This window comes from Pagrus major, chromosome 11 (genome assembly GCF_040436345.1).
Source record: "Pagrus major chromosome 11, Pma_NU_1.0".
Taxonomy (NCBI): domain Eukaryota; kingdom Metazoa; phylum Chordata; class Actinopteri; order Spariformes; family Sparidae; genus Pagrus; species Pagrus major.
This window is the reverse complement of record NC_133225.1, coordinates 20217709-20289797: the sequence shown is the minus strand read 5'-3', so window position 1 is coordinate 20289797 and position 72089 is coordinate 20217709. Positions and strand designations below refer to the sequence as shown.

The window sequence follows — 72089 nt, the reverse complement described above, 5'->3', positions numbered from 1 at the left end:
TTTATTGTTTTTTTGTGTTTTTGTGTAGTCTGAGTCTGATTGCTGAGTAATTTATTATCTTTATTAACTAATTGATTGAGATAAGTAGCACACAAGTGGTTTTTGTTAAGGATATGAGTAAAATGTTTCTGATATATTTCTTTATGATGAGTAAAAAGATTGAAGGTAACTCCACCGATTTGTATTAAAGTGTGTTTACAGGTCTTGGGGAGTACTGCTGCATATGTGAAAAAAGTAGTATACAGCCTTTTGTGACTCGAGAGGAAGCTGCATGGAATCTAATAAATTGCCTCCACTGATGGAGTTAAGTTAACTCAGTTGTCAGTTGTTAAGTTGCATTGTGGGTAATGTAGGTGGCAGGTTTTGAAAAGGAAGAAGAATGCGTGGAATAAAATTTGTTTTTAAACTCATGCATAATGAGTCCTCTTGTTATAAGAGTCCAATGCTAAGCCAGTGGACTGCTTTTCAAAACCTGCCACCCACATTACCCACAATGCAACTGTATACACGCTTTATGTAGAGGATCGGTAGAGTTAGCCTTTAAGAGCTGTAGTGGCACTCAGCAGTGCCTTGTGCTAAATGCTAACATGCTCACAATGACAATGCTAACATGCCAACTCCACCACGTTTACCAGTTGAGTTCATTAACATGCTAATTAGCATAAAACATTAAAGCAATACTATGTAACATTTCTGCATTAATGTGTCAATGTTGTCAACAATGTTCAAACCCAGAGAGATCCATATATTATTCGCGGTAACGTTGCGTTTCATTTGGTTGCATATCTCCATAACTACAGCAAGAGAGTCTGTCCAAGTCTAAGAGTCTTTACTATATAACCTTGTCCAGGACCATTTCTCCCTGAGATTTTCGTCAGCAATGGTGGTTGTTTAACAATGAAGGCACCTCCCATGATCCCACGCTACTTAACCTACGTCATTTGGTTGAATTTTGATGCAAAATGTTACAACAATCCTTCCAATAGTGGTTGAGAGATTTCACTCATAATCCCGACATCACAACCTTTATTTAATCAGGTGATCTCATCTGGATCAAGATCCCTTTTGCAGAAGAGACAGTACAGTACAGCAGTGAAAGAGAAAACGTCTTACTTCTACCACTATGAGTTCAGCTGAAATCACAATTTACTTACATTTGTTTTACAGAATGCCTGGGGACAATGACAGACTTCCCAACTGTCATTAATGTAACCCAATTTCATGATGAAAGCAAAGGTTGGTTCCTCTTTCTCACACAGGAACATCCTTGTGTAACTTGTGTTTCTTTGAAATAGGGGTTATTTAGAAGAATTCACTCACACCAATAAATTACTTGTCACCCCCCATTGACACCCCGATGTTGCCAGCACCTGGACTCCCAGGACGCCAAACAACCAAGGAAATGTGATCAGTGGTCTTACAGCTGCTACTCAAACATCTTTAAGTTCACAGTTGCTTACTCTTACCTCTGTCCTTTGTTCTGACTTGTTAAAACAGTCTCTGCAGGGTTAGACCTCAATAAAAACTTAATCACAGACAGTAAACAACAGGTAGATCTCCATTGTCAGGTCATGGAGGATATACCACACCGATTTATATAACTCAGCTTGACTCCATATCAGTTGCACCTTGTGTTAAACAAAGGACAATCGAAAGAGATAAACCCTCTTAAGCTTTGCTTCTGTGCTGGTGAGTGTACCCCTTGTGAAACACAATATAGAGCAGATACAGTTTCTGTGAGGCTTTTTTGTCTTTGTCCTGAGCAGAATTGTGAAGAACAACAGGAAGGTATTTGTTTTGTATTGCGATGCACTCTTTTGTCTTTTTGGGCCAACTTAAAGCTCTCAACAATGTCTTCGCTGTGAACTTGGCGGTATCAGTCTCAGCCGTTCTGCGCAGTGAAAAGACACACAATATTTGACGGAGACGCTTAACATAAACAGTGTGAAATGTAACACTGAGTCAGGAACATGTAAAGTTTCCATGCCAAATGACAAAAGATTATTGGAGAAAGTTGAGTCATATTTCTTCTGAGATGTACTGTAAACGCTATAAAGCAGCTGTCTTTTATATTCATACACGGATGAGTTCTCATCACATCTCATCACCGGCAGACAGAATATACTCTTGCTCACCACTGACTGAATGGGTACACCGTTATTACTTTTCGGAGCGGCTTGAGCACATGTGTTTTCTTTACTGTTTAGTTGCGTAACTGATCCACACATGTCGACACCGGACACTATTGTTGGGTGACTTTATGCGGATTTTCACATAGATGTTCGATGTTGATAAGGCAAAACACAAAAACAGCTGATCTAGGACAGATTTTCAAAGACAACACTATTGTCAAGATGTTTATTTGCAAATGCCATTCTATGTACATTTTAGATTTTTTACACATATTTACATCACCGATACTTAATCATCACCCGCTACCCCTCCCCCCAAAACATTCAGCTTTATAATCATTGAACATTCCTTTAATACCCTCATCTGATGCTTTAAATTAAATAGAAGAACCCCACATTTGCCCTGTACTGGGGGACAATTAAATTAACATGTCAGATACTCGTACCAGCATTAGTTTTAGTTCACAGTGTCATCATAAACCCTCTACCGAATCCATGTCAAGTATATCAGCACATTCAAATCCACAGACCGCATACACGTAACATTTTCCACAAGTTTCCAGTAGTTTTAGAGTAGTAGAAGTCCAGATCAAGTCAATCACATTAAAAAAAAAGAGAGAGTGCAAGGACCTCTACAGTACAAAAAGTGATTAAAATCTTATCATGGTTACAGTAGAAATGGTGAAGAAGAGTTTTAACCAAATCACTGAGGTAGAGAGGGTTGTTTCTTTCTCTTACTTGAAGCCATTTGAAGCCACTACAGCACACTGGTTCAAGTGAAAGCAATGTGTAACACTTAGTACAAACCCAAAATGCTAACAACTACAGGTGTGCATGACTGCTACGATCAAACTAAGCCAAGCATGATTTCCCTCTGACCAACCTGAAAGCACAATATGCTACAGCAAATTAAACAGATTTGTTGTTTTGTCCTTGCAAGGACTTTGAGTAAGGAAGCTGATTTTTGAGTCTCATTCCCAACTCGTAAAATCCTGACGCTTTGGGATTGAAGGTCGGGTCGGTCGCCATCCCAAAGCGTCAGTATTTGACGAGTTGGGAGTGAGAGTCAGAAATCAATTTTCTCGCAAAGTGGACCATTAACTTAAATCTTCGTGTATTCACATTAATGAGTTTGCCATGTCACCATATCAAACTAGCAGAAGCAAATATGTAGGTGTTAGCCACACGATGCCATTACTTGTTATTCCTGTTATTGTCTCTGAATCTGCGTGCTGACAGTGTGAGTCCTTCACAATGCCAATATAAATACATAATTCTAAGTCAACAACCTTTAAAAACTCTATATAATTTACTTTACTTGTTCCCCCGAAAATTGCATTTCTGCACAGAAACTGCAAATTCAAATATTGTCCACTGTCCTTCTCCACATAAAGGAGAGTTTACTGCATCATACTAGTATCCACCGAGGTGCAGCTCTTGGTGCTGTCCATACCTGGTGTTACCCATCAAGCTATAGGATCTCCACTTTCTGTGAGCAGACCAGGTCACTGTTGACCAGATTCCACATGTCCATGAGGTCCGACGGGAGCAGCTTGTGCACCACAATCATGCTCCTAAAGAAACAGGGTTCTCTGTTCATCTTACTGTTTTTATTTTTCACCAAGCCAAACGTCTTAAAGGCGTTGTGTTTGATAGGAGTGACCTGAAGCACCTCCAGACACATGCCCAAGAACACATCATCGATGGGGTAGAGCTCCAGGGTGTCCGCCACCCAGTAAAGCCTCCTCGCCAGAGGTCCGTCCATCAGAAAACCGCCTCCGCCTGCATATGGAGGGTAGAGTGTCTTGTTATACATAGCCTGGGGGATGTAGTATTTGTTCTCCTTTCTACGAATGGGCTTAGCCTTGAAAATCACGTCCCCCACAAACAGGTTCTCTGCGTGCTTGCTGCTTTCTAGATACTCAAAGATGTTCTCGACGCTGACAAAGACGTCATCGTCCCCCTTGAAGATGTAGTGTACTTTGGGGCAATAAGTGTGGAACCATTTGAGGAAGTGAGTTTCTTTCAGCGTGAGGTTGAAGAAGCTATCCAGGAAGTCCCACTGGAGGATATCCCCATAGATCTGGTCCTCGTACTCCACCAGCTTCTGATGGTTCACTCTCTCCTCCTCATTTGGGGGTTTACCAAGAAGGAAAAGGATCTTAACCCTCTTGCCGTCAACCACCTGCTCTTTGCCCCAGGTTTTTCGGATGACCTCCCTGCGGTCATGCTGCGTGGCTACGGATTTTATTACCATGAGCAAATATATGTCCCCTGCGCACTTACCTGGGTGGTTGAGGATCATGGGGAAGTAGCGGCAGTGTCGATAAAGCATGAACTGTTTGAAATTTTGCTCCAGGCCCGCAAACCAATCCTGACTTGAGAGGTTGAGGTTGGCGGTACAGTTGGTGCTGGTTACATCCCAGATTCTGGGGCTGCTCTCCTCATTGATGGTGGTGGACTGCTTTGTGGTGGCCTGAAGTTTGGGCACCGCCAGGTGTTTGCCAGCCTTCCAGAAGCTTTTTATCTCCAGGTACAAGTCATTCTTCAATCCGGGCTCCACTCCCGCAGAGGCATCCATGCGAGCCTGCCTCTGGAGTTCGAAGGGAGCACCTATGTTGATGTTCCCTCTCTGGACAACAGTCAGCGCCACTGCAGCCAGGAAAAACATGAAGCACAGCCTCTTGTACACCCTCCAGCGATCTCTGTTGTTCATCCTGGGTGAAGACAAAGATCAAGATGTCAGTATGAGATATGGCTACTACCTTTAAATGGATTTATTTAGTCTGTTTTCTGTTTTTAAACTCTAATTTAACTGTGATCTACCTAGTAGATTGGGCGATATTGGCCTATCAAATATATGAAATCTGAAATCTTTTTGGTTTAAAAGAACACAGTACAAAAAACAATGCTTAGGTGACTCAAGGTACAAGAAGCTTCCTGTTCTGGGCCGTGCACAAACCAATTTGTGATATTTCCAGTCAGGATACTTTCTATTGCTCTTCTGTAAAACTTAACCAGAATCTTTCCCTGGAATTCATAACTTATTAAACTCAACTTTGGGTGAAGTTCACAGTTTCAGTTCACTGATGACATTTATAGACAATACTGTTATCAAACTCTAAAATATCCTGCCTCCATTATAGATATTTATCACAAGGGTTTGATAACCACATATGAGGGATCACTGCGAAAAATGTGTGCGTAGTGGCCGAATGTTTAACTCCCCAACATCAGTATCTGCATCGTGCGCAAAAACTGCATGCCACTCAGCACCGAATGACTAGGACGGAGAATAACACACCGAGTGTACGTTTTTCAATTACACCATTGTCACGACTCAGTTCCATAAGATATGGACGTCTGACCAGTTTAAAACTAAATAAATAACTATTAATAACTACATGACTAATAACTATAAACGTGATTTACACAGCAGTTTTCAAAACATAATTATGAAGTGCTTTGGACCATGATTAAAACACTTTGAGACTTATATGTCGTATATAAAAATACGGGCAAACATGCACAGAAATCCATAAATGATCCCTTTGAGGTTTAACCGCATGGTCACATTAGAAGAGAGAGATTAGAGGAGAACACTTGCTGTGTCATCCTTTAACCAATAAAACAAAGAAGGACGGATGATAAGTTCCCGCATGTTAAAAAGATCTTCAGACATATACTTGCAATTTTACAGCCAGCAAAGCAAAGACCAGCCTAAGGGGACTATGATCACATATGACTTTTTCTCTGTAGCTATACTGCACACAAACCACAGGAAAAGACAGACAGAAATCTAAAATCCTCCCTGTGTGTTTCACTGTACGCCTCCTTTTTCTCTCTCTCTCTCTCTCTCTCTAACATGACTCACGCGCAGCAGAGATAAGTTGCGCTTGTCACCTTTTTATCTGAGCGGTTTCATTTCTGAGGAAACGTGGAATGTACTTGAGGAAAGTGAAGTAAGCCCTCCTGGAAATTGTCATGCCAGGGCTCGTTACCTACATCCACGACCCCAGGGACACTCCCATGTGGGCCCCTTGAGGGCTAAGCCAACACACCGAAATGCAGACTTTAAATCAGAGAAAATCGCATTTATTGATGATGAAATGTACTTATTTTTATTTATTTATGATTTATTTTTTAATTTATTTTATAAAATACCTATAAGATCCGTTGTATCATCTTGATAGTTTTATTTTCCTTTAAACAAGCTGTTTAATTTGGGAAACAGGCTATATTGCTCTCTTAATCTCGGCAGTGAACACATTTTCTACAGTTAAAATCTTGCTGAGAAAACTTCCAAGAGTTTTAAGACCCGGAGTTCGAGACTCGTGGGCGGTAAACATGCAGAGATTCAACCAAACCAAACAAGTCAGCTCAGCATCACGTACAATTGTTAACCCATCATTCAGTAATGAAATGTCGAAAAAAGAAGATTTCCACTTACGTTTTCTCTGATGTTTTTTACGCGGTCGATTCAAGATGATACCCCCAATAGAAAATGCAGATCGATCGAGCCCAGAAAAGTGGGAGGTGGTTCAGATTATGTCTCGTCGGTTTAAAACAATAAAAAATGAAATAAAATAATCCTTTCCATCGACGCGAGCAGAGTTTGGAGGTCGTTTTGCTTGGTGGCGCAGATGTGCGTTATGTGGTCTGCGCTGCTGCTCAGCACTGCGCTCACCCCCTCACTGAGAGCCGCTCTTTAAAGTCTCTCTCTCTCTCACACACACACACACACAAACACACACACACACAGGACGTGGATGATGGATAAGCAGGGAAGACGGAGTCCGCCCGTCATGAACACACACCCCATACGCATGATGCGTCATCATAATTTCAATTAACCTCTTCAGACGGTGCAAATATTGGATCTCCTTTGGTTTATCGTCGTAATTAAAGTCCACGGGATGAGAAAACCAAACACGAGGCCAGACCTATTGTTGTCTCACTGCCATTAATTATGCTTTTATGTTTGAGTTCCGTCATCGTCACCCCAACTCCAGAGTCGCCTGCGCTCAAGAGTCCGTTTGTTTTTACGCACGTATTTTATGTAACTTTAATCTTCCTACATGCTTGTCAAAACCTTCACTACACTGCTATGAATATCTGATGAAGACAACTCCTCCAGAGGCCATTTAACCCCCCAAATTCCCTAAAACGATACCAGTGTGTGCAAAAAGCACCCAAAAGTCATACTTCAGTAAAAGTAATGGTTCTTGTGTTAAAACATTACTTTGGTAAAAGTCAAAGTCACTCATACAAATAGTACTTGAGTAAAAGTCTTAAAGTTTTTAAATCTGATATCAAATGTACTTAACTATCCAAAGTGATTTTCAGGCAAATATATATAGTATATAGTATTAAAAGTACAAGTAAAAGTAATTTATATGTGAAGGCCACTTATCGGATGTGATATTCAGCATTTTTTTGATAAAGCATGCAATCTGAAAAGTAACTGGTAACTTATCAGATTGATGTAGTGGAGTAAAAAGTATGATATTTGCCCCCAAAATGCAGTGGAGAAGCAGAAAATGGAAATACTCAAGTAAAGTACACGTAGCTCAAAATTGTACTTAAGGTGTGTACTTGAGTAAATGTACTTAGTTACATTCCATCACTGCACAATACAAACTTCAGTGCCCTCAGTGATGGTCTAACATGGCCTGTTGTTGTGTAAAACAAGTGAAATGAATAAAAAGTACCGGTACTTGTTACTCAGAATGGACCTTTTTTCTGTTCTATTATTTATTATATATAGGCTGCTGGATTACTGGATTGGAGACATAAATGTTTAATGCTGTAGCATACTCAAACTTGATATACTTCAGGGTAATTTATTCTATAACAATGTACGGTATTTTATACGCTGGTTAAAAAATCAGTTACTGCACAGTCCATGAAGTGGAGTAAAAAGTGAAATAAATCTCCCTGAAGTGTGGTGGAGTAAAAGTATGACGAGGCAGACATCATACCAAAGTATTTGCACTCACAGTACCTGCGTGAATGTTCTTTGATTCTCTCCAACGTTAAAAAGTTACCTGACTGCTGCAGCTATCCACACACGAGACAATCAATCAACGTTTCGCCAAACTGATAACACAAGAGGAAACCTTCTTGTTTTCATGCACGTGCAAGAGCTGAAGAAAAAAAGCTTTTGAAGAATCAGGTAAAACAAACAGATAAAACATGTTTTTGCCCATGACGAATCCCCACTTGTGTTACCTCATTGAAACGCCCAAGATATCGTCTATCAAACTCAAAAAAAACAAACAATACAACTGGAGTATTTGTCTTACAGGCAGTAACTTTTACTTAATTCACGCCTGTTTAACTCCTATTGTTTGTTGCTATGACTGTACTGTATAACCACTACACAACAAACAGGTTACAATAGGCTGCTTTGTTTGCTAACTATACCATACATCACGCAATTATTCCACACAATGTACCCACAACACAGCAAAGTGTATGGTAATGTTTGACATGCTCTGCTAACCACCCAGCCACTTCCAATAACATGTTCTCTGAACCCACTGCACTGTGTACAGCAGACAGATGGAGGAGACCAAAACAGAGCAAACAGGAGATTTAGGCGTCATTGCAAAACATGACGCGACGTCACGCTGCGATGGCCAATCACATAAGCCGGCGATCAGACCTGTGATTCTAACCCAGGACCTCGTGAGGCAACGGCTAACCGCAGCGCCACTGTGCTGCCTTATATATACTTAGCCTACTACTATAATATTCATAATGAAAGTTGTTGCAGATGGAGAAAGCCTCCCAGGAAGAGTTGTTGCTCCCAAGCCAGGAACTAGAAACCATGATCTTGGCAGAACTCATAGACTACACAATATGTCTTCCCACCCCTGCGCTTATCATTGCAAAGCCTAATTGGTTATCACTGAATGAGGCATAAAGGCTTTAAGACTAGCATTGATCATATAATCAGAAACTTAAATCCTAATGAATGCTAATGTACAGACCGGTAAGTAGGCAATTGTTTGTTTGCACATTTGCTCTATAAACTTTCCAAGCAGGGAGTGATATAGTGATATGGTGGATGTGGTTACAGCTATAGATTTCACAGCTCATTGAATAAATAAATAAAAACTTTTAAAATACAATATGTAGGTTTGGGGAAGAAATTTTAATCAGAAGAGAAAGGTTTTTCTTTTTTATATACCTAAACAAACTAAATCAACAAACTCTCTTTGTTTATATGTCTGAATAAACTGAATAAACACACTGACCATAAAGGACAACACGGTTTCATACTGTTTTACTTTGTTTATATGTGGCGGACTCTGCCACCTCTCTAGCTTCAAAAAGTGTGAGAACAGCTTGTGTATTCAGTAATGGAAAAAATAAGAGAGATCGTATTATTACCTCATTTATATTGTAAAATATAACAATTCTGAGTTTGAATTTCTTGTCCAAAACTACATTGTGCCCCTTTAAGTAAAGGTACATGAAGTGACTGAACTGCCTCAAATCAAAATGTCTGTCATTAAGTGTTCTAAGACAAAACAGGACATAGCATTAAACAATTAATGAAAGAGGAATTATAAAAAGGAAGAAGTGGTGTCAACATTTGAGTGTGTCTTCTTTATATTTGCACAATGAAAACTTGAGGACATGGAATTAGAAATGTCTTAGTTTTATACAAACATTACACAACTTAATACATCTAAATAAGTTTACGTAACACGGAGGAACTAACAGAGTAACAACAATTTGCACACATATTATTCATCCTATACAGTGGACTTCCTGGTATGTCACCGACGTCAGAAACAGGTCCTGGTGTTGATGAATGGTTGAATTGCAAACACAGGTTTTTTTATCAGATGCCCAGCCTTTGACAGCAATGTGTGACTAAGGATTACCATGACAGCCCATAAAAGGAGCACTAATATGTCACTTTACTGGACTAGCTTGTGTGGAAGAAAGGTAAGCGGTTTTGATAAATGCACAACTTCCACATGACTCACAGATCTTAAATCCAAATGGAAATGGAAAATGTAAATGGAAAATCCAGTTTTCAGTGATACAGTGTGAGAAATCATGAAGGATACTGTATCATCATAAGATGAGATATGGACATAAAACAAATCTTATTGAAGAGGAAGAGCTTGATTTGATTTTTACTCTTATGATCTCTCAGGCATCAAAACAAAATGAAGACTGGTGGTGATAACTGCAATGCTAATTGCACAGCCGTCACCACCACAACCGCACTTAACCCTTGCTGCGGCAAACTGCTCTTCCAGCTCTTTATGGTCTGGGGAAAGAACAACAAAACGTTTATCTGCGCTTCAAAACAGGAATTTTTCAATCCGAACACAGCTGTGATCCAAAATCTCTCCTTCCTCTCCTTCTCTCTCCATTTCCTGGATCCAACCAGTCATCCTTCTCAGCGCCATGTGCATCCTGTTGCCTGCTGGCCGTGTTTTTTCCCGTTTAGATTTTTTTTTTCCTCTCTGTGGATTCAGGCTCTGCAAGTGCTGCAGAGGAGTGAAGTGGTGATAGACACAACAGTCCCTCATCTCCCCCTTGGCTGGAAAGGCAGCGTTCGAGACACCTATGAGCGCAGTGACTCATTGTAGCCTGTGGCTGGTGCCAGGATGTGACCTTGTTCCTGCAATTTTGTTGATTTTCATGTGTAAAGATATAATATAAAACATTTCAGGCATCAAACCCAAAACCTTTGTTATATATTCTGTCGAGCTGTGTACTTAAATCATCCGAAACTATGATGTTTAAACCCAGAAAAATCTGTAATTTAATTCAAGGTAATGTTGCGTTTCATTTGGTCATCTGCTGCTATAACAGCTCGTCCGTGATTTCTGCCTGACTCAGGTCAGATAGATTTTCATCAGCAATTATGGTCGTTTAACAATGAAGACAACAGCTGCCGTGATCAATACTTTTATATTAACAATAGATTACATGGCTACTTGTATGTAAGAGGGGGTGTTTGTGATGACAGAAAATGATCACCCAATTCTGCAGTCACCTTCAGCTCTAAGGAGTGTTTTAACACCTTTCAGCTCACTGTTTTGGTTTTAACGGCCTATGACTTTAACATTTTGTTTACTGTTACTGCTCCCATCAATAGTGTTTCCAGCAGCAACCGCATCCAAAAAGGCTCAAAAATCCTCTGTACAATACCCACTCAGCGCCAAACGGCAGAACAAGCTGGCTGGTGAACATAGTGGAGCATTTAACCAGATATTTTCCTCAGGCGCTGGTGAAGGTAAAAGTAGAGTGAATACTGGAATTGCATTCATAAGGTGGCCAGACGCACCACTCCAAATGAATGCCTCATTTGCCCTTGTTCCCTCAGAGTTATGACAGTTTGTATTTTTCATTAGTTTGAGAATTTCTTTTTTTTATTTTTTATTATCATCCGGGCGGTGACTTGTCAGGGGCAAGATATAAGAAGTCCAATCACGCAGTCTTTATCCTTTGCACATGAAATCACACCATTTGACCCACCTTCACCAACTGATAATTTTCTTTTTCACCTTTTGTTCTAGCCTATGCAATAACGAGGAAGTCAAGGTGAGCTGGAGGGGTTGGGCTGAAATTTCCTGTTAATAAGAAATACCTCCTCATGCTTGAAACTAAATTAAAGACGTTACCTGCATAAGTTTTATTTAATTTTAGTTTTGCAGGTGGGCTACATAATAATGTTTCAGTTACTTTTTTTTTACCTCCAGTCTTGTTTTTAATTTTATATCAGTTAACTTAAATGTTTTTTAACACCTTGTTGTAATGGTTAATAGAGAGGTAACATGATTGGGGCTTAAAATATAATAATAATAATAATAATAATAATAATAATAATAATAATAATAATAATAATAATAATCCTCCATGTTGAACAGGTTTCCATCATTGCAAAAAGAGTGTTGCGTCTCTGAGCAAAAGTCTAAAGGTCAAGGCCAGGATGGGTTAATGATTACAGAACTGTTTCCGTTTTAGAGGAAACGGCTCAGTCTTGTGATAAAGCTCCTACGTGTGGGGAAATCCCGGCAGAGTTGTGACATCTTCATCCTCTGCAGGTGAAACTACACAATGTGACCCATCCTCATAGAACCTGTCCTACCCACCTTCACCGACTGGTAATTGTCTTTATCACTTTCTGTTCTCGTAAATGCAGGAACAAGAAAGTTAAGGTGAGCTGCCAGCTTGTCAACTGTCTGACTGGAATGAACGCGCATCAAAAAGTTCACTTATCCCTCCTTCTTTGGATAAGTGAGGGGCCCTGGCTGCTAACTCCTCAGTCACCGTTAAAGAATTTACTGCTCGGGGAAAAAAAAAACATGTCTTGAGGGGATCTCTTTTTTCCCCCTCTCCCTTTTCCACTCAGACGTCAACTGTGGACGTTCCTCTCTGAAAGGGCTGCTAGAACAAAGGCGGCGCGATCAAGCAATGTTCTGAATGCTGTCAGCTGTGGCCATTGGTAAACACCTGTCCGCTCTCTAACCACCCAGAGGCTCCATAGTAAACAATAAAAAAAACAGGTCTCTAGCACCCGGCCATAAAGGAAAATCTGTCATAGTCCTCTGGTAAGATTTTGGTAGCGCTGACACAGCCCACATTTCAAATACATCACTGATTAGGGGTTATATACTTTAAGCGTCACAAAGGCAAGGTCACAAGAATAATATTAATAATTGACATGATGTTATTTTGGGAACTTTGGCCATCATCAGCAGAGGTATTTGCTGTCTCCAAGGTCAAGTATGAGCTATGGCCCAATCCCAGTGTGCATGAGGGCTCTCTTGCCGAATTTCTGAGCCTTTTTTTACCCGCTTTCCTTTGCTTTCCTTTCCTTAAAGGGTAACCAATTTTTTTTTTTCTGACGCTGTCTGGGGGCATTGCTCATATTTCAAAGTGGTATTACCAGTAGGGATGGGCATCGGTAAGATTTTACTCATACCAGCGCCACTTTCGGTTCTTCTTCTTGATTCTTGTCGAGTTTTCAGCGTCAGTGCAGCCATTTTATTAACTCTGCCTCTGCCAAGGAGGTTATATTTTTGCCCATGTCCGTTTGTTGGTTGTTTGGTTTGTCAACAGGATTACACAAAAACTACAGACCAGATTTTCATGAAACTTGGATGGAGGATGGGTCTCAACCCAGAGCAGACCCCATTAACTTTTGGTGCGAATCCAATTGGGACAAGGACAGATCCAGGGATTTTTTCTCACTTTCTTTTACATTGTGAGATAGGGTGTTTTTCAATAAAACCTCAGGGAATAATGCATGTTTCTTGATGAAAAAAATCTGGTGCCTTTAGGTGGCTTGTATCTATAACTGGGTACACTCGGATCTAGCAGACTTCTTATCGCAAGTTCTTGTTGAGACTGATGAAAGGAATTGATAAACTAAATGAAGCTGAAAGTCTCAGCTGGAACCATGTGATAACAGTTTAGCGCTCAAGAGCAAGCAAGTGTTTTTTTTGTTGTCAAAGACGTGTAAAGAATTAACTATCGAGCTCAATTGCAGATAAGTCAGCCTCGGTGCATGCAGAAAACGCTCAGCGGAAAGCAGCTACCGTGGCTCACTGTTAAGTGAGTCAGCTGTCATCTGTGGCAGTTATTAATTGTTCATCCTCTTCCTGTCCAACAGCCTCAGACTGGCATTCACTGAGTCCCACTGAACATGCTGGACCACAGTTTGGATTTGCTCGAGTGCACACACACTATGTGTGCACACTATGTGTGCGAGCACTCACACTAAAGGTTAAGAGATAGTTTGTGAGGACATTCCTGAGAAGGTCAGAAATGTAAACGTGAATTTCAAATAGTCAGTCTTTACTCTGTTTAATCAGTGGCCCCTTAACCTTTAAAAATACTATGCTTATAAAAAATATCTAAAGCTCTGACAAGAAAGCCTTCTGTCAACATGTAATGATGATTTTTTTTAATGAGCGTCTTTTTTCTTTTCCTTAGGTTGGTGCCCTTACTAAACTACCAAACATGGCCTGAGAGTAAAGAGAAACAGCTTCAAGTGTTTACGGCAAAAGGGCAAAAGGGGCTTCTATCTATCGACTCAAAAGGACCGGTCAAGAGGAAACAGAAGGTTCAGGAGACAGAGACACTGAGATGCTTTCTCTTCTTGGTCGGCGTCACCTTTTATCAGTGGAGCACATGGCTGTGACTGATAAACATATCTGAAAGGGGTGCCAGTGATCCTGATGATAGTCGGGGCACTTCAGTGGAGGAAGCTCCTGTTGTTGAAGATTTGACCGTCTTCGGGAGAAGCTTCACGAACCGTGTCCGTTAGGATATCATTCCCACTGGGATGACAACACCTTCTCACCAGATAAATTGAAGAGGTACGTGGCTGTGGTGAGTCTAATCAACATACAATAGCTGTAAGTCTTAAAATAGCCAACTCTTAGGTTTTACTATATTAATTGAACCATGTCTTTACAAGTAACATCAAAGGTGAAGGTTGACTCATTAAGTAAACTTATCTTGCTAATGGTTCGACTTTGCCCCATTGTACCTGCTGATAGCTGTCTTCTTCCCTGGAGTCTGTGCTCTGGTGCTGTGGTTCTGCTTGACTATTACTATCATCATCATCATCATCATCATCATCATCATCATCATCATCGCTTTTCTATTATCATACTGGCCTTAATGAGGTAATCGGGGCTTTTGTTTGCCCACTTTGCCTGGCTGGTAATCCACCACTGTATAAAATACAACAGCTTTACAATTTCTCATGATTCAGCCTTTAAATCAGATCCAGGCTGGAGGTGAAATGTGTTTCCCTGCACTTTGCGTTGTAAGAGCCCTGAGAGTCATTAAACCAGTCCGAATCCCTTCAGTGTGCCAAAAAAGCCACACTGACTGTTTCCATATCGGTGAGGCCAGTTCTCCAGTCTTTATCCACGCTTTTGTTTTGATAGAAAGCAGCAGCTTCCTCTCTGTCGCCGTTGCAGCTGGCCAGTACCAGCGTGGCTCGAGCTCAGGGTTACACGGCCACCTGGCTACAAGTGCGTCAGTCAGTCATGTGCGGCCTGTTTCCTCACATTGTGCTGCTCGCTCACTGGCAGCGTTCACGATATTAATTGCTGAATATGTCATCCCCTTAGGGACCACATGTGAGAGTAAGAAAGACAACAGACATTTTGACTTCTCAAAGTAGGAAAAGCAAAGGTATTACGAATAACATTAATTATGCCTCTGTTCTATTCAAAAGTCCCAGGAAGTCATTTTGTGTCAGTGTGACAATTAGCCAGCATACCAGGACTCTGGTTTGCTGGCTGAAGAAGCTTATGACGACGTTTCAGACCTGTTCCCCCAGACCATGGAAACACGATGCACTCATGAGGGACGAACAGGTAAATTCTCAATGTCAAACCTGCAACAGGCATGATTGTCACAGGCTGTCAAATATAAGATTACAAGAAGAGAGAACATTTCCTTAAGATTCCAGGTTTCGGAAGATTTTATTTACAACCTCGACGTGCGGTCGAGCTTGTACACCCGCTCCAGACAGTTAACGCTTTTAGCTCAGCAGCTGCTGTGAAGATTTCAACTTAAAAAGTGTGTGTAAACATCATTTCAAATCAACTTAAAACAAGTCCCCATCTATTTCAGTTGATGTTTTGTGGACTGCAAGACTTCATTCGACTTTCAATCGGGGTGAGTAGACGATGACTGAATTTTCATTCTTGGATGAACTTATACTTTAAGACAAGGTGGTAACTGGTAACATGACCAAAAAAAGATGGAAGTCAGATGTTTACATTACACCATCTTAGCTGATATATTTATTTATTTATACTTTAAAACCTTTTGGATCAGCTTTGTATTTGATGTAGGTCGGTGCAAACTTTCTACCAAAGCAGCCAGTGAATAATTAACACAGTAAACAGACTGTAAGTATTCAGCAGTAGCGAGTGACAACAGCTCTTATAGTATCTTGAATGCTAATGATAATTATTCATGGGTACTTTAATGAAGACTTCACGTCCCCTGAATGTCTGTAAGGGTGCAGCTGTCAGGTGAGATGGTGTGTGTGACACAGCTTTCAGTTCACAACACGATACTAGAGCAGAAAATCTTCCTGCTGCGGGACATTTTGATGAGTTGAAAACAAAGAGTTTTTTCTTTGCACAGTGCAGCACAGAGGCGAGCACAATGCGCCAACAACTCGCTGGCAGCAATTATGTAAGGGGAGGTGATTTGTGTTTCAGCACTGAGCTAACTGGATTGCAGCATGGAGCTAAGAATCCTTCAACACGAGAAATGAAAGTGAGAAAATCGATGACTATAAAAGTTAATGGGACAAGGAAAAGTCCAGATATGTTACACATTTATTTAAAACCACTTAAAAAGTATCAAAATCAATTGCTATCAAATTGAATTTGAATTGAAAAAACACAGCACACATGATATTCTGCACATCAGGACACCTGGAAAACAGTGCAAATGTACAATGAAAAAATGCTGGATTTAAGACATTCACACAAATTCAAGTCGTATGGATGGTAGCGTATATTAACAGCAAAAAGCTGTTTTAAAAACATGCACTAACCTGACAACTCAGGTCAAAACCTGTGTCTTCCCTGTAAACATTTCCTGGAGCATAGGTTAAACAAGAGCAGCTACTCCGATAGAAGATTTGAAGTAAAGTTGGTAGAATAATTTATTTATGTGGACGGATATTTTCCACCCGGGTCAAAAATCTATATACACAGTACAACGTAAAATCCAGAAGATTATAGATTTGTAGAATCAATATCAGAACTTTGCAGATAAGCCTTTGTCTCTCTATTCTTTTTAAATATCTGTACAATCAATTCAAAGACAGAAAAACATTGCATTGCCTGACACTGAATGAACTAAACTTTGTGATAGTTACACAAAGATGAAGATGAACAGAAGAATATTTTATCTCTAGTCATGTCTGTTTTCTCTACAGTTTACATGTTAGTAAAACAAGTTAAACCATACTGTGCTTATATCTGAACAGTTCAGGATTCATCAACAAAAACAGGCGTCTTTGGGACGTTTTGTTAATCTCTGCTGATGTGAAGGAAATCTGAAGAAAATGGAAAGGAATGTGCTTATGTCAGAAAACCACTCAGCACCGGTCGACAGATAGAAAAGGGTGATCAAACATTTTCTCTTGTACTGCCCAAACTTGGAGCTATACTTCCCAATTTCTTGTTATACATGTATTTTATCATTGCTGCAGGATGTTGCGCATATTGAGGTGTGCCTGAAACTATCACCTGGGGGTTGTGATTATTGTCCGACCTCATATCATGTTACAGAAGAAGTCTGTGCAGAAGCAGAAAGGGGGGGGGGGATGCAGCGCCACAATCCTTCACATTGTTCAAGCCCCCGCCTCCTCCTCCTCCTGCCGCTGATCCTCGACCATCTCTGTTGCCCTGACCCTGATCACAACCTGGGGGGATGATGTTACAGGAAGCCTGATGCTCCCGGGGAGATAGCGCTACTCCATGGTGACAGCCCCCTCTTCACCTCCTCTTGGACTGGCTGCCTGATGGGGGAGAGAGAAGAGGGAGAGGAGGAAGGAGGGATGTGGGGTGAAGGAGAGAAGATAGTAAAAAAAACAAAAAACAAAATTAAGATTTCATCCTGACATGTTTTCAATTGCGTTTACTCATCTCCCCGAATTAAAAATCATGAATTTCTGAACATGAAAAAAATTGTTGACTTCAAAAGTTTAACTGCTGGACATAATTTGTCTCCTACCATTGAACATTGACAAAATGTCCCTACTTGGGGGGTTGTACTTTCCAAAAGTACACCAACTTTGGGGGCAGGGTTTGCAGCCCGAACAATACTGATAAATCGAATACTCGCACATTTTTTCAGCCACCATTTTTAATAATCTGCAGCCGCAAACCAGTTTGTTTTTTGCTCAGTGCGCTTCCACACATCAACACGGAGTTACAGAAAATATGTCAGCTGGCTAATTTGACAGGGCCTAATTCCTTTTTTGAAAAGTAGTTGGACCCGGATAGGCCTCCAAACTAGTTCTAACAAGCCGCTTGCACATGTACATGTTAAACAGAAATCTAAAAACAGAGAAACTCCCACCCCAGCACAGGAATGTGAAGCAGCCTTCTCACACCAAAATCGACACGATTCTTTCTGCACGGTGACATTTAAACATTGATGTGAAGTTGCAATGGTTGGCTGCTATAATTTAAATTATGGCAGCCAACCATTACAAGCAGACTTAATTAGACTGTAAAACCACCGTTTTTCACTTTCTTTTGGTTTCTTTTAGTTCAACTGTGGCAGGGACGTTTCCCCCAAACTACTAAAAAAGATGTTACCCCCGTTTTGGATGTCCGAATATCTGAACATGTCTTAACTTAAGCTGAGGCATGTTGGTAATGTGTGCTCGTTCAACTTTAACCAAGAAAAATGAAGGTTAAAATATGTAATCATCTTGATAAAACTTAAAATCAAAGTACCTACTTCTACAAAGGTAAGGATGATGGTTCTGTTACATTCTTTCCTTCCTATTTGTGAGAAAAAAAAGAAAAGAAATTGCTGCACTTCCTCCACTTTCTCTAGCTGCATGGCAACATAATGGGGATCTCTCATCACGTGAAGCCAGCCCTGTCAACATCGACTCGGCTAGGATATTGCAGTTTTTTTCCATCCTCTCGACATGGCGAGGCAGCGGCGGCTCCCCTCCTTGTTTGTGCGGGCTGAGTGGGTGGTCAGCTACAAAAACAGCTCCTCTGTCTTTCCTCAGCCAAAGCAGCGTCTCTGTCACTCACAACGGATGTGTTTACCAAAAGTGAGCCTGAAGGGGATCCTGTCTCAGCGTGTGGTTAGCGTTCCTTCCTTACAGCCAGACTCCACCAAGCAGCAAATATTAGGCATAATAACGCTTGACAGTCAGCAGAAGCTGCATTCAAAGGGAAAAAAAATGAAAAGATAGAAGCGCAAGAAAAAAAAGAGCTTGCAGTGAACAAACCAGTAAAAGCAAAAGATGCTCACAGTAAAAGTGCACTTATTTTATTTGCCATGTGCGCCTGCTTATTGCGCTTTAAGCGGAGCTGCGATTAAGTGACTGGCTCATGAGTCAATAGAGGCCTGACACTTGCCAGACCTCAATAGTACAACACGCACACACACAGGAGGATGTGGTGGCTTGGACTGACCATTAGGCCCTTTTATAGGCTTTATAGTAAGGGTACGCCGTGTAAGAGCCGGAGGTGAATGCTCATCAAATGCAATTAAGATGCATGAGAGCATAGAGAGATGTTATCACCCAGCTGAGAGCACCAGAGCAACTGATCAGGCCATCTTCCCTGTGGTGACTCAACTTGTATGTTTAAGATGTGACGGCGGTAGGGAGGGGCTGGGGGACTACATCACTGTTGGCCAACTATTTTTTTTTTAATAAAAGCCTGCTTGCAAAGATTTTTTTTAGTGCGTCTTAAAACTAATTTCAGTAGCCTAAAAAGAGTAATGTCCTACTTATGTACCATATACAGTATGTACTGCCAACAAAAGTGTAATTTTCTTACTCCTGTATGTTTGCTATACAAGTTCAGATGAATAAAACCACCAATTATTATTATTATATGGTTTCCTTAGATTCAAGGATGGTTTAGAAAAATGTACAAAAACATGATTTTCACAAGGTACAGAAATGCAGGAGGGCTTTAAAATTCACTCTGGGATTATGATGGTTTTTGTATTTTGTATTTTGTTTTGTAATGGTTGTTCATTTATTTATTTTTGTTTGCAGAAAGTGTGTATATATATATACACACACACACACACACACACACACACACACACACACACACACACACTCCCATAATTAATTACATATGCTATAATCATATCAGACAACTGCTTGCCCAACACAAAACTTTCCACTCCTCCATCTGAAGCTTGTGCTTGTGAACGCTGCGGTAAAGGTCCGTCTTTGCGTCACTTTTGCCATTAGTGAAAGAGGAGAAAGCCAGAAGAAAATGCAATGCAATTGGTCAGAATTTCTCAATCAGTTTTCAAGGATTGTAAAGGAGTAGGTCAAAGAAAACAAGGAGGGCTCAACAGATTTAAAAAAACAATGTTTAAAATATGACGGGGAAGTCCGAAATCTCAACTTCAAATGATTTACAAAAAACTTGTGAATGAATCCATTTGAGTCTGAAGTGTCTAAACTACTTTTTGTCAACTGATAATGGAGTGTCATCAACTGTTATGCAAGAGGTTTTAAACAAAGTAATGGCAGATTCTGTTACAGAATTCCAGTTATAACCACCGAACTCTGACTGTGTAACTCAAGACGTAAGCTCAAGGGAAACTGGAGCATGATCATCATGATCATGGTCATTGTAAGCTAAAATTCCACCTTTGTCTTGCTGCATGTTATTGTAGGCCCGCTTTTTGTTTCTACAACAACTAGAGGGGACAATTCTGGTAAGACCTGTTTGTAAGGAGCTGGAAAATGACATTTATCTGATAAACACATGAAAAACAGAGAGGGAAAGAAGAACGGGATGATGTCATGAAAATAAACTCTTGACTGTAAATGCAAAATTGCTGACATAAACATTACCAGCACTGACAGTTTTATGATGCACTACCTGCATGGATGAGTTGTACAGGCAGATAACAGCCTAACCCGGTCCTGTAATTTACATGCATTTCTTAACTGCTACTGGATAACGTAACAGGGCATCTGTTATTGTTCAATGACTACATTTTGTATCATCTGATGGCTGCTACTGAGTGAATTTATGATACAAGTTTGTCAACCCGTAGAGACTTATCATTTACCTTACAATCATACCATTTCTACTGAGGTAGCTACCCCTTCAACACATATGGTTGTATAACGAGCATGATGTATAAAGTACACACAATTTAACAGGTATGTGAAGTTCCTGGATTAATTTCTTTGTGGTAATTTTCTGTGGGTAGTTTGCAATTACATTTCCAGATATATTATATCAAAATATTTGCAGAATAATATACAATTTCCTATTCTCTCAAGCAATATTATACCCAGAATGCCCACACCTACTAATGGTGGACATGTTGAAAATGCAAACTGAAAAAAGAAACAGTTTACACAAAAAGCTAATTTTTAAATCTCATTTCAGGACACTGTCACAGTGTAAAGAACTAACTGTCATGTGAAAAAAGTTTACTTTAATATGCAGTCAGAACAGTGGGATCTGCATTTGTATTAATCACAGTCCCTGTAACATCTTACATCAAAACACTACGTGTGTGCAATCTGAGCAAAAGAATTGCCTGTATCGGTAAAAAATAGAATTATTGCCTCGTGTTTGTATTCCTCCGCGCACCATTCAAGTTGCTGTTCTTGAGCAAATGCATTGAATAATGGCCAGAACATTTTTCACAGAATATTACGATGTCACAGAGAAGTTGATCTTTGACCTTTTGGATATAAAATGTCATAACTTCGTCATTTTATCAGATTAGACCATTAGAATTAGACAAAGAAATCAGATTTGTGTAAAATTTTGTGACAATTATCACATGAATTGTTGCGTAAATGCCAAAAATGTGTTTTATGAGATTACAGTGACCTTGACCTTTGACCACCAAAATCTAATCAGTTTTCATTCTTGAGTTTAAGAGGATGTCTGTGCCAAATTTGAAGAAATTCCATCCAGGCATTCTTGAGATGTAACGCTTACAAGAATGGGACGGAGGGACGGACAACCCGAAAATATATTGAATAAAAATAAAAATAAATAAATATATAAATCTGCTTGCAGGACTCTTTAAGTAAGCAAATTAAGAAAATATATTGAAACAGTAACTGCCACAATCAAGCACATAAACTATTAATTAAAAATCGTTGCAATGTTTTTGAGAATTGATACAGTATCACAAAACATAACGTTGCCATACTCCAAGCCATATGCTTACTTCCACTTTGTCGTCCCCCTCCTCCGGTGGAGCTGGCAGAGCCTGGCCGGCTGCTCTGCTGTGGTTCAGACTGGGAAAACTGGGGTGCCAGAGTGAGGCCTCGACCCCGGTGATCACTGTTCTGGCTGGCTGCTGTGTCAGGTGTACGGGGAATCTTGGGCAGGCTTGCAAATTCAGGGATGTAATCACCACTGAATGACAGGAAAAGAAGAAGAACGAAGAAAAATCACTACATCACTAATCATAATGAACACACTGATTATGAGAGATCTCAAAATATAATATGCAAGACAAAACATGACAAGCTAAGAGTTAAACAGGGTGTGGAACATCTACATAATTTATATTAAGGCTTCATTGACCAAGCCAGCCTTTTGAGATAAGACGGAAACGTTCCTTGATTGATTCATTTTTTATTTGCTTTTTATTACAGCTACTCTCATCTCTCACTTGCTTATGGTTAGAAGGATCATTCAGAGAGGTCTGACAAGCTGCTCAGTTGCTGTGAGACACTATAGCCAGGAACAGATCTCCTTTCATAGAAGGTTTCACAGAAATCATGGCTGTCTTGGGCACAACATCAACCTTGAACAACCTTGACACTCGATAGCACCCATTTCACTTGTTTCAGTCGATAGCCTTCATTTCTTGTGATAGCATGCCAGAGTATTTTATCGATACTTCCAAGATACCCAGCAGGGACAGCTATCAGTAGAGTCACCCACACCATACACCTAAAGCTGCTGACTTTGCACGAACTACAATTCTTTTTTTTCTTCTTTTTGTTTCTTTTTCGTTTCTTTTTTTTAAATGAGAGGCAGCGTGTCTTCAGTTTTAAGGATCAGGCTACATATTTCTGAATAATAAAAATAGATCTTATGATCTTATGTTTCCCGAGTCTTTTGTTTCTATCTTAGTGATTCCAAGAACCTATAAAAGAAGGAAGGGACATTACAACATCAGATTTCAAAACGGTAATGAAGAATACAGATATTGTAATAGTGTCAATAGATCTCAGTTGCAACTTTTTTATATTTACCATGGTAAGCATTTTAATTAGACTCACGTTGAGCCCTGTAAGGTATGCCGATAATAATGTTTGGTTACTATTTGGAGACCAACAGCAAATTAACTTAAGTGCCCATTTGGAAATATCAGTCATTAGTCTGTTCTCTGTCGTGTGTTCTTTTATTTTGTAGTTTAATTTCTTCGTCATACGATGTGGCTATTTTGGGTTTTAGCCTGCTTGTCAAAATTTGGCACCAAGAATGCTGGAATGATGATGTAATGTCCCCTCTTTCTTTTATATACTTTGCCATATTATTTTTTAAACACCAGGCTTCCGTTTCTGTCTGATAGGACAAGATCTCCAGCATATCTTGGGATGATTGAATAGAGGATGCGAACGCTTCAGTAGTATCCATCTTACTGTGAAATAATCCATGAAACTGTTCTTATTCTAGTAAACTGTATTATGCACATTAGGATCTAATGCTAGTCTGTATTTACAGTTCATAATTCACATTGGCTTGTAAAATATGGAATGTAAAAAGGCCCTATTATCATCTTCATCATTCATCATCATCATCATCTTCTGCTTTGTCCGGGGTCGGGTCGCGGTGGCAGCAGGCCCAGTAGGGAGCTCCAGACCTCCTTCTCCCCAGCGACACTTTCCAGCTCCTCCGGGAGGATCCTGAGGCGTTCCCAGGCCAGATGAGATATGTAATCTCTCCAGCGGGTTCTGGGTCTGCCCCGGGGTCTCCTCCCAGTTGGACGTGCCCGGAAAACCTCCATGGGGAGGCGCCCAGGAGGCATCCTGATCAGATGCCCGAACCACCTCAACTGGCTCCTCTCTACGCAAAGGAGCAGCGGCTCTACTCCGAGCTCCCTCCGGATGTCTGGGCTCCTCACCCTATCCCTAAGGCTGAGCCCAGCCACCTTACGGACGAAACTCATTTCAGACGCTTGTATCCGCGATCTTGTTCTTTCGGTCACTACCCACAGCTCGTGGCCATAGGCGAGGGTTGGAACATAGATGGACCAGTAAATCAAGAGCTTCGCCTTGTGGCTCAGGTCTCAGGTTTTTCTAGAGGTGTTTTACGTTCCTGGGAGAAGGGAGCTGGGATAACTGAGGCGGTTTCCTGGGACTCATTACTCTTGGCGGGATTCAGGAGTCAAGTTCCTCTGGGATTTAAAGGAGAGGAGAGGCAGGGGAGGTTTGATTGAATGGGTCTCTTTGTGGGCACTGCTCGTTTAAACGCATGTCACAGTCTCAAAGACCAGCTTGGCAGTGCTGAGTCACCGATCGGTGTAGATCAACACTCCTGCCAAATCTCTCACAGACACACAAATACACTGACACACATCTCAGAGCTTTACCTCAGCTGACTTAAACCGTTTTTTTTTATTTGCATCATACTCTGACAGCCTTACCTCGGTTCACTGCCTTTTATGAGATGTAGTTGCCACCAAAGAGGCTGAAAAATTGCAGTTTTATTGCTTTATTGCTGTCTTTTCGGTGCATTTGTAGCAGAAAGAGGAAAAATATGGTGCTGCATAGGAATGGCAAGGTTTGATTTCTCACAGGCCTCACCCTCCTATCATTTATAGGCCTGCCCACTCACTTCTGTTGAGCAATGAACTGAAAATTTGCAATTACAACAGGCGCCTTTCAGGAGGAGCTATATATGGCCAATGTATCGTAACTCATCATCCACCTTCTTTCTGGAGGTGAACCAGCCTGCGGTCAAAATCAGCCTCTCCTCCTCAATACCAGTTGAAGCATGCTGCTCCTGCTGGAGTACTTTCATAAATGTATATTTTATTTCATGTTATGTGTTATCAGGACGTAGCCAGGGCACAAACTCTATTGTTGAACTGAAATGTATATGATGCTAAACTTTAACATGTCAAGTTGAAGTTCATGAATGTTGGCTGTCACAATTGTGGGAAAGCAGATCACACAAGCCTGATCAAGCAAGCTGCCCTCACCAACTACATCCAGCTCTCCCTCCAGCTGTCGTCCGACAGTGATCACCAGGATCTGGTCTATGCCAATGTTTCTATGGACAGTCTTCAAAATAGGCAGAAATTTCACTATGCCACTGACTGGCCCTTCAACTAATCAGAAATATTTTATTGATCCCTGAGGGGAAATTGCCTACGTTACAGCAAGCAATTGTATTTTTCAACTAAGCTTGAATTTTTAATTTTTGTTTACCATGGGATATACTGTAGATATTTGTGTTTCAGAGATGTGTTTCTAGGTTTGTAAAGGTATGTATTTTTTGACAGTACAATAACCATCCAAGAAAATGCTGCAGTTTCACGGTATCTGTATAAATCTATATAGTACAATTATTGTCATAATTATCAGTTACAATGACCCTTGAAGGAATTAATCATTAATCATAATTACACTAAATGTTATGTCTTGACAGATATGAAACCTGATATAAACTTTTTTTTTACACATTTATACCGTAGAATTTGAGCAAAAGTGTACATGGTATGATAACCATCAGTTTTCATACACAGTACACCTTGAAATCAACATCTCTAAATCAATACAAACAAATACAGTACCTTGCCGAGTTAATCAATAAACAAGTTAATCAGCCTTGATATTGCAGCAACATTCATGAAAACACACAGAGTCTCGGTTCATGTGCGTGTATATGCGGTTAACATTTGTGTGTCAGGTACCTGGCAGAGTGTCCATTGCGTTCCTCCTGGGAAAGTCCTTTTCTGGCTCGCCCTTCATGAGGCCCATCCAACTCTGACTCCTGGGACAGCCGGCCACACTCTGAGTCTGAGAGTGTGTGTTTGTAGGTAACAGAGATAAAGGAAGTATTAAACTTCGTCACACTACTTTTGGAAGTGTAATTGTAACTGTCTGGCTTTCAAATTTAAACCATCTCAACACTTAAATAAAACAGTAAAAGTATTGTTACACATTTATGGTCACTACTGAACACATGAGCACAACCTGAAGCCACGCTGACACTGGTTTTATGGAAAGCTATTATAGGTCATTTGCCATTTGGTGTCAATTTTGCTGAGACGGTGCTTTCTGAGGAAGAAGCAGGAGCTTCCACGCCTAGTGGACACTGGGCATCACATCAGATGAATTTCATACAAACCAAGTAATGATCAGCAGGTGGAAGGGAAATGAAACTGTCTTACAAATATGCAGCTGATTTTGAGTACGCACAAAGTATATTAAGTGTGAGTAAACTGACTGCAAACATCTGATGAACGGCCACAGCATTCTGACATGCTCAAAGATGTATTATTTTACTTTTATGGAAATTCGACAGCTAATGTATTTATGTATTGATAAATTACATTTGGAAGGCTAATCACATCTACCCACCAATGCTGTGACGTAGGGAGTCAGCAGTGCTGGGGCGACTTCCAGAGCGTGTAGGAGGTCGAGAGTTGTGTCGGGAAGGAGGCAGACTTCCTTGCTCACTCTTTTGTCTGCTCAGAGGGTATTCCCTGTCCATGCTACCTTCATCCCCTTGACTGCTGGATCTGTAATCCCTACACATAAAACAAACACAAACAATAATGCCCAGGTTTTGTAAGAACTTGCATCAGGACGTTCATTTTGGCTAAATTATTTTATAGCACATCATAAAACCTTCATGTGAATGGTTTTACTGGTGTTCATCTGTGCTACTGTTTCATGGCTGTACAACACTCTGACCTAATGTCTAAATGAAGATGATCACTACCATAGGTTCTAGTTAGTAAGTTATAAAACCAGTGTATCAAATAGTTAATGTGAATTAATGCTCCCTTATCTCTGGGGCCAGGTCATGTGTAGGAGACCGATCCCTCATAGCTGTCATATCCATTACTTTAAAATAATACTCTCTCTTTTATCCCTGCAGTATAGCTTACACTTTACATTGACAATGAACTTCCTTTCAGTACAAAGTGGTTCCAGTTCCAGTCTCCACCGGCTGACTCATTCATTTACATGAGCAATTCAGCCAAGCTTTCAGATGATTAATAGCTAAATGTATCTGAAACCATTCTTTTTTGACCTACTGTGCTAGTTTTAATGCTGTATAAACGTGCGGTTGAACAAAAGGGACAGCCCTATCACTTTCACAATGACCTATAGGTCAAACTGCAAGCTATCTGTGCTGTTGTAAACTGGTCCGCCGTTAGGGAAAAAGGCCAGACCTCAGATGTCTGTATCTAAGTGTAGTATTCCCCTGATTTGGAAATTAATATCAACTGTACCTAAACAATGTACAACTAAAATACCCTTGAGCAAGAAACTAAACCTTATCATGCACACTTCCTGTCACTCTGACACTCAAAGACACCATGAATTACTGTGTCAGCCTATCACTGATATCCATGTTGGACTGTCTGGCATTGTCTACGTGTAACTTACACTGCGTTGACATTACGATGAGAACTTGGTGTGACCGGCCGTTGTAGGGGTTCGTCGGCACTTGGTTGTGTCAGAGGTGTTGACTTCCTCTTCGCTTTTGCCATGTTGGTCATAATCTGGAGAATCAAGCGAATTTATACACATTTTATACATCTGTGTTAATTTGTGAACTTGTTGGCACTTCAAAACAGCAGACAGACAGACTGCAGTGATGATGGCATGCAGGAACAAAGCCTGAAATGCACCCATAGACTGTGAATAAAAGAATAGAAATAGAAACCTCTGGGTCAAAAAGGACTTATTTTCATGCCAATTTTGTCTGCCAGAGTAAAGGCTGGTATGGTGCCAGTGCCCCACGTACACTACCAATGTCAAGATCAATGTCAAACTGGTTAGATACTAATTACTGGAACAGCCTTCTTTTACGTGAGGTCCTGCTTGTGTGCTTCTTTAACATGACCACTTTTATTGGAAAAGATATATGCTGTTGCCTCTGTAGCCATTGAGCCCTTGCCTCCTCTTTCGTGTGCTCACATGGCATTACAAACATTATCAGTTCCTTGTCTCCGGTATTATTTCGGGAACTGTGTTGAACACACATCCACCAAACCTCTACATATGTGTATGTGCAGCTGGGCTGTCCGCACACTTCCAGAAAACTATGTTTCTGGTAAGCCACAACATGTTTAACTTGAGCACAGTGAGGAGCGTAGTGTGTGTGTCTTGCTCTTACTCCCAGGTACTCGGTGGTGAGCAGACTCTCCCCAGACAGTTCTCTGGGCTGTGGTTGGAGGAGATCCTCTGTATCAAGGTCTGTCTCCATTAAATCCTCCTGTCACAGGACAATGATAGTAAATTACATAAAAATTACATTATTTGTAGTGGACATAAGACGTGTTTTAAAAAAACATCTGGAACATAACACACACACACCTTGGGAACTCAAGCCACTTTAAATACTACTATATACAGTACCTTATCTTGATAACCCACTTTCCCAAAGAATCCAATCTGCCAGGCCCATCAACCCCTCTATACACATATGCACATGCATAAACACACAGGTAGGAGACACACAATATCTGTGTCACGCTGAGATTGCCATCTACAGGTTTGGGAAAGGTGTCAAATATGAGGTGATCTCTTGTGACCGTGCTTCCTCTCACCCTCATTTTTCACCCATTCCTCAGTTTTGTGCTATTTTTGTTGATATATTCCTATAGCTGTGTTAAATTAATGTGTAGATGGCTACATAATATGATGCTGAAAACCATTACTTTATCACTGTATAGCGGGTTGATGGGAAGACTTACATCATTGTCGTCCTCTTCTTCTTCGTCGTCTGACTCTGGCCCCTCTTCTTCCGCTGGGTGGAACACAGCCACAGCACAAGGATTAAAAAAGTCAGAACACTTTCCAAAACACAACAGCAGTAGGGGTCACTTACTGCTTCACTTTGGAGTATAATTCCAAACGCACAGACAGTTAAAATTATGAAATATAAAAAGGAGCAAACACTACTACTGTCAGTAACAGCAGCTGCCCAAAATGCTACATTAGCACAATTTCACTTTAAATTGTTAGACAGTATTTTATTCTTCAATGTACATATATGAACAGTACATGCTGTATAATTACACAATCATAAACTAAAAATATCTATTGTTACAATAAATTTGGCATCACTAACCTGAGTTCAGCAGTTTAATGATGAACTCAAACTGTCTGTTGAGGTCTGGGTTCTCCTCCTTGCTGTAGCAGCGGAGAATCTCCTCTACACTCTGCACACGTGAGGAGAAACACATAACTTGTTAACACATAACAAGCTCTACTTGCTCAAAAAGCATTACGAGTGCGTTGATTATAACCTTTTGCAGTTAATAATGATACTGATGTCTGAGGCATCTACTAATATATTTGATATTTGTTGGACGGGATGAACCCAGTCACATCTATACTCCATTAGATATATAGATGTCCACACAACCAAACACCTCACCAGTCTCTCGGTACAGTAACTGTGTCATATGACTGTGAACACCTGTTGTTTCCCTTCCAAACACTAGCTGTGTGGTGACATCAAGAGACAATTGCTGAGCAAAAACACAAACTGCGTCTGTTTCCTGTAAGACATTTCTGCTATCTCACCATCTCTTTGGCTTCCTGTCTCACAGAGGGAATACACAGGATACTGTACAGGGCTCCATTTACATATGGTCGAATCTGAGGAAAGCAAAGAGACACAAACACACAAGGACTCAACCCCTATCGTTATGATCTCAATTGGCAACAGCTTGTATGAGCATGCAACAGCAAAGGAAACATTGATGGCAAGGACAAATGAATGCTTACACAGATGGCTCAGAATGCCAATATATTTTTTTATAGATGAACATATAGATGTTGCTGACAGCCTTTCTTAAAATTGAATGATGCTACTCATGTTTATGCTTTATAGAGTTTCCGAAAAGCCATAGCTCATTTTTATCAAGACTTCCCGACACCCTGGAAGGCATCATAAACCTTATGACAAGCCTGGATGTGTCTGCTGCTGGGTTACAGTGGCACTGACATTTTTGTTCAACTGATCAACATGAACTCTTTTAAGGCGCAGTCTTGTTGTTTTTTGATTGTGTGATTATGTCCCTATACTGCTTGTGTTATTAAGTTATGTATGCTGCATCCATGTTTTTCGACCTCTATGAATGTGTTGTGTGTGGGCATTACATGCTGCGCATGTAACATATGTGTGTTGACAGATATGTGTATCACCTCATGGTTCTCATGTCCGAGGAGGTCTGTTAGAACCTTTAGCACATGCTTGGCGTTCTCTGCACACTTCCTTTTTCCTGTACAGAGACAGCCATCAAATGAAAATACACAGACACGCAAACATACACACATGCTTCAGTTCAACCTACAGTGCGACTATTTTTATTCGTTTTAAGAAAGGATAACCCTCAACATTTTTATCATTTCATCTGTCTCCATGTGTAAAATAATAAAACCACTAACAAATCAAACAAAGTGCTGTATTTCACTGGACTGTTCTATAAAAAGGAGGCCCCAGGCAACTTGGGGAAGAATTATGTACTGAGAAAGAGAGAGAGAGAGTATCTTTGTTCATGGATTGTGACGTGTCACATGGGTAAAGATGCACTCTAGATATGATGCAAGAGGAAATAATTAAAAAGGAGAATGCATCGGACAACAGTGTGTTTTCACAATAATGGACTTCACACAGCCCATAATAAGGTCATTCATCAAAAACAAAGTTAGACACCGACTCAATGTAGCTTTCAAAGAGACCAAATTGATTTACAGTGACGTCATGGAATATTAATAAGCTCAACTTTTCCTCCATATTTTTCTCTGTTACGCTTCAATAAACGCTTGATAGTATCGTAGTACACTGGACTACTATTGTGGGATTTTTTTTTTGCTTAAATGTAGGTGTGTCAAAATTGAACAAGTTTCACAACTCCTCTTCAGTACTCTAGGCCTTATTCACAAATGCTTTCAGCTTATTGCCTTCATCAGGCTTGAAAACCATCTGGGAATAAAGCATGGTATATTAGAGAAGAGTAGTGCAACTTAATTCAATGTTGTTTCAAAATTTGTATAGATTTGTGTTAAAACACAATAATCTGCATCTCACTGTGTCTTGGCTTAAATTAGGAATTGGTCAATATTCAAATTTAGCTATCAGTTAGCTAAGTTTGACATTTCTAATGCAATCCAGCTTCCGACAGGAAGTGAGAATGAGCTGGTCAAAGTACAAGCAGCAATTCAAACAAGCAATTCCAGTGAAATCGAAACAAAAGGACTGGAGATTGGCATTGTCAGCAGCGCATCTCACTGATATCCACCTCCACAATTTCATTCCGGTATGATATTTTGGACATGATCTACTCAAATGTATAAGCAAAGTGTCTGATGAGGATACTGTTTGGCCAAATCTCAAAAGGGTAGGGTTATTCTACAATCATTCAACTGGGTCTCTGCTCTTTATCGACCTGTGCCTTGCCTTTACCTTTTGTTCGTAGACACAGGTTCATGAGCAGAGCTGCAGAGTACTGCAGGGTGCAGTCACTCAGGCAGTCGGAATCCTGCAGCTCATCCACCAGCCAGCCAATCAGATCGTCTGCTATCATGGCTGTCTGCTGGCTCCTCCTACCAAGACATGAAGGTAAATAGATTAATGGATTAAAAGACACTTCAATTTAAATATCAGGAAATCAACCAGGGATTATGGTTGACATAAACACTAAAAGGCATTACATTTCTTACATGCAGACTTTCAGATGTAAATTTTCCTTCCTTTACCTTTCAATAATCTGTTCCTCAGGTTCCTTTGTCCATGTCAATGTAGATTTACTATGATTACAGGCCATCTACAAGTTAAAGGTCAAAGGATTTGTTTCTACACTAAATTGCTGCCATATTGACATATGGGAAAACAAGAATATCTGTTTCCTGATTGACTGCTCTATGTGGTTTTCAAACTCAATCAATATCAATCGATATATCGTATTTAAATCTAGTTTGAGTGAGACTTGAAAAAAATAAGTTACATTCATGCCAACTTGCAAACTCTTATGTAACATAAAGGGCCTTAAACTCAAGTTTCGTTTTACTACCCTGGTGTTGTAAAATCACAATAACCTTAACCATTACCATAACCTTCTCTTATTGTTCTGTTGTGTAAGTCCTCCTTTGCTGCTCCATTTAAAAAATTACCTGAGGCTGAGTTTCTGCAGGGCCACAAGCACATTTTCTCTAGCCAGGGAGTCTTTGTCCTCCATCCTGAGTGCCTCTGTCAGAAGTTTGAGAAGAATAGGGATCTGGGAGAGGTAAACCCGACCTGGAAACATTAACACAAACGTTACATTGAAAGACAAGAAATAGGCTTTACTGATACTTTACAGCTTCATTAGCAATGTCATCTTCTATAAAAAATAAACCTGTTTTTAAAAACTTACAAATAATGGCTTCAACAATAAAAAGCCATAGATTTGCTTTAACAACTGTGAACACTCGTGAGAACAATACTATTCTCCTTAACAAAAGCAAAGCTGACTCGCAAATGTTAGGGAAACCTGATGATTGAATATTTCTACCATCTCAACACATATTTGTTACTAGCTCCAAGAAGAGTTCAAGCTCCCACTTACAACTAATTACACCCCAACAAAACAATCTCACCACAACCACTTACTATATAAAAGAAAGTAGATTAGGTCAGCATAAATTATATTTGTCTAAACAAAATGTCCTCCATGGTTACTGGCATTCTGCTGCAGAGGATCATTAGCGGTTTCAAACCTGAATGGAAAGTTATGATAAAAGGCCCTCCATGAATCTATGTCTACAAATGCATCCAGTCAGACAATAACTCATGCTACAAAGAAATAATGATGCTTGACCAGATGTAATGGCCACTGAGCACTTACCCTCTGCAAGGGAAGCGAATGCATTGATGAGACGAGCCACGTACTGGCGGACAATCTCGTTCTTCGATCTTATTAAATGAAGCACGGTCTTCTATGAAAACACAAATGAAGGGTAGTTTAATATTTGGTGCTTTCAGATACATTTAGTCACATTTTACTCAGAATTTGCACATAGTTAGCATAGCTTATGAAAGGCCTTTAAAGGGTTGGCAATAAATGCCAATGACTCCTCTGAGATCTTATCTCCCAGGTATCCTGACTTACCCATAGCTTGCAATGCATTTGGTTTCTTTTTCCATAAAAGTTTGAACACTGAAGCTGGAATTACACACTGTATGTTAACAGGTAAGCAACCTATACTGTAGCTTATTGAATTTCTCCTATGGGGAATCAATAGAGGGACATCTTATCTATTTTGGTCTGGAGCAAAAGTTTTTTATACAGCAAACATAGAAATTGTCTAACCACTGCGTTAGACTGCAATGGTATTTTATGAACATCCAGCAGTGCCCCTATTGTGCCTTTGTTAGAAATTTGTCTCATTTTACAGGAAAATAAATAAAAAGATAAAACTTTGAATGAAGCATGCTACATTAACTGAAGAAGCCTCTTGGATGAGAAGTGAAACGTCTTCAAGAAACTGAAACAAGCCCAGTTACTGATGATATAGCACTTAGAACCATGCTACATTAAGATTTTACCTCTAGTGACCTCACACAGTTTGTACTTTTTCTGCAAAAACTTCCCCATGTAAATTTCAAAAGCTTTGATAGAATGGCTCTACTTAAACATCGTCATGATACGTAGCCTAGAGCTGTTTGAGTTTTTTTTGTTAACACACCTCAGATCCTATATTCAGTCCTCTTTTTTTTTTATACAGGCACCTGTCGCCAATACTCACTGTCTGTCAACAAATGGTTTCAGTTGGGTGTTCTGTTTCTAACAGCTGTCAATATTAGCTTGTGACCAAGCAAATATTTACAGTCATCTTTTCTTCTCTCATCATTATTCTCTATGATCTATTTACTGCCACTATATAAACTGTCTGAGTCTAATGTGTTGCTTATACAACATTCTAAGTAACTTAAATTACTGTTGGACTAACTGCTCTGCATCTATTATTTTTTACTTTTACTCTTGTGTATTTTTTGTGTATGTTTACTAGATGAATTACGTTGCTCTACTTCCTAAGTTGATTTAATGTGCTTTACTAATCAACCTCTGTTTCTTCCTGACATGAAGCACAATGTGTCTAATATAACATTTAGTCTATAGTGTTGTAAACCGAGTTTGCTTGAACTGTACAAGTCAATTTATTTTTGCAGTACCTTTGATCTATCTCTTGCTTCTTACCATCCTGTAGTCTGATTTATGATCAGTATCATTTAATTTGTCACCCAATACTGTTTTCAGAGTTTCACAACTGCTTCCACTGAAAGCTTCAAATACCAAACCTTGTCTTCAATTTTTATTTTAAGTATGATTAGTTGCTGCAGACCTGCTCCTTCAAGTCTATTGAGGGCAGAGGTGGCAGCATGATGGCAATTTGTGCGATTGGCAGAATATTCTAAAGTTAAGTTTACATTGAAGTACTGAAGAACCCTTTCACATAGATTGAAGGAACAGGCGTGCTCAAACCGAAAGGGGAATGATATCAGTGTTGCGAGAAGTGCCATGGGCCACAAGCTCACTGAGAACCTAATTTCTCCAAATGGACAGTCTGTTCCTTACAGTAATGTCATTTAGGCTTTCGGGCATTGTCAAACACAGAACATTTATGTTTGTGATTTCATTACAAGAAACTGACACCCTTCCATTATTATTGTGGCTCTCTATAGTGAATGGTGTCATTTAGAGGTGGCTTGGAGCACCGTGGTAAGTACAAAGACAAAGAGCTCAGGTGTGAGGTGAGGATCATTTACTCCTCTGTAAAGGGATTGTCTTTAACATGGCGCCCTATGACTAAAGGCTAGGTGAGGGGAATGTGACAAGAAAAGAAAAGAAAAGAAAAGAAAAGAAAAGAAAAGAAAAGAAAAGAAAAAAGAAGAAGAAAAAAAAAAAGTAAACAATAAAGCACATAAGAAAGAAATGTGGCAATCAGGCTTCTGAAAGCCTTTGGAGAGGTTGAAATTTGGAATATAATCTGTGTTTCCTGGTCAAATCTATTGTTAAATAAATTGCTCAAGAGACTGCAAGCCTGAGGCTGGGAAAATGTCATAAGATGTCTCCACAGTCGGATTAAAATGGAACTGTTAAAATAAATAAAACTACAAACTTACAGAAATAATACTGTGGATCGCTCACCTCTGATAACTATCATCATTTTGAGGTATTTATTTAATAAAAATACTGTACCTCTAGTTGACTGTTTTTGTTTTTACAGATTTTCTAATTAATGGAAAGAGCTTGTCCGTGTCATCCAGAGGGGATGCAAAGCAAACAAACAAACAAAAAAAACAAACAAACTCAGAAGCATATGACATCTGAAATGTCCAGTGTCTCTACAGTCTTGCTCTTCACCCTCCTTGCAGCATTAAATCAAACAACCCGTGTTCACCCAGCAAAGATGCCAGTTCACCAGCTCAGGCCTGCCTGGAATTGGAGCCTGGGGATTAATTAGCCAGTGAGGTCAATAGTCAAGAAGTTATTTTTGGCTCGGGTGGGTTGCATGAAATATGGGTTGAGATTTAAAAAAAATCACAGTCATTTCAGTTTACAGCAGTAAACATTATGGGAGAAATCGGACATTTTAATTGCCTTACAGTGTTAAAACATGCCACATTACATTTACGATATAAGCTGTAGTGCTTTGGTCCCACCTGTTTAGTGCTGTAGCGCTCCAGCAGATCGTTACTGATATAGGCCTGAAGCACTGTGTCCCTCTGTTCACCAGGAAGTGAGCGAGTGAGTCTCTACAAAAAGGTGAGAAACAGACACAGCAAGACATGCAAAGTGAATAGGTTCAGTGCTTTCCTCTCTTTCATGCTCACAACCTGCTGTACTAAAAGCTGCCTTTGCTGAGACAGTAAACATTTGCTAGATTAACAAAGAATAAAAAAAATGTGGCAAAATACGTAAATATCACATTTGCTAAAGACTGAACAAGTGCAGTAGTGATCCTCATGAAAATATTACAAGATGCAAATCTGACAGGGGAAAAGGAGAATAGCAAATTATTAATACAATAATATAAATGCTCACCCAGCACACTGCCTGAAGTAGCAGGGACCTCAATCTGTCTGGGCCTTCAACCAGGTCTTTCTTCAGCTTTTCATAGTCTAGTGAGGGCAGCATTGGCACCTCCTTGGGTCTCCTGGACATGTTAGCCATTTTATAATGGCACATATCAAACTGTAAATATTATCAGAAAAACTTTGGAAATGTAAGACTTACTGCGGTGCAATGGATGCTCGTAGCATCGAGGAGGCCTGGAAGAGAGATACATTGAAGAAGTAAGGAGCAGAGTGTATTACAGTATCTGATTGTTTCAGACTATATTTATCATATTCCTACTTGAAAGTGTGTAAAACATCACCCATGCAACTGTTCATCTTCTATCATTCTTACTATCTGGTTAGATACTGTCTAAATAAGTCATTAGTGGTTCTTGGTTGGACATGCATACATCATGCTTGTGGTAAATGCCGATTCCTCAGACAAACAGTACTGTTTGGCGCATACCGCCCGTGCAGTCAAGTAGGCAAAGATAATACAACAACTAAAAAAGTACCAGAGAGGGCAGGTTAGTGTGAAACAGCCATCCCTTCATTTGTTATACCTCAGTGCGCTTGAACTATAGGCTAGCATTTTGTTGTTTTCAAAAGAAAAAAGGAAATTGATGCCCGTGACTGGAGTAATATAATAATATATCATTGTGATGGTGGTGTGGGGGTGTGGAGGAAGGAGGAAAAAACTAATTATTAGTGTTTTCTACTATTGAAAGGAGATTTTGAGCCTTGAAATCCAATCTGAAGTCTGGGTGGTTCGAGCTCTAGCAGGAGCAGTGTAAGGTCAGGGGAGTGATGCGTGTTGTCTGTGGTATCGGGTGGTTTGGCCACATTTTTGCTTTGGTGTGCAGCAGGTTCATTCGGAAGTGGAGGAGAACAGTGATACTTGGATTCCTTCCCAAATTCCCTTCTCTCTAAACATTTCAGCTGCGCTGAAGAACACTGAAGGGCGAGGGGACATGTTTCCCTGAGATATTTGACACAGGGGCTCCCAGACAAATAGTGAGGTCAAACTTAATGATTTATCTGGAACAATGGCAGGAGGAAAAACTACACCAAGTTACAATTTTAATACAAATTTTGATTTTAAGGGCACATTTACTCTCAGATTTCAGCTACATAATGCAAAGGCTTGACCTGAATACTCTGACAATGCACAGTTTACATAAGAGATACCTTTATCACCCCTTTAGTGTGTCTTCTCACCATTTACTCTTTTATGACCAGGAGACAACAGCTGAAGGCCATCTATTGTTGAGGTTATTGTCTATGCAGACAGCTCTGCATAGACAATCCCCCTGCAGCAAGTTAAACCACAGTGGGGGTAGGAAAAAGTAATCTGTATGTGCCATCTTTAAAAGCATAAAGGGTTGGATAATTGTGGTCAATTATGGATTTATGTTGCAGGAAGCAGGACAGTTGCTTGTTTATATAAAGGAAAATATGATCTCAGGTCTCAGATACGGAGAGAAATATTTTATCAGATTATCAGGAATGTTTAGTGTTGTCCTCCAGCTGCATGGTTTCCCACACATAGACTTTACTTGGGTGGGCCGTCCAAGTATGTTTGGTGACCCATTTTAGCATTTTTCTTCCTTAATTTTATTTTTATCTGTCAGCCATCCGCGACTGATTAACTAGTCGACAATCGGCCCTCGCTCTTCACCTCCCTATTTAATGGAGGTCTCTAATGTTGTCGATGCACACAAGCTTGTTGTTGGTTGTTTTGATAGGCCACATACATAACAAGAAGCTTCCTCCTCATGCAGATCACTTTCTGTTGTGAAAATGGAATCAGACAGATGAAAACATCCAATACGCGAGGTGTGTTTTTTGGGCAACTTTATACAATATACTGCTGACAAAGAAAGTCAACAGAGCAGACACATACTAGGAGAGAGAAACAGAAAGACGAGGCAAGCCAGTGTGTGTGCATTAAGGTGAACAATTAAAGAAAGATACTAGCATGGAAGTGATCTAAATTGGCATTATTTTTTAATATGATATGCGTTTGACTTGAGTGCCTGCTATTAATGAAACCATCACATTATATAAACCATTCTGGTTGCCTCTTTTCAAAGCACTGTAATTTAACCTACCCTGTTTGACAACCTGAGCGTGAGAGGAGTGCTTTTAGATCTAAGCGCTTTGTGTTGACCATTCTTGTCCCGTCACGGAGTCTTGTCTTTCAAAAACTGTACCATTAAACAAACAGTAAGGGGAGAAAGCTGAAACTGACAGCGTTTACTTTAAAAAAAAAAAAGAAAAAGAAAAAAAGACAGATCGCTAATAAGGAGTGTTTAAGAGGAGGAACAATGCTTGCGGTCTTTCAGAACAAATACATTTAATCATGAGGTACGCCCTGAAAGAGATGCTCTTGTTTGGCTAAACAAGTGGCCTAACAAAAGAGGTCTTTTTTTTCACAACAAATGAGGGCATCATCCCTTCAAAGTAGGACAATCTAGTAGGAACCACAGGAAAATGGCAGGGAACATAGGCTGAATAAGAAGACAGGGTGTAGTAAAGGAGAGGGAGGCAGACATAAAGGCATGGTGAAGGGGTGGAGGAGGAAGAGGAGACACGGCGAGGCACAAGCAGGATGAGAAGTGGGCACCTGAGCGATGACAGGAAGTAAAGATGAAAACATAGGAAACTTACATAGCCATCATCATAGGGACTCATAGAGTAATAGCCCTTTGTGGACAAAAGCATCACACACGCAAAAACACAAACACACAGAAAGAAGCTGATCAGTTCAAAACAGAGGGAAACAAAATTTCACAAAGCAGAGTTCAATGCCACAATGAAGGCCACTAACAGTGAGCGTGATTGTCGAGGTTTTGAGTGTGGACAGTTTCTGTTTAGTCCCACTGTAATGGCTATCAAACAGTGGCAAGAACAATATGAAAAGTTTCAATCATAATCATAATCATAATTTTTATTCTATTCGATATAATTAAAGTTACATTTCAAAAGTGGTTGATTAATTTCAGATTGAGTGAGCCACTGTGAACGGGGTTTGAAACTTGTCATTTCCTGCTCTCAGAGTTGTGTCCTGTGTATTTAACTTTTCAATAAGGCTAACTGTAAATACTGTATGTGTATTTAAGGAACACCAGGATCAAGTCACCACTTTCCAGAATATGTCATACAGGATTACTACAGGGCTTTAAGCTGACCGTGCCATGTCGCCTCCCTTTGCAAACATCTTTTAAAAATCGCGTGTAATATATAGACTGTGGCTTCTATCAACAGTCCCAACACTTGTCATTTTTCCATGCTTGACCGGAGGGCTCGTGTTTTGTCATTGCTCTACCAGTTAGGTGTGAAGGAGAAAAAGGGAGAAGAGAGAGGTCTGTGTGCTGTCACTCACAGTGCCAGGTCTGGTGAAGTCGGTGCTCTGCACAACGCTCTGCCTCATCTGACTGCTGAACAGGCGAACAAAAACACTCTGCAGGTACTCAGGGGAGATCTGCAAAAACACCACAGGTCCCCTGAGCTTTCAGATACTGTGTGTGTGTGTAGGACAGAGGAGCAAGGAAGCCTTTTTGTCTCCTAATAACATACTAAAAATACTTCAGTCTGTATTAGAAGTTTAGAGGTTCATTCAATTCAGTGTTTATAAAAAGGGTTTTTGTTATTTTAAGTGTTTGAACTTTGCATATGCGAGTAACACCCTAACTAAACCACTCATCAGGTCACTTGTGTTGGCGTGTGTGCGTCTCTTTCTGTGTGTTACCCCTATGTAGTGTGTACCTTTAACCTGTGTGTTAGAATGTCGTTGTTTGTCTGCACCACAATCAAGCCTACCTACCATTTTTCCGCTGACGGTGGCCTCCAATGAATCGACCAGCTCAGCAGTGATTCCAATCAGGCTTTGGTAGTCGGCCTTCATCTTGCTGAACTTCCGCACAAAGCTGGCGATGCGCCGGTCTGACTCGACCAGCTGGAGCTGTAACTGCTGTATGACCTCTGTGAAGTCACACAAACACACACATATACAACATTCATATAATGGGTGACATTCTCTGTGGAACATATATAATATATAATTACGTAATATGTTATATTTAGAATATTGAAATAGATACATAAATGGATGGATGTTTATAATTATTTTGAAAGATATTTTTTCACATTAAGTCTGCAAGTCAATGATTCACATGTTGATTCAAATTTTAACGGAACACTGAGTGATTATTAACCTTTATTTCCAGGCATGCTTATTAATGATTGCAGCAATGACATTATTTATTTGACAAAGCTTCCCATTATAGCTTCTGTTCCTGTATTTATGACAAGCAGTTGCGTACTCACAAGACATTAACAGTTTTGCTTCAGTAAAATGAGTCAACAAACTGGAAAGACGAGTGACACCAATGACTTTGGTGATCCATATGACCAAAGTTGTGTAATAATAAGACATTGTCACTTGCTTTGAAACCTTCATCTAGATATTTTTCCACCACTGTTAAGCAGTAAGCAGGTGTGGTGCCTGAAGATTTCAGCAGGTGGGAAGCTTTTATTTCTTTCTAAAAATGGATACAAGAGAAATGAAAGCCAAACATCAAGCACCTCACCGAGAAACCATTGAGTAACTGACACTGACCAGCACAAGTTGTCACACAGGCAGTCTGCAGTTATATTTTCACATGATAGGCATAATTTGACAAATGGACAGATTGGAATCTGCGAAAGGTTGATTATTTAAAAGGGATATTTACCTTTAGTACTCCTTCCTCCCTCCTTCTGCATGACACATGTTAAAGAATACACACTGGCACTCAATTGAACACTCAATAACACATTTTTAATGTATTTCTTTTCTTTATCCAATGCTCTCATCCATGACATAAGACAAACACAGAGTATCTTCTACATCCTGCTTGGAGCAGGCAAATTTGTCACAGAAACCAAGGATAATCCTTTTCATTGTCTGATGAGATATATGCGTTAGTATAGGATCAATACTAGTTTGTTTTAAAGGGAGGGACAGACGTATTTCATAAAACCCTTGCGTGAGCAAACATAGTTCTCATTCAGTGCGTTTACATACATACGTGGCCCGGCCACTCCACCAATAGTACATTTCCATGTATTTTTATGTTTGTTGTATTAGCTGCCAAAAGTACTGCCCACTGAAGTGTTTGCACATTGAAAGATTACATATGTTAGTTAACCTCGCTCCTTTATGTTTTATAGGCAGATTTCCTCTGGTCAGCCCTTGGGATGATGTTGGTCTGTACGCTTTGATCGTTGGCCAGCAGGGACAGGTTTAGTTTCTTGAATGTGCAATGAGGATAGTCAATCCAGTGGGTTTCCAGTAAAAGCAACAATACTTGTTATCCTTCACTTACCCTTCAACTCTGAAGGAGTTAGGGTGAGTTAGTATCAGATAGGGTCCCGGCATATTCAAACACAACCATTTATAAATGCAAATCAGACAGGATTTGTTTGCAGGATATGAAACGACCAGGTCTGGGCAACAGTCTGACTGCTAATGAATTCTTTAGTCACCTACAGAAAGGCTTTCTCTTTGAGATTTCAGTGTGCAGCTCAGCCAGAAGACAGAATAGAAATCACTTTGTACTTGGCCTTTGTTAGACCCCTCAGTTGTCCCCCTCTAGATTTAGTTGTGTTTTTCCTAACTAGTTGATTTATTATTTTAAAGCCAATTCCTGGTAACATGTGTCTCCTTTGATGAGTCTACACAACTTTTAGTTAATGTAATGCAGTTTTGTAGAACTGTAGAAGAAGCTGAATTCAGCATTCCATAGATAAAAGTAGATGAAAGTTATATTTCCACTACAACTATTAAGCTGTGTGTCATTTGTTTTGGCACTGTTAGATTTGCATAAAAACCTGTTAGATTTGCTTTTCATATCACATCACTGAGAACAGCAAAATTACATGTGAACAAGTCACAATAAAGGATACGTATAAATTCAGCAGCCTTGGGGTGTTGGATGGCTTCAGTGTCACTGACAGAAACTGCTCCAGCTTATCCCTCAACTGCGGTATCCAGGAATCCTAAACATACATGTCGTAGTTTGGAAGAAAATATGGTCCATGTTCAATCTGAAGGTGGGGCTGTGTAATAATGGTGCATAATAACCAATAAGGTAATGTTCTGTAATTAGCTGAGCACCTGGAAAAGATCTTTGAAGGATGGGTGGATAGTGGGGTTGGGAACAAAAGGCAAGGCATAGTAAGGCAGAAACGTTGTGGTCTGGCTCAGTGCTGCTCCCCGAGTCTCCAGGTACTGCTTAAAGTGGGAAATCCTCTCCTCAAACTCAGCTCGGTCCTAAAGACAGATTCAGGTTTTCCAGGGAAAAATCCATGACAAGTCAATGACAAAATTTCAGTTAAAAACACTATTGCTTGCACACATTCGGTTCAATTATATAAGTGTGTCTTTAGCCTTCTACCACCACTGAAAACTGATTAACTTTACTTTACACTGAGAAAAAGCCTGTAGCACAACTTAGTGGACATTTTCAAGAATAGCACATAATGATATTCAGCTATGTGTAACAGAATGGTTTGAAGACATAGTTGGATTTTGTTGGAGATAATCTAAAAAAAAAAAGTAAAAACAAACAAAAAAAAATGGATCCACATACATGTCTACCAGGGTGCCTCCTCAGTGGGTAGATGGTGAAGTGGATGTGAAGGTAGAACTCCAGGCTCTGGGCCTCAGTGCCCATGTTTTTGACCTCTGCAGGAATATTTTCTGTCCACAGTTCAAAGAACACTTTGTGGTCTCCATCATCAAAAGAGCTGAGGAGGTCTTTCTAGAAAAGTCAGAGTTAAAGACGAGTGAGTTGGAGGAAAACAAGAACTCTGGAAAGAGGTCATCTACCAGCAAGAACAATTTTTTACATATCACACAATGATGACTAATACACAGTAACACAGACAGGACTTGAAAAAGACTTTAAGAAAGTTAAAAGATAGGATCAATAATACATATAACTAGCTAAGCCTGAATTTAGAAAAAAATATGCTTTAAAACATGCGAATTTGCCAATCTTGACTCTCAACTGGAACAGCCAAGTCAGTCCCTTATGGACCACACCATAGTTTCATTATATAGCAAATACGAATACTAAAAGCATAGGCCAATATTCCTCAGGTTGCAACAACTGCATGGTAATAATTAGCAATGTTTGGTCAAATACATTTCACTTTTCACCTCTCTCCCTGCCCATCCCCAGATGTCACCACCACAAATAATCAACAAACGTGCAGAAACATCAGATTTTAAGAACTGTATCAATTACCTGAATGACACGAGTCTTTGAGTCTCTGAGCGTACTTCCTTGAGGCTTTGAGACAAGCTTGCCTTTGTTTTTGCATTCCTTATCAAAACTGTTAACAGTCTCTTCAAAATCCTCAAACTTAAGGTACTGCAAAAGACATAAAAGACAAGCGGCGTTAAGTCCACCTTAACCAATGCAGAATGAAGCTCTGACTTAATCATCCAAGTTAAACAACCTGTATGTCTCTTGTCTTGACAAATCTCTTAACTGAAGTGTTTGTGCTAATTCTGATCTGCATATTGCTCTGTTTGCATGCTCAAAATTTTTATTTGTTACCTCCTTGATCATCCCAAGAAGATCGGCTTCAGTTGCCAAGATGTCCCCCATCTTGGCTGCCTCCCTGGAGCTCATGTGAGTGCCTAAAACCTTTAAAACACCTACTGACAGACTTCTGTATTCATTAAATAGCGTCTGTATATCCAGCAGGCATTCTGCACAGCCTGCAAGGATGGGACAGTATATGGCACTATAAATAGTCACATTAGAAAGTGTAGTACTCGAATATCTTTATTACAAATGGCTTTCGTTTTAATGAGGTTCAATAAGCAGTCACAGTCGTTGTGTTTCAGAGTCTAATATTCAGGTAAAACTGAAATGCAGAGGTTTTAATGCAAATAATAGTAATATTCATCACCAAATAACATAAACATCTCATTTTACTGGCATTTTAAACCACAGCGTGATCAGATGAGATCGCTTTTGGTTTTGAATTTTAACATATCTCCAACAATCGACAACATCAACTCATGCAAAAATGTGGGAAGCTAGCAGTAGCGGATAGCTGACAAGCTAATCAGACAGCGTTATCTGACGTTAAGAGAGGATATAAGCATAATTCTCACCTTATTCGCACATCATTTAGTGGGTAAATACGTGCTCGTAACGCTTTCAACGTATTCATCCGCAACAAAAACTTATATAATCCATTTTCGGCTGGGCTTATAGGCTTCACTTGCGCTGACATTAGTTAGCTAGCCATTAGGTAGCAACCGTACACAGACAGGACGCTAAAACACCTAGCAACCAAATGGATGAGAGATGCAAGCTGGAAAGCAGAGGCAAATGTCGTAAATACTGACAACACAGTACACTTTTCGTATAACATCCAGTTTGTTTCAAATTAGGTTATGTCTTCTCGAAACTAGCGAGAGACTATTGTGCTATTCATTTAGAAATAGTTAATATTGCACGGTCTCTCGTGAGTTCAGCTTATAAACAGTATCAACATTTTTAGAACAACGAGTAACGTTATTTTCGACCGGAAGCAGTTTGCGTGTCAAAGGTTGAGCACATTGTTCCTCGGCGGTACAGTTTGTCTCACATAGTATTGAATGAAGTTTAGCTCGAAAAAGATATCTAGTGTAAAAGCACACCTTAAACACAAAGCCACACAGAGAAAGCGGGACTGCGGCGTTATTCTGCGCACTATATAAGGACTTCGTCATATTTGAGGTAAGCTTGGGGAGTTTTGTGCATAACATGCTAAAGCTAACAGCTAGCCTGAATTGGAGACACTGCCGAAGTTGTAGTTAACACTATGACAGGACCTTATAATTTTGGCTAATGCTAATTCAGCTATGCAAGCTGACTTGTGAAGTTAACATCAAGTAAGAGTATTTAGTACCCATTATTTATTTATTTAAGTTATACATGCCCAGCGAGAGTTGATTGTAATGTTCCACATGGACTGAATTGTGGTAGCCTGTGAAACAGGGCAGTGTGGGATCTGGATAAACACCAAGCATTCACTATAAGCCCATGATTTACCATACTGTATAGATATACATAGAAACTTTGACACAGTGCTCTAAAATATACAGTGAAACGTTAAGCAACCCTTTCATCTTGCTAATAGTTATTTAAAGTACAGCATCTTTTAGTTTGATGTAGATGGTAACTTGTGCAGGTTATCTAGTGCAGGTTCTCACAAGCATCGCATTTCCTTAAATCATTAAGCCTATAATGCATTAAAAAAAACTTGATCATAACAGTTAGATATGATCTTCTGTTATCTCTCTATCGATTGGTCTCTGCTGATGAATGAGTATTTTCAGTGTGCTGTCATATCAGTCCTTTCTGCATCACATAAGAGGGGCTTCCTCTAATCATGACAGGTGTTAAATTATTTCACCTGGCAAAAAAATAGCCTATAAAAGTTTTGACTTTAAAAAAACCTGCAGACATTGTGTTTGTAAAATCACACTTTCCCTCATCACCAGATAACGTATGAGCATGTTGTTAGTCAGAAGCTTCCTTGGCATGTATATTTGTTTGTTTTACCAACCTAATAATATCTCTTATCTTTTCCTTTCCAAGTGCATAGACCAGGACAAAGATGGCTGGAATTCTGTTTGAGGATATCTTTGATGTAAAGGACATCGATCCTGATGGCAAGAAGTTTGACAGAGGTGTGTGAATAGTATGTTCCTTGTATATTATACGCTGGCAAGGCAAGTTTATTAGTATGGCACAATTCAGACACAAGGCAACGCAAAGTGCTTTACTGGGGCATAAAAGTACATTGTGCTACATACAGGAAAGTAGGCTAAAATAAAATAGGTTTAAAAGAGACAAGACTAAAAAAATAATAATCACAGTGCAGTTCAAAGCCTTGAAGTTGCTTCAGTGAAAGGCTGTGAACAGAAAGGTCTTCAGCCTCGATTTAAAAGAGGTGGGAATTGGAGCGGTCCTGCAGTTTTCTGGGAGTTTGTTCCAGATATTTGGTGCATAATAACTGAATGCTGCTTCTCCATGTTTAGTTTTGACGTTAGGGACTGAAAGCAGACCTGTACCTGACGACCTCAGAGGTCTGGATGATTCATAATGTAGCAGCAGATCAGAAATGTATTTTCGCCTGAAACCATTCAGTGCTTTATAAACCAACAGCAGGATTTTGAAATCTAATCTTTGACAGACAGGAAGCCAGTGTAAGATCTAAGAACTGGAGTGATGTGATCTACTTTTTTGGTTCTTGTTGACAGACACCTTGATCTTTTTTAAAAAAAACTGACATAAAACATAAATAAAGTGTAAGACTGAGATGTTTTTCCTCTTGTCTTTCTCTCCATTTACATTTGGGTTCTATCCAGTGCTGTTTTCAATTACTGTTCTTCAATTTAAAACTGCAGATGAACTAATCCAAACTTTACTGTTTGTTTACTGTTTTGCTACAGTGTCTCGTCTACATTGTGAAAGTGAATCTTTTAAGATGGACCTCATCTTGGATGTGAACATTCAGATCTATCCTGTTGATCTTGGTAAGTGACAATCTTGTTATCGGTGTGGATAGTTAATGAGTTAAGGATTGGAAGTCATGTATTGATTGTTTTTAATGTACACATATTCTCAGTTCAGTTTGTTTACAATGTGATCGGAGCAAATCGGTTAATTTTTCATATGTCATCACGGTAAATTTACACCTCTTAAATGTAAAGCAGTCTTTCTATTTTTTGACAAGAGGGTCACATATTTGCTTGGCAACACTCACCTCCATCCTCACTGTTAAACTTTCGTTTACAAACTCTGGCTTTCATGTAAGTGAGCAATGTAAAGCTAAACAATAAAAGGAAAAGACAAAATCACAAAGATGCATTACTAACCCAAGACCTCTAAGGTCATAATATAAACCTACTTTGTATGCATCTGTTCATTTCATTAAGGTGACAAGTTCAGACTGGTTATTGCCAGCACGTTATATGAAGACGGAACACCGGATGACGGAGAGTACAATCCTCAGGATGACCGGCCATCAAGGTAAAACATTGGTATAATTGCTCTTGGTATATTTGTGCATGTAGCATTATCATGCAAATATTATTGTAATATGTAGCATAAAAACAAATACAATTCAGTGGACAATATATAAATAAATAAAGTATATAATATCATTCGTGTGTACATTTTTAGTGTCATTGTCTCCTGCTGTACGCAGTATTTTTTGCTGGTTCAAATTTGTATTCACGTTGATCTTTGTTTACGTTTCTAGAGCGGACCAGTTCGATTATGTGATGTACGGAAAAGTTTACAAGATTGAGGGTGATGAGACTTCAACAGAAGCAGCCACACGCCTGTGAGATCATCAGCTTATATATGTTAATATGACTTAGCCAAATAAACCTTTTGCAACAAGTAGCACCACAGTTGTTATTAATACATTATTAGTGCAGCAATGGGATCCTTTTTTTGAATTCCTTCCCCAATGATTGTTAATGATTTGATCAAAAATTTGTGGGATGGGGTGTGTGTGAACCTATTTTGGCTTCTCAAGGGGGGCATGACAGAAAATGATTGAGCACCACTGTGTGAGTCATTAACATGTTCTTACAAAAGTCTGTAAGATAAGGAGATGTAATTATCATAATGTCATCAATTTTGGTCTTCGTACTCTGTCTCACTTGTTACCTTTAATCACGTTGTGTTGATGTGCTCCTTCTTTCAGCTCTGCCTATGTGTCTTACGGTGGCCTCCTCATGAGGCTGCAGGGAGACGCCAACAACCTTCACGGCTTTGAGGTGGACTCCAGAGTCTACCTTCTCATGAAGAAACTGGCCTTCTAAAACCCAACTCTGTTCTCCTACTTAGCCTGGTTTTTCCACTGCCACAGTCACAGCCATGCTGAACTGCATACTGAGATCATTCATTTTCCCATGTTTGGTGCAGAGGCCCATCTCCAAGAGCAACTCATGGACAGAGTTCATTGATTTTGAGGAAAACATGTTTAGTTTTTTATTATCGTAGTTATAAAATGTTTCTTCTAAGGAGATGGACTACAGACTAAAGACTGTGATATTTGCTGCAACCTCAATCTGCTGGCAAACTGTAAATAAAGATTTCTTTTATACAAAATGATTCTCAGACCTAAGTCACATTGGATCATACTTTAATTATAATTTGTGTTGGCATTCTTTCATTCTATTCTATCTATTAGTTAATCTTTTATCTTATTTGTGTTTTCTTCCAACCATGTGCCTAAGAAACAGCATGGGTGCTCTTTCAAGCGTGTTGAATAAGGTTTTACTCTACTTGTTATCAACAAGAATAGACAGTCTATTTGTGACACTGTTTCACAATATTTGCAGGCTAGAGGGCAGAAGAAGGTTTTTATAAAGAAACTGGTGCTTGGGGAAAGACTATACATCTGCAAATTTATATTAATTCTGAACATGAACTATTGCAGTATTTAGACATTTATTCCTACAACCAACAAATAAAGATAAACCATGTCTGGTAGATATGTATTCCAGAAGGTTTGGGACTGACAAAACAGCTTTGAAAAGTTATATTTAAAACAATGGAACATTCAGCATCATCTCTTTAGAAATGTGGTCACTTAAGGGATTGTATGGCCTTCCTACATTTCCAGTGAAAACTGCTTACAATGAGGATGATCAATCCAGAGTAACTGGAACATTATATCCCAAGTGCTTGAGTTGTTTGACTTTTTGGGGCTGGAATTTCAGAGAACTTCTTTTAAAGCTCAAATCAAAAGTTGGGAATAAAGCTTACAATCAAAATCAGCTTTGACATCAATACTCTACAGCTATAATCCTTGTGTACAGTCCTCAGAGTGATTAGCGGCTACCTAATTTGGTCTTCAGTGCTCTTTTTTTCCCTCTAAACCTGGTTTGCACACTTTAATTAACCTCATCAAACAGATTCTAGCTACTTGAAACACTGGAAGTTGAGATGTTGACTGGGTGCCCTGGCACATATTCTAGGAAGTTAAAATACTTTTCTCCCAGCCCACAGGTGAGCCTTTATTAGCCAGCAAGCCACGGGCAACAGTTTTATACTTGCTTGGATGGCAGCAAACTATAATGTGGACACTCAGGAGACAGAAAATTGAATTAAGGGTGAAGAGGCAGCTTTTGTTTGCAGCACAGGCTTCTCAATGTCAGTGGTAATAGATGTCACAGGATGTGAACTCTGCAAATGACTCATACAGACTCGTGCAAGCCTGAGTCCAGGCTTTGGAATCTGCCCACTCCACAGAGCTGATTGTGACATTCTGGATATGTAAACTGTGTAACAAGTTGATAATTCTGTCTGATGTCAGGGACAATTCGGTATGTGCATGGGAAGCTTGAAATACATTTAAATGTACTGATGCTGCAGAATCAGCTTGTAGCCTTCAGAAAAGAAGTTGTTGTTGTGAGTACCAAAACAAGTAATTCTAAGAATGCACAGTATATGTTGGGACCACTGGATTTGAGTGATATACAGTAGGTTTTTCTTCAAAGCCAACAGCAATACTTTAAGTACTGCAGCAGCAGCTCCTGGGTTTTGCGCTAATGCTGTGACGCATTTCGACTGAAAAACCTAAAGGTATTAAGTGTTTTGTATCAGGACTCTGACACAGCATATTCACAATCCTGAGGCTCAGACTTACAGTATTTGTTCCTCTTGCACACCTTAACCCATGGCCTACTCTGGCTTATTTGCTCACACACCCAACTGGTGAATGATCAGGGTGAGTCACTTTTGGTGCTGATCCAGATAAAGAGACAGATGTTTAGGTGGCTGGTATTTATGAGGGTACAATTTGATGATACACATTAAAATCCTGTTCTAACAGATTTTAATGTGTTTGATTTGACATTGGATCAAAGGGGACCCATGGGCCTTGGCGGAGGTATGCGCTCGACTGAGTGCCATTCTAGTTGGCTAAACACTGAACCTCACTCTGCTTCATGCACACGTCTCAGATTAGTTTGTGCGTTAGATGCATGACTATTTACTCATGATACAATTTTGACAAAAGGGCCCATGTGATGACGAATCACTGTTCACAGTCAAATTTTATTTTGAAAATCAAAGAAACTGTGAAAAGTGATTCGTCATCACATGGGCCCTTTTGTCAAAATTGTATCATGAGTAAATAGTCATGCATCTAATACACAAACTAATCTGAGACGTGCATGAAGCAGAGTGAGGTTCAGTGTTTTGGTGATGTGCCAAGGGGCATACAGTCCGCCGGAAGTGACGTAGTCAGGATTCCACTGCGCAGGTGCGTCGCGGGGACGTTCGCTTGCTCAGTACTCTCAGGTCGGGGCTGGATCTCGGAGATATCACCTTCCCTGTGAGGTTACTGCGGATGTGAACTGGGCTCCGTGCACACTCACTGTAGAGATATGTAGAAGAACAGCGTGCTGTATTATTTCAAGCGCTGCAGACAGACCGGCTCGGTAACATGACCCTGCATTCAGCTGTAATTAGAAGCACCGCACTCGGGATTATGTCAGCGGCGGTTTCTCATGGAGAGAGAATGGACGCGCATCTTGAAGAATAATGAAGACGAGCTGTCAAAGTAGAGAAAAAAGATTTTTAACAGCCAGACACGATGGATGATCGACGGAAAAGGAAGCTGACATTCCTCACCATCGGGCTGGTGTTTCTCCTGAGCGGTGTGGAGTATGGTGAGATGTGATTTTGTTGTATTTTGCGGCTGTCATCTAAACCTACTCTGTTTTTATTTTGATTATCTCCATTAAAATGCGTCACAAAACTCATCTGTGAGTGATAAAGCAGGCCTGATCATTTCCCCTTAAACATCTTAAACATGTTTTCATTCCTGTGATTCAACACTTATTTCATCACACTTAAGTCAAGCTGTTGTTGAAGGCCTACATAAAGTTACCATTAATTACATTTAGTATATATTTGGACTGTTGTATTTATATCCAGTGTCACAACAATGAGTTTTGAGGAGTGGAGCATATTGTACTGGAGTGGTTTAACAAGTTAACCAGTGACAGTTTGTATTTGCACGAGAAGTTTTACACAACTATCAGGCTGTGTGAGTCTATCTGGGAATGAATACGTCGTCCAGGGCTGTAATCAGGATTATAGATAAACTGAGGACATGAGTGAGTCAAAATTCCCCCTTTGCAGCACCCCTGAATAAACATTTCCATTGTGTTTTTAGATAGTTTAATCCAGCCCAAGTTTAATGTTAACCTGCTAAGTGAGTTATTTATTGACTAAAAGCTTTAATGATTGTGTTTCAGAGAGACCCGTGGAAGTGTGATTGTAGCCTACGATAGAAACCGTGTTGTTAAAACTCCAAAATCCAGCAAAGCAATACCAAAAAACATGACCTTGATGTTCTCGCCTGAATCAATCTGCAGCACGGTTGGTATTTAAATGAAACTTGGGCAGGGTTAGCGCAATGTTAAGGATGATTTAAGATACAGATGCTGTCTGAGCAATGATTGCATCCAGATTTGCAGATTGATCTGATAACGCCGGTCACTCAGTACACTGTCGTGCAGTAAAATAATGTGTTTGACACATTTTGAAGCTGTCTTGACACAATAAAGGACTTTACTTGTAGTAGTGTTTTCACAGTCTGGTATGAACACGTTTACTTTAGTGAAGGATCTTAATACTTCTTCAACCACTGCTCACTATAGTAGCAATGTCCTAAAAATCTGAGACAAAGAAGCATTATCCCTCCCAAATACAGATGTCTCTGTCAGAGTGATGATACTACGGCATATCTCCCAGATAACGTGAAAATATGAGCAATCATTTCCTCTCTGGAATTTTCTGACAAGTGCTTTATTGTCTGTCTTCAGTCCCCAGAACTGAATTAGGATTGTAGTGGGTCAGCGCTATTCACCAGGAGGAAGAGCTACCACTGACTGCAGCCAAAGTTATACTTCACAGTGTATGTTGTCAGCTCTCTCAGCATTACTAGCACCGACATGGAAAAGGTTCAAAGTTTCCCCTAGATTTGAGACATACAGACATCATCTGAACTCTTGTTTTGCCCTCGTCTCACCTTGTTTCTTGTTCTGCATTCGACGGAGCGTGCGACATGAGTGATAAATCAATTCAAGTAGATCTTTCTGCTGGCCGTGTACAGATTAGATAAAAAAAAAAAAAAACAGAACCATTGAATTTATTAGTTTATCATGAATTTATGGTTATCAACAACAACTGCAGTGATGGTGTTTATTAGTGATATTACACTGCCTTAACTTTGCCTCTGATAAACGTCACTGTAGGGCTCAGGGGAGTCACAGGGTTGTAATAAACATGGGTGAGATGCCATGGGGATGGAGCCTGGGTGATACTGCTTATGTACAAACAGCCCAACAGAGCCACAGTATGCTTGATTGGCTCCATGCAGGGCTTATGACTCAGCATCACTGAGTTACACAGTGTACGTTCAGCAAATTTGGAAGAGTTCGATCACATTGTATGTTGTGTAGACATTTAGCTTTCTTCAAAAATACATTACCTCAGAGGAAGGTGTACTTCAGGAGATGTATAGATACTAATATCTGCTCACTTCTGTTTCCCCAGCTGTAATATTGCCCACAATATGGAGGTACCTGCAGACTTTAGATGCAGCACCATATTTTCTGGGTCTGGCCCTGTCAGCATTCAGCCTGAGTGGCCTCCTCTCGGGACCGCTCTTTGGCCACTGGTCTGACAGAACTGGGACCAGCAAGAAGATCATCTTGTTTGCTAATTGTTTTGAGATAATTGGTGAGTCCGCTCAAATTTCATACCCTAATAATATTACATACTCAACTTCTCATGTCAAAAACACACATGTTTTATATTAATCCTTCTGGTTCATTTAATTTTTCTACTCCTTGTTCCTCTCCAGGTAATTTCATGTATTTTATGGGCTTCTCCAAATGGCTCTTACTGTCAAGCAGACTGGTGGCAGGTGAGTCTGCGCAAAGTGACACTGTGGCTTATTGTTATTCATTTGGCAGGTGGCAAGCCAGTAGAATACAACTGACATATCAGTATAGCTTGGCAGGATCATTGTGTAAAGGTCAGCCCATTCTCGCTTCCAACGCCTCAAATATTGTGGCTTGGTCAGTGGCCGGATGTTTCAAATGACGCTGTAGTTACGACTTCCCAGGCGGAGGCTGGGGTGGTTGGGTGAATCGAACACAAGACTTCCACTCAAGTTCGAGTCCTGTATGTAAGCAAAAGTCAAGGTTGAGTTGTTTTGACTCACATTACGGAAGTTATGTTACTGAACCTACTTACTCATTTCAACCCAAACACTGATGTTTTCCCAGACCAAACCAAGTCGTTTTGCTGCCTAAACATAACCAAACTGTGACTTTCATTAACAGTCCAAAATTCATAACATGCTTAACGTCTGTCATCAAGCTTTAGTTTGAAAGTCTAACTGGACATTGCAAATGTATTATTTCTAACTTTACCACAGAGCCCTTTACGTGCATAAGTGATGCTAAAGGGGTACCTACAGTGTCATCATTTGAAACTGAGGGCCACTAAGGGGCCCTTTTAAAGTGATAAGAAATGATATGACATAATACACCAATGCTGTACATCCTCTGCAGAGCTCCAGGTTTCAACCTCAATGTGTCAGTGCTGTAACTTACTCTTGAAATATGTATTTTTCTTCAGGCGTCGGCACAGGCGCCGGCTCATCTATCTTTGGCTTTCTAACCAGAAGCACTACCCACGAGGATCGTGCCACAGTATTTGCTGCTGTCATGGCATGCCGACAAGCTGGCCTTCTGATTGGTCAGTGCTCCACTGCTTCCTGATGAGATTACTAAAGGCTAATCATTTCAATTGAATTAAATGTAATGGTTATGTATTCTTTACAAAGAACACATCGCACAAGATAACTGGGACTTTGGAGATTTAAGTGGGCTCACACGTAAACTTTTAAAAATAATGCATGGGTAATTAATCACGATAAGTCAAAACAAATAAATGATATGATTTGGAGTTGCTTTTGAGAATCATTTGCTCTTCACCAGGATTATATAGAATGATTTGCCAGAGTTTGAGGTTGGCTAAAATGCGTTTTTTACCTTTGTGTTTTTGACACAGGTCCAGCATTTAACATCTTCCTGAGGCTTTGTGATTTCCACATTGGTCCTTTTGTGGTCAATAAATATACTGCACCAGGGGTAAGGACCACAATATGGCGCACATCGAGTTGTTTCAACTCTGTAATACATTTTTCTCCACCAAAGAAAAGCTATAACACTCATTTTCTACCCCCTGCAGTTGTTCATGTGCCTGCTGTGGATTCTCCTTCAACTGGCGGTGGTCTTCATGTACTGGGACCTACCACCTCTAGAGAGGGGGAAGGCCAAGGAGAGTTTAACAAGTCAGCGCAGGGAGGAGCAGAACGAGAAAGGGCTCGTGGAAGATGAGGACAATGAGGAGGAAAAGCCGTTGATGGGGTCCCAGGAGCTGGGGGGTTCGTACGGCTCAGTGGTGACATCCAACTCACACATGTACCACAGGTCCGCTGCCTTAAATGCCTCGATGAATCACGTCTCTCCACCTTCTTCTCCCGTGCCGACCAACTCTCAAGAGTCTTCCAGCCCCTTTAAGAATTTCAGCATATCCAGAGGTGTGTGTGTGTGTGTGTGTGTGTGTGTGTGCGTGTGTGTGTGTGTGTGTGTGTGTGTGTGTGTGTGTGTGTGTGTGTGTGTGTCATTCTGTTGTCAATTAAAAGTCTACAAAAGGCTTCAAACACATTCTCTTAAGGTCTTTTTGTTTCTGACTGTGTCTTTGTCACTGTAGAGTTCCTGAGAGAAGAGGTGGTTGTGCTGCTGGCTGCTCAGTTCATCACACTCTTCAATCAGACAGCGCTGGAGGTGCAGTAAAGACACACAGACAGAAACAAGCACACAGACACAGATATGATTGAATAAAAAACTTGAGTTGTCTTGATATTTCTTTAGCTAGGAGATAGGACTCATGACATGCTGCTGGCAGACAAAGTTTATGTTTGCAGGTCTTTGAGACAAAATGACTTGATGCACTGTACCAACGTCTCCCTCCATTTTCCCCCCAGACCATGGTGACCCCGCTGACCCAGAAGTTCTTTGGCTATGGGGAGCTGGAGAACAGCATCATGTACTGTCTCTGCGGTGTGGAGGTGATCGCTGGCTTCCTGTTTGTGCGCTGGCTGAGCCAGCGTGTTGCTGAGCGGGTGGTACTGGCCATCGGTCTGACCATCTGCAATATCTCCGGTGTCTGGTGCCTCATCTTCCTGGCTAAGCCACTAGGTCAGACTGCGCCTAAGAAAGTCCTCACTTTTCTTATTGTACAGGTGCATTACTACTGATAAGCCCAAGTATAGAAGATCCTCCAATTTGGTTAACACGCCCATATATGCAAATCTTAAACCTATGACCAGCAAGCTAAAGCATAGGCATCCTCACAATCATAAACTTGGCTGTATCATGCTTATTCATTCAGTATTTTTGGTGTTTTCTGTAGGTGGTTTCCCATGGCAGCTGACTGAGTTCATCATTGGGGTGTTTCTGCAGGTTTTGGGTTTACCATTTGTAGCCGTGGCTCAGGTCTCCCTCTTCTCCAAAGTCACTGCTGAGAGAACACAAGGTGAGAAACTGCATCATCTTGTGGGAAGGAGAAAGTACTGCATGTTGGATGGTATTTGTATATAGGAATGAGTAGTGGGTCCTTTGTCCCTGACATCGACTGCACATTTTAAACATTTCAGTCCTGTATCCTTTGGTGTTTGGTGTGTTGAGTTCTATGTCTTTATGCCTTGTGCGTATTGCAGGTTTCAGCCAGGGAGTGCGCCGCTCAGTGGGAGGTCTTGCTACCATCCTGGGCCCTCTGTGGGCTGGTGGCTTGACTGAGAACATGTATATCATGATGGGGGTGATGATGGCACTGCTGGTACTGCTAACGGTATGCAAAAGGAAACACGATTGAAAACCCTAACCAAATGTAATATAGTGTAACTTAAAGCAACATTATGTAACTTTTTTACCTTAAAATAACAGCTTCAAAATCATGTTGATGGCAGTGTCTTGTAATAGGGTGAATGGTGTCTCTGTCTCAGCCCCCCTATCATTTATTTCTGCAGTATGTAGCTTCAGTGAGAGGGTAGGATCATCGTGACGTAATGAGTTTTGTAGTAGTTTTTATTTACAACAGTGGTGTTGCGCTCAGACACTGTGGGGGGCGCCATATTGCACAAAAATGCCAATTTCTACATGATATTGCCTTAATTAACCACTATGGCTGTGTATCAGATCTCGATACTTTTTTGTACTAACCAACATATGTCCGTATCATCGAGGATCAGATCAAATTTAGCTTATTCTTGGATCAAAAATGTCCAGATCTAAATCAGAATTTGTTTTTTAACTTTACTTTTTTTTAGCATATTTCATACAAGTTGTGTTCTTTATTTAACACCGTACACAGTTAAGAATATTTTGTAAATTAAACAAAAAATGGTTAAAACATATTCCACCAACCAAGATGTGTAAAAAAGTAGTGAAACTTGTTGCAATGGCACCAATATTGTAACATTAATTAGGTCATATTTCTGTAGACAAATCATTTTTTTTTATAAATAATACATCTGCAGAGCTTGTAGAAAGGTGCAGAATAAAATGATCCTTTCCTTTAAACAATTTTTATGATTGTGCATACAATCTTTTTTGGTTTTGTTTATCTCCGTGTAGGAATTCTGACAGCTGGTTACGGTTTTGTGAGCCAATAGTATAAAGCCGTATGCGGTATCCATGTTTCTGCAGCAGCAAGAGCCTTGGTAGTCGCCAGTTGGTGGGGGGAAAAAAAGTAAAAATGTCTGAGTTCTACAGTATGCACCCGGATTATAGTACTGCCTAAACGTTAGCTAGCTAGCATTAACGACATTAATGGTAGCTAGGGTCAGCGACGTTAATGTTAGCTAGCTAGTATGAGCAACGTTAGCATTAGCTTGCTTGTGTTTGCAACGGTAGGTAGTGCAACAAACTGGCAACCACTTGAGGGGGCAGATGATTCGAACAATAGGTGTGTTGTGTCTTAAATGCAATGAAAGGGGAGAGATGGCGAAAAGATAAAAAAACCTCTTGCCATGTGCTTTGGATTTATGCTAATTATCCACGTGCACAAGAGGCAGACCTCATTTACACATAATTTGTGTAAATGTGGGTCCCTCTTCTGTTTCAAAAAATGCAAGTTTTTTATCAGTGGGAATCTGATTGAAACAAATAGGAAATAACCAAACCACAGCAAAGGGTTTAAAGTAAGGAATCAGAGATGCAAGTTGACATCTTATAGCCAGCAGCTCCTCTTACATTAGGGAACAAACAAGCATAACAAAATGCTTGTAATGCCTGTAATGAAGCGTGGGCGAACCACAGCCCAACAAACAAATGTTTCCACTATCACTGAGAAAGAGGAAAAAACACAAGCAGAGTTTGTATCTGTGTGAGAAGGAGTCGGTGTGTGCTCCTCCAAACAGATGAAATGAGGTCCACTCTGGACTTTCTTTCGCTTAAATTGGGTCCACCAGGAACACTCTTCCAAAGTCCTGTGTTTTCTTTCTTTCATTTTCTTTGTTGTTGTACTTCGCTGACAGCTCAGGAGGAGGGTCACAGGGTTCACAGAATCAAGCTCTAAAACTCCCGTTTCACTTTCTAGTTTCATTTTGCTAACATTTTTAGTAGTTTATTTCTGTGTGTGTGAGAGACACGGATGGATTTAGAAAACAAATTAAATATTGCGTTGCCTCTCAAAGCCTCCTTGATGAACATTTCCTCTTTCTGTCTTTTCCTCATTTAATATTGTTTAATACAGATGATGCTGGCTTTCTCATACGACCGTCTGGTTGCACCTGCTACAGAGGAGCAAGCGGATGAGTCTGTCAACGGTGGCTAATCCCACAGTTGGTTGATGCAATAGAAGTGGAAGGTAGCTCTTTACCAATATCATACAGATAATGTATTGTATTAAAGGTCCCATTTTATGCTCATTTTCAGGTTCATATTTTTGTTTTGGGTGTTAACAAGAAAATGTTCACATGCCTAAATGTTCACACACATTCTTTTTCTCATACTGCTCATTGCTGCAGCACCTCTGTTCACCCTCTGTCTGAACACTCTGTTTTAGTGCCTGTCTCTTTAAGGCCCCCGCCCCTTACAAAGAGCCAAGTCTGCTCTAATTGGTCAGCTCTTACAGGCCTGAGAAGGCACCACCGTCCATTTTTTTTGCATCACCTCTGTGTTTGTGCAACTCCCGGCCGTGCGGAAACATTAAAGGCACAGTTTGTAAATGCTGGCTGTGTGCATTTCTCTGTTCTCGTTTTGATACTTTCAACATACAGTAGTTATGTAGCAACAAGACCTGCTTTATATTAAAGAGAGACATGGAAATCTCAGTGTCTTCAATATGGGACCTTTAATTCAAGACAATTTTCTTCCTTGCATGAAAATGTTATATGAGCCAGTAACAATCAAAGTGGTCAGTTGGATTTTTGAAGTTGATATATTTCCATGTAAATGAAAATTATTTATTTGCGTGCATGATCAGATAACTTCCAGACTATGAACATCTGCCTTGTCTACCACCTTGCTGCATCTCATCCTGTATATTATTCCCTTTTCCAGTGCACAGTGGGAGATTTCCTGTCCTGTACCTGAGAGTCCCTCCACAGTTTCACTCTCTGCATTGGGACCTGCATGCAGTGTGAAAACACACACCTCACCACCCAGAGGCTGATCAAAGCACTGATATGGTGTATATGTATATTTCCCATGGAAATATAGAATCCTGCAGACACTGCACGTGTAAGCGTTGGATGAAAATCCTTTCTGTCTTCTTGCACAAAACTACTAACTAAAGTAGGTGCATCTCACATTGTGTTTCAGCACATGCAATATAACACTAATTGCTCAGCTGATGGACATGCCCTATGGTTGTGGATTTAGCTGACCTGTGTCCTAGCTTTTCAGCTATTTAATACCTCATCCTCTGGTAAAAGAGGCATTCATATTATTGAAGGAGTTGGTAGAAAATTAGGTTTTTTCATCCTCTAAAGTAAAATACTCAAAGTTTTAGATCATTTAAAAGGATTTCAACCTTGTGGAAAATATCATTTCCATCCACTTCTGTTTACAACTGATTTAATGAAGGTTTCTCCTTGAACACAGCAAAAAGTTGAGCAAAATTGTATGTTTATTTGCTTTGAAAGTTGTATTTATTCATCCAAATGTTGAATTATGTGCTTTATGATTTAATATTTTCAGAGTGGCCTCCACCATTGAAGCAATTTGTCTGAACGAACCACTAACACAAAGAGTTTTATTCGTGTGGGTTTTAACTGTAACACTGTATTTGTCATCTCAAGGGGATGAAAATGCTGTTTCAAAGACATTTAAAACTGCAGTAATAAAATTCTCAGGGAAAACACTAAGTCCTTGTAGTTTTTGGCATTAAAATAGTCCCATTAGTTGGCTCAGAATCATCTCTCAGTTATTACATCTACAATTACCTAAATTAATTAAAGCAAAAAAAGCTATGGATATCTGTCAAACTCTAATTGAAGTTAATGGCTGTTGGATGATCAAATAGGTTTCCTGCTTTTAATAATGCAGCGACGTACTAGTTTCTAATTGTTCGATGCTGATGTAGCGCACATTTTCAACACTGGTGGGCGCTCTTAGTCTTTCTACTGAAGTAAATCCTCCTTGTTACTGCTGAGCCTCATGTTTGATGTTTGTATCAGTCGGTCAGATAACTCCATAAGGTCAAGTGCACTACTACAAATACACATTTAGGGAAGAACTGCTTCTTTTTTTGCTAATTCTTTGTACAACAACAGTCTTGTAGTTGTTGCAGTGGAGAAAAGACAAACCAGTCAGTCAGTGAGGCTTTAGATTGTGTTTGTTTTGTACCTCTTGATAATTTGTTCAGGTTTTATACTCACAAACACCAAAAATACATTATGAACTACCAGAATATTTATTTCTTATTTATTTTGCATTTATTTATTTGATTTCTCTTTTTTCGTGGGATTTCATGTATCTATACAAACAAAGATAAACTTCCACCATACTGCATCGACTTATGTTTCATTTTTCTCTGGAGAAAGTATACGCACAGTAATAATGAGAGGGAAAAAAAACTGTGTTTGCTATAATTAAAAAAAAACTACTTAATTACAATATAATTTGCAAGAAAAAGAGTTTTTTTGAAGAAAAAAATCTTTAATTCACATATTTCTATAATTTAGCTGGTTACATGTTGTCAATGCCAAGGCTGAAAAATTTAAACAAAGAGATTTAGAGCATGTTATTATATTTAAATGATTCCCTCCTTTCCATGACCGCATTTAAGAGCGCTATGTGTGAATGGTAAATATGTTGTAATGGGACGATGAATTAATCCTTTGTTTTTCTTCCTTTTTTTTTTTTTTTGATGAAATATCTATAAACCACTGTCTCATGAAATTATTGTTAACACTGACATCATTGTTATTTTTGTTATAAAATATCTATCTATATATATATATATATATATATATATATATATATATATATCTATATATATATATATATATATATATATATATATGCCTATACATATTATTTTGCAACACATTTTTGGATGTACACAATTTTTAAAAAAGTGATTTTAAAAAATGTAATAAAGTTGCTTTTTTCTGAATGCAGTTTTTTTTTTTCCTTTTTACTATCGGCTGTACTAATATCTTTAGTTCATTGAATATATTTTAACTTTATTTGTCTTATTTATTACAATCAGAATTTTACAATTTCAGTTCCACAAACAAAATATTGAACATTAATGTTATTTGATAAGTTATATCAGGGTCAGCTCAACGTTTATTTACATTCGCAGTCACAATTTACCGCAATGTTGGTTTTTCAATTCAATTTTTTATATATAATGTTAATAATATATAATGTAAAAAAAAATTAGATTCAAAGAACAAAACTCAGGATAATGGGGTCATGTAATTTAGGTGCTGAACATTTCTGAAAATGTAATTTTACTGAACATGATATTATTTGTATCACAACATTTATGTACACTTGAGAAGAATAATTTTACTTGTGTACAATTTTAGCAATTTAATGTTTAAATAAAATACATATATATTATGTAAATCAAAATACTATATAAAATAGTCTAACAATTAATGGTAATTTTAGAAATTCTAATGACAGTCTTTAAATGTTTCCCTTAGAATTAAAATCATGAACATCAGTGGAAAAAAATCTCTTGCTATTTACCTTTTTTCCTTTTTTTGGAAATCACAATATGATAATACAGAATCTGTTTTCCTTAGTTATTAAACTGTTACTCATGTTTGTGTCGTGCAGAATGATATAACGTTTTTTTGTATGTTTTGGTGTTTTTGTAAAATTTTAAAATAACAAGCTGCACAGTTGATAAAGTAATAGAAATATTAAAATATTTATTGGACATTTTGTCAAGGACAAATGAACATAATTTACAAGATTCATATGTAGAAGAACATTTAATTTAAAGGAATTAAAACACATAAGCGGGCCTTCTCAGCTTTTAGATGCTTTCATACCACAACAAGTTATTACACAAGTGACAGTGACGCAGTTCATAACCTGAAATGTTAATGGTTAAAGTGGAACCCGCTGGGGGTCGCTGCGGCCTCGATAACAGAACCAGAAAGTAGGGCGCATAGTTGAGACCTTTCTCGCTCGTGACGACATGTCGTCTGCCTGGTGATGTGGTGGTGAGGGGGCGTGGCCTCAGAGCTTGAACTCTAGTTGAACCCGTTTTCATATTGGGCGGGGCAGTCTCAGAAATGTTACGACACAGGGCCAGAAACAGATATTTTGGGGTTTTGCTTTTTTTTTCGTAATTTGTTTGCCCCCCCACCACCTATCACACACACACATTCAGAGCCTGCAGCGGGAGTGTGACCGAACAGCGACCCTGCGTATCAGGGTCAGAAGTGTAGAACACGTCGTCTGTCATATTAACAGTGGTTGTTGGGGTAAGTTTGGTAAGCTCACTCCTCCTCCCTCCCTGCCTATCACAGGGATGGTTCGGAGGCTTATCGGCCAAATTCGATGATGATAATAGACATGTGAACTTCTGGTGAACTGTGTTTTTTTCCCCTCTCGAGTAGAGAGGGCAACGAGGGCAGGTGGAGTTTAGTGGGACGTGATTGTTTGTTTTCTTTCTATCATATTCCCCAGGCTTGATCACTCTCAAAATAGTGACCATCACTACATTAAATGGCGTGCGGCTGAATTTGGATGATGTGCCGTGGCGCTGGGGCTTGTGGGACATTGCAGCTTAGTCTAACATGCATATTTTACAAATGGAAGTGTGGCAAAATCCACGCCGCAGCATCAGCCATCACTTTTCCCACACATCTACTTTTCTTGACCTTTCACGTGCACTTTAAAAGACCCTCTCCCCGTTCACGGGACAACTTCGAAGTTCAAGAATAATACCTCCAACTTGGTCATTATAATACTTTTATGAAGCTAGTTTGGTAATAAATGGATAGAAGTGCTCTCAGGCTTGAACTTCTGAGCCTTTGAGCTGCCAAGTGGATGAAATATTCAGTTTGTGCACTGGTGTCACAGATTCTTAATGTTTTCGCAAGAAACTGCTCGAGCCACAGTCAAATCAAAATGGTGGCACCGACAGAAACCTGTGAAAGTCTGAGAGTGTCCCTGCATGGATAGCACTTGCAACTTGTGTTAATAATACATGTGTCACTCCGAGGAGGTGCGACATCTCCAAAGTTAGAAAAGTTTGGGAAAAAGAAAAAGGAGCAGAGTGCTTTGCTTGTGCTATGAAGAAGGATGCACTGTGACAGCAAGCCTGCCAGAACAAAAGCTAAAACACAATGCCAGAAGTTAGACTTTTTAGCATAGTTTCTTTAGTTTAAAAGGTCAACTCCTTTTGCCACCCAAGGCTGTGTGACATGCCGAGGATTTTCCTTTTCCTTCATTGGTTCTATCAGGAAAGCAGGGTTGTGTAATGCTTCTTCTGACTGAATGAATAATCGAGTCCGGGCAGCCTATAGCCGGCGCTCCCCGGGCAGTGTTGTGCAAGCTAGCCAGATGCTACTGCACATAGAGAGCTCTGTTTTTTTCCAAATGGGTCATGCTTCAGTCATTTTCAGCACTGGAAATTTTCCCCTAAGAATGTGTTTACCCCTCTCTTTGATCTTAAAACATCATACACTTACCCTGGATTTGTAATTCTGATGGTCTCTTTGACCCTTGACATCGCACTGGTTCTGTTTCAAGTCCTAACCTGTGTGGTCGAGGAGAACAGAGCGGCGCAGGAAAGATTAGGGATACTTCTGACACTTTTATACACCTTTTCAAACGCTTTCCTTTGGCTCGTTTTCAAACTCGATGAAAAGAATACTAATTATCGTGTGGTAGAGCAGCACAGCTCTCCCCTTTTCCTATTCTGTGATGCATCTCAGCGCATTTTGATTCCTCAATTTCTGACTAGGCTCGTCTTGTTGCTATGTTAAGACCATTTTTTGTCTCAGATTTAATGAATAAAATCGTATAATAATAATAATAATAATAATAATAATATTAATATTAATAAGAATGATAATAATAATAATAGGAAGAATGATAATAATAATAACAATACGATTAATAATAATAATAATAATAATAATAAGCCATTTTGTACCCATTTGTACATATACACATTTTTAAGAACAAAACCACATTTCCTCTGTTTATGTATATATATTTTTTGCCAATAAAGCTATTTCAAATTGAAATTGAAAAAAATGTAAGCAGACCCTTTCAAAGAGCAATGAAATTTTAATTATTAATATTCAGACACTGACTTAGGAATGTGAAAAAATAATCAAATACAATAATAAATAAATACAACATACATAACCAAAACAATAAATAAAATGTGGAGAAAAAAACGGCCAAATCCCAAAATAATGGCCAAATAATGGCAGGAAACACCTTGCTTGCTAACGTTTGTTTCATTCTTCTGTTAACAAACGCATGTAAACACAACAGGCAGTATAGAGGTTGGCAAAAATGACAGGTCATGTCCATGCATCCATAAGTCAGTAGGATAAAATATATACATACGATTAGATATGTATGATAAGTTGATAACTTAATTATCATGACAGGCCTATTCCTCACATACAAAATTTAGTTAGATAAGTTTTGTAGTTTGTTTGTTTCATACTTAAGAAACAAGCTTAAAAACATTGGTGAACCCAAGCGGGTGATGGTGGTGTTGTACCTCCACCCTCATCCGTCCCCTCTACTCCCAGATCAGAGATTACAAGCCCATCTGTATCACCAGAGCCAGCCCACGCTAAGCCGATGGGAGCCCTGCTCAGCAAGGCACCGCCGCAATTTGTTAACCCTGATTAACTTGATGTGGCGTTCAGTAGAGGGAACAGTGTGAAAATCAAGCCAGTGCCGTGACCCAGTGCCCTGCCACTGAACCGAGGGGGAATTGGGCAAACTTGGGGAGGGTGGGTGAGAACAGTAGCCAGGAAAAAGAGAGAGAGCAATGAAAACAGAATAAAAAAGAGAGACAGAGTGATGGCAGGGAGATTAAAGCAGTTTGAAGCTTCTACCAAAGATTGCACAGGAGGAAAGGATATATGCACATAATATTTTTTTTTTCTCAGTGAAAACAGGGTGTCAGTTACGATATAGACTCCAGCAGTAAAAACATAAATTGGTGTGACTGTCAGTGTCCTTGTGAGCGGCTTTTGCAGAGCTGCACAGCAACGGAGGACATTAAAGATTCAGTTATAGCTACTTTAGTGAGGATATCATCGCACAGAGAAGATGTTTTCTGCATGGTATGAACTGAAGCATAGTTAAAAGATGAGGAAATAGGGAAATGCATGCATCACTATCCTCCGTAAATTAACTTTTCATTCATGTCCCCAAGGCGCAACTGACTTCTGCTTGTTCAGATGCGGCCTTTTCTTTGAAAACAGTATTATGGTCATATCACAATCGTTCTGGCATATTTGTATTTGCAGCGTTAAATAATTAAAGGCAATGAAATTACTTGTCAGATAACATTTGAACTGTTTATATAAGCATGGACTTTTTATAACCTTATTAAATCATTGCTGTGCCATGGATAATGCTCTATTATATGCTTCTCAGTTTGATGGCCTCTGTGTGATACCTCACAGATGAGCCTGAAATTATGACCGTCCGCACATAATGATGCATTTGCAAATCTTGTTCTGTACCTAGAAATTCATCACTGCCAGTGGCTCAGTTTGGTCAAGGGCTAGCTTGACCTTCAAGCTTAACAGTGATACCAGCTTTGATATTTTGTGTTGCTGGACCAAGCTGGCAGGAAACCATCAGACGTGTTGCCTGGAAGGAGTTCATCTTGTGTGTTTGAATTCCTGCTTAATGTAAAAAAAGACATACTTAAACTAGAATATAGGCCAGTGTGTTTTTACATAATCATATTTAATCTTCAAGCCCTGTTACACTTGAATGCACAAATCTTTCAGTGGCATTATTTTAGCACGTACCGTTTATATGTGTGCAAAATATAACGGTATAAGGAAGACATTTTTGTCTGCAATTTTAATTGCTAGTTTGGGAAGGCAATCAACTGCTAACTCTTTAAACAAACGAATAAGAAATACATGTTAATAATGGATACTTATGTGCTGAACACAGCCGTGTGGTTAAGTGCACCATATGAAGTTAGATGAACGACTGAGTGAACCATCATCATCTTTTCCCTGATGAACCCACGGCTCCTCTGTGCAGCTGCGTTTGTCGAAAGAGCGAACACACGCTGCAGCATATTGTACTCCATCAATATCTTTTGTTATATCTTAACCATTCAAAGAGACGTTAGATTGAAACTGACATTGACAGATTTATTTAAACTATGTGGAAAAATTATTGGGGCTGACATATCTACTACACAGAAAAAAACGATTCTGACCCCTTGTTCACAGTAAGATGTTTGAACAGGTTTATTTAAGAGATTGAAATCTGCTCATCTTTTTAATTAATTTAAAAAAGCACTGCCCTTGTTTAAAACAAATTAATTTGACTCAATAAGAAGTCATTTTAAAAAACACGTACAGGTCATGTCATTAACTTTTTATTGAATACAACAGACTTCCCAGCATGCATTACTTGACAGTCAAAACTGTCCTGAAACTCTTCTTTTTCATAGTCTGAAGAAAACATATGTGATTGAAATATGTTATACGTCCTTAATACATTTTGAGACAAGTACTGTTTTTTTGTTTTTACAATAATGAAAACATTGCAAACCATGATAAAGGCTAGTATTGAATTCAGTTTGTATCCCCTCACGCTTGGGCATATTGAAATTGCAGATTGAAAATAATATGGGCAAGAAATAGCTGTAGTAGGAGCAGTTACAGCTAAGTATAGCTTTAATGAGGCCACATTAGTTATGCTACAAGTGTGTTGTAAACAAAGTATCAGCAATGGAAGACAGCTATCATTTTTTACTTATCAACTTGACCCATTTAATCCATCTGAGTAGACACAATTAAATTTAGTTTACTGAACAAAAAACAAAAAAGAACCTCTAGTCAAAGAAGTTGAGCTGAAAGTAATATATTAACACTGAAATTACTGAAAGATAATAAGTGCACTCAATTAAAAAATATAAAAACATTCAACGTAATAAATATAGTTTTAGATAAATGTATTCCGTGCAACCACTCGGCATAATCAAATTAAGTAAATTCAATGTGACATTTATTTCAGTGATAGCCTCCCTATAAAATTGCTTATTGCAGTCTATTTGCAAATGAGGTACGCACTTCTTTCAGATTTTCAGATGTACAGTTTAGGTTTTCCAATTAAACCCAAATGAGACTTGACTGAATTTGCTTGGCATACACTGCAGTGACACTGACAGTAGTATTAGGAGAGGAGATTTTCATTATGAAGCCGCATTAAAATTTAAGAATGTTGCATAATAATTTTAGATCAGTTAAAATGTTATAAGAAATGTATTCATCCATGTATGCATGAATTGTAACATACGAAACAGTTTTCGTAGTCTTCTTGAATAAAAATAGAGGTGTAACGACTTACACATAGCTGTCTGCACGGTGAGCGCAGGATGATGTTATGTGTTGGGACACTTTAAGGAAATAACGCCCTTGTACACATTCGCAATGACGCCCCCAAACAAACGCAGACACAATAACATGTTGAACTCTGTAACCCTGTCTCAGCGCCTGGTCATTTCTCCTTTGACCTAATAATTAAGCTGCTTCTGGCATTATAAGTTGAGAAGCCGCTTTGACAACCTGCAGTGACAAATCTCTCTCAACTGAACCACTGCTTTGTGGAGGTCACCACTGTCTTACTTGCGATTTGTGGATGCTTCCCAGCTCAGCTCCCTCGTTAAACACCCGCTCATCCTGTAATCATAAACAACCGAGTGCTGAGCATGTTTTGTACGCTGACCTTTTTGATTTTCTGTCATAAATGTGAGAAATTTTAATGAGAAAGAAAAGTGACAGTCGAGCCTTATCAGAAGCCTGTATCTACCCAAAGTCATTAAAACTGGAGTAAAGGCAGAGAAAAGTATGGGGGAGAAGCATTGAAACGATGTGTTTGAGCTTCACAACATTCAGTTTGTGGAAAGCCACGTGAGCTTAAAGGACAAAACAAGGGATTTGGAGATTTCAGTATCATTTTCATGATGACTAAACCATTTTGCAAACTATGCTGTGGTGATTTGATTTTCTGTCCATTGCCTTCCAGGCAGCCATTTGTTTCCGCTCAATTCCACATGGCATAAAAATCAGTTGCAGCCTCTTGAAACTTGCTCAGGATGTGTAATCCGTCACAGTCGAAATCAAGGCTGCACTGATTCCAATAAAGTCCTTTTATTGTTACATGGTAATGCCGTATAAGGATAAATTGATTGGAAAACTCTGGAGTGTCGTTGAACGATAATGGAACTTTGGCGAATGAAACTCTGCAGCACGGCTTGCAAAATGATCTGCGTGAATGTAAAGTATACACAGTTGCGGACTCAGGACGTTTGAGGGCCAGGGGCGAAAATAATCAAAAGGGCACCAGCTGAATGCACCAGAGCGCAGACAGTCATGACATATTAAGAATGGAACTATGTTTTCTCCACTGGAAGGGCGCCATAGAGGGCACTTTATCATGTTTTATGCCACCCTTGAGTCCACCAGTGAGTATTAATACTGTTATTTGTAGTTGACCTGGGTACTACATAGCTGAAATAAATGTTCTTATACAAGAACGCTATTTTTGGGAAGTATCTTGGGGGTCCTTATTATGTATTTCTGGACAGATTTCTTTTAGGGCGTTGACTTTATTTCTGCTTGTTTGATCAGGTGAAAATATATGAATATTGGCAAATCAATGTCTCTAGAATAAATAAAATAAAAAGCCTGAAGATGCAACCTGAAGCAACTACAAGAAACCATTAAGAAGACACCTTTTAGGCAACAATTATTCCCCTTTGGAATAGCATAGTTAACCAATTAAATGTGGGGTATTTCTGGAACTGCAGTAAGTTGCTTCTTGATTTATTTTTTTTTTAGTAGCAACACCAACTTGCTGAGCTTAAGTAGCAGGGCCAGAGATGTGATTCATTTTCACACACTGAGCTCAAAAAGAAACAGTTAAGGATATCTTTCTCCATTCTTGCAAGAACGTTGTTGGTGCAGTTTTTGGACAGGGAGGTTTCTCAGCCCATTCTGGGTTAGACGGGGCGGACATTAAGAGAAACAGACAGGAGGGTGGGGGGAGCCAACAAGGAGGCTGGAGGAATCTTGCAGAAAGCAGAGTCCTGGGACTTGGTAGCATCACAAAGCAGTGACCCAGGATTAAGCGCGGCGGACAGTAGCAGTTTGATTTGATCGGGCAGTGCTGTGTTGTTAAATCGCTCATTAAATCCAATTAGGGGGAGGTAGAGGGAGACAGAACGGAGGGTGAGTAGGGGGCGGTAGAGCTTTAGTCCTGCTGCTCCTGAGGAGCAAAATTGCGTGCCAAGCTGAGCAGGTGACAAAACTCCAACCCTGAACTCCTGACCTAGCCGTGGGACTCCCCACTTCTTCGCTCCTTTTCACCTCCTCTTGTTCTTACTCAGCTGTGCACTCACAGCTTCACCTGCGACCTCTCGGTCTTTGTGTGGCTACAGCGAGGTGTGAGGGTGCTGGACATCCTGACGTGCCAAAGAGCAATGCAATCAAACTCACCGTCCCTTACACGCAAACTACACTGTCGAGCCAATTAATGTCTCGTCAAATTAAAGAAAACTCCAGCCTGAGTGTTGCTCTCATGTGGTGCAGAGACAGTGCAGTCACACCAGAGCTGTGCCAAGACAAATGGCACACAATTACATAGCATAACACCACCCTGCTGTGGCCTCTCAGTAACCTCTCTCTTAACTTTCCCAACAAAATTTACCATGGACAAATGCCCTAACCCTCCTGGATTTAATAATCTATCCCCATTTCTCTCCACTCCACTTTCTTCCCAACTTAATCTTTTTCTCCAGTTTCCACGGTTTATACAGTTTTTGTCTCAGAAAATGGGCGCAATGGTTTGAGGCGCAAACAAACAAGGACGGATTACGGGAGACTTTGACAACTTAGTCATTCTTCTCTTGAAGTCTCATTTGGTTTGGTGATCTGCGGGTTCAGTCTTGTTTACGTCCCAGACTGTCACAACACTGCAGCTCTAATGCACATTGTTTTTCCAACTCTTGCTCCAGTGTTTGTCCCTTATCTATGATTCATGCATCACGTCTCTGTGTTGCCTGTCCCTTCTAGTCCAAATCCTCTGCCCTGTCTTCAAAGGTAGTTTAGCCTGTTTCTAAATATATTCTCTTTATAAGTGGACCTGCTTATATAACTGATTTAACAAATGTTGAAGCATTACGAAGTAATGAATTTTATCTAGGAAAACTACTAATTTAGAATACGTGTGTTCATGCAAGCAAGTTCAATGCCGGACATCAATGCCGGACAAAGTTTGTTTTGCAGTTGCATAAACAACAGTCTAGTTATTGGTAAATGACAACGGACTTGACGATGTTTGGCAAAATCTGCTGAGGCCACATGAGTCCAGACGATATGTTTATACATTCATTTTTTTAAGAGCCCTAAAAATAATGTAAATGTTTTTAGTAATCCTCTTATTTTTTTTAACCGTTGTATTCTTCTTACTCTTCTAATTTCATTTTAAAACATTTCTCTACACTTTTTTTAATTAATTTAAAAGCTCTATCTATGTTCCACATTTCTCTGCATGATAGTCTAAACACTTATTTACCATATCTACTAAATTCTGGTGGGAACTTTTTCTAAAATGACTGTATTTATGTATTTCTTTATATTTCTTGCCCTAAACACTGTCAAATTTTTGTTACACGTGTCTACACGACTTTTGAAAAACCACTGTAGTTAAGTTTTAATTTTAAAATGTAAACTGTACTTCAGGTCGTTAAATTAAGAGAACAAAAACACAGAGGACATGGCCTCTTCATCTTCGATCGTAGCTACAGCTCTGGTTTGGAATTGCATAATAAATCAAATGTATTTCTACTACAGTGTTTCATTAACACTTCAAGGTCCAATTTTCAAGACTGTTGATTGTTGAGTCTCTTTTCCAGCTCGTCAAATACTGACGTTTTGGGTTTGTAGGCTGGGCCGGTCACCAAACCAGAGTGTCAGTGTTTGACGAGTTTGAAATGAAACGCAACAACATGTGCGACTCAATAGATATGTGTGTATTTGTATTTTAGAAATTCTAAATAGCTAATCAATAAAAAACTACATCACATGTACTTATTGGACTCATTGTTAATACAAAAATGATATATAGTTCAGCTTTAACTTTAAGGTTTGTAACATTTCATTGAGAAGAAATTAGTTAAATGTTTGTGGTTTGACTACAAGATTAACATGAACTAACCGTGGCTTTCTATAAATCACAGTGCTTTTTCTAAGGTTAATTTCATAGTCTTTTTGTCGAACATGTCAATAAACATGAATATATATTCACTGACTGCAGAGTGTCCCTGTTTCTGCCTCAACACTGGGGAATGGGTGAAATTGTCCTGGATGAAAATAAGAAAGACAAATGGTTTATGGGGTAGCTTTAACGTTTGCATGTAGTGCATATATACAGTAGACTACTTAATAATTGCAAAGTTTATATACTGTTCAATAATATATTCCCAAAGATACTATTGTACAAATACTTTATAATAAGTGCAAAGGGCCAGGGGTGGAGCCTTGAGGAGCCCCTCTTCTCAGCCATTATCATTCAGAGTGCTATTTAAGGCAAACTCCTGAGAAAACCCATCTCTATCTGAGACCACACAAATGTATGACTTCCTTCTTTAGCACTTCTGTAAATATTTAATAGCAAATCTTGTCTGATTTTTGTGTCAACTAAATGGAAGGAAACCATGCATAAACACAAACTCAGTGAGGTGGGGTGGCTAATTAACTGTCAAGACATTTCTGGTTCAACAGCCAAAGCAAGTAAGTTCTATTTATCTGTAAATCTAACACACAGTGATTGCAGCAAAAGATCATCATGTTGTCTTTGATGAACAAGTTCATCCTCTTTATCTGTCATGTTTATTGGCTTTAAGAATGTGACAAGTATTCGTTCTTTTAAAAATGCCTTATATCTTTACTTTTTACTGTATAACATGTTTCTGTAGGCCTATGTATTTATTACTATGACATGTTTTTATCACTCAAATATAGCAACAAATGTGGTTGGGATTTTTCTTTTTTTTTT

The 72089-nt window shown here is 39.5% G+C and overlaps 4 protein-coding genes across 4 annotated transcripts; 2 read left to right on the top strand and 2 right to left on the bottom strand.

Annotated features, from left to right (window-relative positions):
• Positions 1 to 2348: 2348 nt before the first annotated feature.
• Positions 2349 to 6816, bottom strand: b3gnt7 (UDP-GlcNAc:betaGal beta-1,3-N-acetylglucosaminyltransferase 7). Its single transcript, XM_073476960.1, has 2 exons — positions 6583 to 6816; positions 2349 to 4849 (listed from the first exon to the last, which is right to left on the bottom strand). Exon 2 carries the CDS (start codon positions 4846 to 4848, stop codon positions 3604 to 3606), a length of 1245 nt encoding a protein of 414 aa, XP_073333061.1. The 5' UTR covers position 4849; positions 6583 to 6816; the 3' UTR covers positions 2349 to 3603.
• Positions 6817 to 16465: 9649 nt separating this feature from the next.
• armc9 (armadillo repeat containing 9) lies at positions 16466 to 44457 on the bottom strand. Its single transcript, XM_073476538.1, has 26 exons — positions 44337 to 44457; positions 43771 to 43934; positions 43456 to 43581; positions 42796 to 42966; positions 42321 to 42476; positions 42110 to 42202; positions 40897 to 40921; positions 39987 to 40144; positions 39546 to 39644; positions 38831 to 38866; positions 36339 to 36373; positions 36147 to 36258; positions 35765 to 35857; positions 32946 to 33036; positions 32233 to 32356; positions 31526 to 31665; positions 30265 to 30341; positions 29641 to 29715; positions 29183 to 29273; positions 28806 to 28858; positions 28226 to 28324; positions 27493 to 27608; positions 26455 to 26624; positions 25785 to 25890; positions 22080 to 22270; positions 16466 to 17676 (listed from the first exon to the last, which is right to left on the bottom strand). The coding sequence occupies exons 2-26, from the start codon at positions 43843 to 43845 to the stop codon at positions 17654 to 17656; spliced, it is 2535 nt and encodes an 844-aa protein (XP_073332639.1). The 5' UTR covers positions 43846 to 43934; positions 44337 to 44457; the 3' UTR covers positions 16466 to 17653.
• Positions 44458 to 44636: 179 nt separating this feature from the next.
• On the top strand, positions 44637 to 48383 carry polr2h (RNA polymerase II, I and III subunit H). Its single transcript, XM_073476764.1, has 6 exons — positions 44637 to 44946; positions 45811 to 45902; positions 46668 to 46751; positions 47154 to 47247; positions 47480 to 47563; positions 47933 to 48383. Exons 2-6 carry the CDS (start codon positions 45830 to 45832, stop codon positions 48048 to 48050), a joined length of 453 nt encoding a protein of 150 aa, XP_073332865.1. The 5' UTR covers positions 44637 to 44946; positions 45811 to 45829; the 3' UTR covers positions 48051 to 48383.
• A 2105-nt stretch (positions 48384 to 50488) lies between these two features.
• Positions 50489 to 60469, top strand: mfsd8l1 (major facilitator superfamily domain containing 8-like 1). The gene is made up of 12 exons (XM_073477039.1): positions 50489 to 50909; positions 52804 to 52989; positions 53114 to 53176; positions 53896 to 54015; positions 54331 to 54410; positions 54511 to 54862; positions 55036 to 55109; positions 55310 to 55523; positions 55738 to 55860; positions 56045 to 56175; positions 58081 to 58194; positions 58890 to 60469. Exons 1-11 carry the CDS (start codon positions 50834 to 50836, stop codon positions 58159 to 58161), a joined length of 1500 nt encoding a protein of 499 aa, XP_073333140.1. The 5' UTR covers positions 50489 to 50833; the 3' UTR covers positions 58162 to 58194; positions 58890 to 60469.
• The last annotated feature ends 11620 nt before the right edge of the window (positions 60470 to 72089 follow it).

Coding starts and splice junctions, on each gene's coding strand:
- b3gnt7 (XM_073476960.1), bottom strand. CDS start 4,848: ATGAACAACAGAGATCGCTGGAGGGTGTACAAGAGGCTGTGCTTCATG.
- armc9 (XM_073476538.1), bottom strand. CDS start 43,845: ATGAGCTCCAGGGAGGCAGCCAAGATGGGGGACATCTTGGCAACTGAA. Junction 40,145..40,896: donor GGGAGGAAGGAGTACTAAAG/GTAAATATCCCT, acceptor GTGACTTCACAG/AGGTCATACAGCAGTTACAG. Junction 29,274..29,640: donor GACAGGAAGCCAAAGAGATG/GTGAGATAGCAG, acceptor TCACGTGTGCAG/AGTGTAGAGGAGATTCTCCG.
- polr2h (XM_073476764.1), top strand. CDS start 45,830: ATGGCTGGAATTCTGTTTGAGGATATCTTTGATGTAAAGGACATCGAT. Junction 45,903..46,667: donor TGGCAAGAAGTTTGACAGAG/GTGTGTGAATAG, acceptor GTTTTGCTACAG/TGTCTCGTCTACATTGTGAA. Junction 47,564..47,932: donor ACAGAAGCAGCCACACGCCT/GTGAGATCATCA, acceptor TCCTTCTTTCAG/CTCTGCCTATGTGTCTTACG.
- mfsd8l1 (XM_073477039.1), top strand. CDS start 50,834: ATGGATGATCGACGGAAAAGGAAGCTGACATTCCTCACCATCGGGCTG. Junction 52,990..53,113: donor TAATTGTTTTGAGATAATTG/GTGAGTCCGCTC, acceptor GTTCCTCTCCAG/GTAATTTCATGTATTTTATG. Junction 55,861..56,044: donor CACTGCTGAGAGAACACAAG/GTGAGAAACTGC, acceptor TGCGTATTGCAG/GTTTCAGCCAGGGAGTGCGC.